Source organism: Mirounga leonina, unplaced genomic scaffold (genome assembly GCF_011800145.1).
Source record: "Mirounga leonina isolate KUSES-001 unplaced genomic scaffold, KU_Mleo_1.0 Mir_104, whole genome shotgun sequence".
Classification (NCBI taxonomy): Eukaryota; Metazoa; Chordata; class Mammalia; order Carnivora; family Phocidae; genus Mirounga; species Mirounga leonina.
This window is the reverse complement of record NW_023270231.1, coordinates 3,243,608-3,315,464: the sequence shown is the minus strand read 5'-3', so window position 1 is coordinate 3,315,464 and position 71,857 is coordinate 3,243,608. Positions and strand designations below refer to the sequence as shown.

The 71,857-nt window shown below is 40.9% G+C and overlaps 3 protein-coding genes across 4 annotated transcripts; all 3 read left to right on the top strand.

Moving 5' to 3' along the window:
- The first annotated feature begins 8,887 nt into the window (after window positions 1–8,887).
- Window positions 8,888–11,481, top strand: FAM71B (family with sequence similarity 71 member B). The gene is made up of 2 exons (XM_035013117.1): window positions 8,888–9,496; window positions 10,309–11,481. The coding sequence occupies exons 1-2, from the start codon at window positions 8,888–8,890 to the stop codon at window positions 11,479–11,481; spliced, it is 1,782 nt and encodes a 593-aa protein (XP_034869008.1).
- An 18,113-nt stretch (window positions 11,482–29,594) lies between these two features.
- On the top strand, window positions 29,595–39,138 carry MED7 (mediator complex subunit 7). Of its 2 annotated transcripts, none has more exons than XM_035013131.1 (2): window positions 29,595–29,662; window positions 37,004–39,138. In XM_035013131.1, the coding sequence occupies exon 2, from the start codon at window positions 37,021–37,023 to the stop codon at window positions 37,720–37,722; it is 702 nt and encodes a 233-aa protein (XP_034869022.1). In that variant the 5' UTR covers window positions 29,595–29,662; window positions 37,004–37,020; the 3' UTR covers window positions 37,723–39,138. The 2 variants fall into 2 exon arrangements, with proteins under 2 accessions (XP_034869022.1, XP_034869031.1); XM_035013140.1 differs by lacking the exon at window positions 29,595–29,662 and adding an exon at window positions 36,295–36,594.
- Window positions 39,139–51,258: 12,120 nt separating this feature from the next.
- HAVCR2 (hepatitis A virus cellular receptor 2) lies at window positions 51,259–65,985 on the top strand. Its single transcript, XM_035012333.1, has 7 exons — window positions 51,259–51,667; window positions 52,898–53,236; window positions 54,342–54,425; window positions 58,450–58,490; window positions 60,209–60,335; window positions 63,623–63,659; window positions 65,484–65,985. Exons 1-7 carry the CDS (start codon window positions 51,613–51,615, stop codon window positions 65,641–65,643), a joined length of 843 nt encoding a protein of 280 aa, XP_034868224.1. The 5' UTR covers window positions 51,259–51,612; the 3' UTR covers window positions 65,644–65,985.
- Window positions 65,986–71,857: the final 5,872 nt, after the last annotated feature.

Sequence of the window (71,857 nt, the reverse complement as noted above, 5' to 3'; positions counted from 1 at the left end):
GGGGAGATGAACCATGAGAGACTATGGACTCTGAGAAACAAACAGAGGGTTCTAGAGGGGAGGGGGTGGGGGGATGGGTTAGCCTTGTGATGGGTATTAAAGAGAGCACGTATTGAATGGAGCACTGGGTGATATACGCAAATAATGCATCATGGAATACTACATCAAAAACTAATGATGTAATGTATGGTGATTAACATAACATAATAAAAAAAATGACATAAGAAAAAAAATAATAAAATGCTCAAGATTAGCTTTGTTCTAACTCAGGGAAGGAGGAGAAATACGTAGGGGAAGAGATAAAAAAAATGTTTGTCCATGAGTTGACAATTACCAAAATGGGTGATGGGTAGGTGGGGGTTCTTTATTCTATTCTCCTTATGTTGCTGTATGTTTGACAATTTCCATCACGAAAAGTTAAAAGAAGGGAAAGCAAAGCCAGTCCAGATCAGCATAATAATCAGAAGTTTGAACTTGTATTTAATTTAATGCTTTTCCTCATCCTAATCATAAGCCTGTTTCCAACTTTGAAGCATGTTGACTTTTCCTCCACGTCTTAACTCCTCCTCTTTCCCCTCGCATTAGCCTGGCTCCTGACCCACCTGTTCAAGCTCAGGCTGGGGGCGAGAAGGGAAAAAGGTACAGCATTCAATGAGGCTACCGTTGTAATCTGGAGTTGATGCCCTCTGCATGTGGATATGCAATTGTTGCTTTTTCTTCCATAGTTAAGTTTTGTCATGTGTTTTGTTGTTGTCACTATTTTCAGAGGGTTCTGACAGCAGTTCTCTTGATGTGGGAGATGCCACTTGGACTGGCCAATGAGCCCAACCCTCAGCTCTTGGACATATGCTGCTGTATCTTCAGTGTGTTTCCTGCTCTTTCCAACTCTGTTGGGATCCCTTTCCCCATCTTGGTTGTCCCCTTGGGTGAATTATCCTTGAAAATGAACTGCATGCCATTTATTCTTTTTATGGCTCTATTGCAAGCCTCAGAGATCCTTGCCCTGCAATTGATGGGCACACCATTTGCCCCAAGCACAGCCCCTTCTCCCTCTTGGCACCAAATAAGCAGCTCTTCCACAAACTTTCACCAGTACATTTCTCCAAGTGGGATTTAGACACCAGTCCTTAAGTCTCCTAAACTCTATGAGCCTTGTGTCAAGTTCACTGAATAGTCCCGTCAAGTCCTTGTCACTTGGCTTCTGATGGATGCAAGCACCCACTCTCCTTCCCTCATGGGGGGCTGTGAGAGGAAATTCATAGTGCACCAAAGTCTCTTTCTCTTGACTTTTCAAGCCCTTGTTTTCTAAGAGCTGGAGGTGGGCAAACGCTATTACTGGCAGAACCTGTTTTGCTTCTTATTGTGTCACAGATGATAAAGTATTCTATTTTAGGATAGGAAGATACTTGTTTCCTTTAATTATAGTATTACAGGTCTTTGCGGCCTCAACTGAAACTGAGTTAGAAAACCTCGTTTAACCCCCTATAACAAAGAAAAAAAACAATTGAGTCTGGCACTGCTGGATCCAGACGTCAGAAATGTTCATTTTCATTTCTTAGTTCTGTGTTGACTTCATGCTGAGGCCCACTCTCCTTCGTGGCAGTGCAATGGATGCCAGGAGTTATAGGGTGACATGTTAACACTGGAATTGGATTCTTTTCCCTAACAGTTCCAGCAAACCCCTCAGAACTGTGGGTCATCTATCTGGCTTGGGTGGCATGATCACATGCCCCTCCAGCATCACAGCCAAGGCAGTAAAATGTTCTGTTGTCTATTTCTAGGTCTGTACTCTCTCCTGGATTTGGGGGTGGGGTATACAGTCCATCCTACCCAACCACATGGACCGAGAGTATGGAGGGGTGGCCCTCCCAAGGAACATCAGAGTGTTGCCACCAGAGAAAGTGGAATGGATGCTGGCTCATCAATAAATAAATGATCTGCCTTTACACAAACCTAAGGTCCATCTTTTTGCTTTATCATTTGAGGTCCCACAATTCTAGTCATCTTCCCTGGTCTAGGGAATAACCGTTCAGATAAGCAAAGATGCTTCTTAGGTAACCCCAGAGCTTTCCTGTGTCCAGGCCAGAGATCCTTTAATGGTCCTCTTAGGATGTGGCTTCAGAGCTCTTTATATTCCTTGTGGTTCTCATCTGAACTTGATCAGGTTTATTTATGTCTGTTTTAATGATACCCAGACTATTTTGGTAATTACATAGCCTCTTCTGAAAAGTGTTTTTAAAACCTCACAAACCTTTATTCCTTCTAGAACTATTAATCCTAAAGGGGAAAAAAAAGCATGAGCACATAGATATATATGCACAAAGTGTTCCCTGCATGTCATTTGTAACAGAAATGGTCTATATGTGCTTCACTGAGAAACTTGTTAAATCATGCATGGTACATCCATTCGAAAGGACACTATAAGATCGTGAAAATGAGTAAAGTTAAAGTATATAATGTATCACTCTAAAAAAGTACAAGATATATTTAAGATAGAAAAGGGGCAGACCAGTACGTATGGCATAATCCTGTTTTTACCTAAAAACCTTTTGTGTTTATATTAATGTGTGTGTGTGTATATATATATATGCATGTATACCCACAGGGCAATGTCAGGGAAATTACATATCAAACATTCCAGCAAATGGAATTAAAAGGGTAGAAAGATGTTTCACTTTTTAACTTATATAATTAAAAAATGACATGGGAGAATTCCTTTTTACTCTCCAATTTAAAATAAGAGAAAACTATGCCCTTTGTCAGAAATCTTTGGTTTAATTAGCAGAAGACAGTGATAATAGGTGGCCAGGAAGCTTAGAGCTAATTTTCTGAAATAGATATGTATTTCTGGTTATAACAGCAAAATACATCCTTGCTGAAATAGGCAAACCAGCAAATAGACAAAATTAATAATTAGTTCTAGTGTCACCCCTCAGAGATAATCAATGTTAACACTGATTGTACATTCCTCCAGTACTTTTCAGAGTTAAGTTTAATATTTAATTGTAATAATCATCTTATCCTAGCTCCTGAATCGGCTACCTCTCTCTATCTGTACACAGTTTCTAATATTCATTTTTATCTTTATTGTTAACTGTTTTAGTATTTGTGTGTATATTTAATGGCAAGCTTCTTTAGTATAACATCAAAGAAATAAATATATAAGCCAAGGTAGGACATTTCCTGGCTTATTAACAGAGCAGAATTGGAAGCTGAGAGGGAAATAGTCTTAAGACAAAACGAGGGCAGAATTTTGACTCAGCGTGGGGCTACATGTGGCTGTGTAGGACAAAAGAAAGAAGGAAGCAAAAAGAAGGTAGAAGGGGAAGAGAGGGTGATGTGAGTTGGATCATAATGTTGAGAAATAAAATTATTTAGATCACCTGTCTGGCTTCTTTTATGCCTACCAGCTCATTTTCTTTTTAAACCCAAGGCAGAAGCAAACTGATTTGCATACTGGCCCTCAGGGGAAGAGTCAAGGTGACTGCAGGCTTTTTCTGACAGCCAGAGGTGAGACAGAAATCAGGTAGGCTTCCTGAAGTCCTGGGTGCCTAAGGCTAACCGCAGCTCATCCCACGCCACCTGCTTAGCAGCATTGACATAAAAGTACTGTGGATTGTATTTTAGGCCAGGGGATTTACCCAGCAGATACACATTGTGTACTGTATGGAAATCTCCCCACCCTCACATCCTGCCCTAGCTCACAATGCCCTCTCGGTTGGCATATTCATTAAAAAGGCTATATATAGCTGTCTGCTTGCCTTGGTTTTCAAAATAATAGACGGGGAACACAAGTTATTGACTTGAAACCTTTTCCCATGATAAATATGTAGATTTCAACCACCTATAATCTTGCATGTCTACATATGCTCAGTATATCATATATAGTGCTTTTACTTTGCACGTCTCTTTAATCTTAGGCCAATTAAAAATATATGGAAAATTATGCTTAGAATTGCGGCTTTGGCTTTTTTTTTTTTTTTAAGATTTTATTTATTCATTTGAGAGAGAGAGAGACAGAGAGAGCACAAGCGGGGCGGGGGGCAGGGGAGGGCAGAGAGGGAGAAGGAGACTCCCCGCTGAGCTGGAAGCCCAACATGGGGCTCGATCCCAGGACCTGGAGACATGATCTGAGTGGAAGGCAGATGCCCAACCTTCCAAGCCATCCAGGGGCCCCAGCAGTTTTTCATACAAAACAATTACTGTTGGTTCTAATATCGGGATGGGTGTTACTAGGTTCACCATTCAACTCATTCACTATTATTACTCTAGCATATATTTAATTGCCCCCTTGTTTTGTTCTCTGTTTCTACTCTGTATTCTCCTCCTGGATTGTGAGCTTTCTGAGATTAAGGTCATGGCATACACATGCTTCACTATCTTCCTTGTTAAGAAAAATTACCCATGGGGCGCCTGGGTGGCTCAGTTGGTTAAGCATCTGCCTTCGGCTTAGGTCATGATCCAGGGGTCCTGGGATGGAGCCCCATGTTGGGCTCCCTGCTCAGTGGGGAGCCTGCTTCTCCCTCTCCCACTCCCCCTGCTTATGCTCTCTCTCCCTCTCTGGCTCATGCTCTCCCCCTCTCAAATAAATAAATAAAATCTTAAAAAAATAAAAAATAAAAAATAAATAAAAATTACCCCAAATTTGTAAATAAAAAAATTGAAAAGCAGGCAACATGTACTTTCAGTGCCATATTAAAGCATTCCTTAACATGCCAGCCCAAAGATTATTAATTGTCTAAGAGAAGGAAGTAAGACAATGGAATTGGATCAGTAAGTTAAGACTGAAGACTGAAGTATTGTTATTTTTTAGCACTTTATTGAGATACATTTCACATATCATAAAATCCATCCATTGAAACTGTACAGTTCAGTGGTTTTTAGTGTATTCAGAGTTTGTAACTATCACAATGTAATTTGAGAACATTTTTGGTTCCTAAGGCGGCTATCGACTATTGATTCAAGTCTGAGAGTCTGTGAAGTTCTGTAATAACGTATAGATTATTGTTTAGAAGAGATGCAAATGATTTCTGCCTTGTAAAAAACGATAACCCCAAAGGTTAAGATTTTATTGCCCTGTAGAAATTTAACCAGTTTAGTAACTGACCTGGCAATGTTCACCTGACATTGTTTTCCCAATGCCAATGCCAATTCCTCTGATACTCCTTGGAACCAGCTTTAACATCCTGCTGGTTTCCTCATTGATGGATTAATTAAATCTTCATATTGTTTTCATTCTACATTTGTATGAAAGTCATGTTTAAAAATTTTTGAGACTTACATTTTGATAACCTGAATTCTCTTAGCACAAAAATGGGCAATGGAATGGCCAATCAGTAAATATATCCTGACTTATTGATCTCCATTTTTTAAAATATTTTATTTATTAATTTGATAGAGAGAAAGAGATAGAGCAGGAACACAAGTCGGGGGAGTGGAAGAGGGAGAAGCAGGCTTCCCGCCAAGCAGGGAGCCCGATGCAGGGCTCGATCCCAGGACCCTGGGATCATGACCCGAGCCAAAGGCGTCTCGCCCAATGACTGAGCCGCCCAGGTGCCACAATCTCCATTTTTATGATAGGGTTTGTGACTTTTAAAGGTTGAGAGGAGAGAATAAATTTTTGAAAGGTCTTAAAGAGAAATCAGAAAATAAATTTTGAATGATATTTTATATTTTGGTTCTCAAATTCTGAAATTTTTGTGCTAGAGAGAGTTACCTTTGAGTGAAGCTATTTACTTACTTCTTTTCTATATCAAGGCCTGAATCAATGAATATTCTAAGAATAGAGCTTTACTGAATAACATTTTTGTAAATCTATAAATCTTAGAATATTATCTATTTTTGTGTAAGTAGTATACGCAACGCAACAAAATCTGAAAGGTATAAAAGAGAATGCCCTGAAGAGCTATGTCTCCATCGCACCATTTCCCTCAGCCAACAAGTTGCCCCAAGTTTGCTCCTGTTATCAGTTTCTTGCACATCTTTGCACACATATGTACACACACTCAAACATGTACACATTTTAAGATTTTTGACTCAAAAATATATGGCATACAATATATGCTGTTTTGCAACTTGTTTTTTTTCACTCACTAACATCTATTGAAAACTGTTCAATCCCAGTATATACAATAGTTGCCTCAATCAAAACATGTCTAACAACTGATCGTTTCTCCCTTCTCTGCTGCTACCACACTCGTCCTAGCCATCATCATCTCTTGCAGGAGCCACCCAGGCTCCTCTTCTCTCCCTCTGCACCTCTACAATCTCTTTTCAACATGGTGGCGAGAATGATCCTCTGTCTACTTCAGTCTGATCATCTCCCCTTTAGAGCAAAGCCAAGGACGTAACAGTTCTACAAGGTCTGTCCCACACCATCCGCTCCCCTACTGTCACCACAGTTGCCTCTTGGCCTCACCTCCAACCACTTTCTATCATTCCACTCTCGTCACCGTCACCGTAGCCCCCGTGGTGTTCCACTAACACAACAAGCAATTCTCCTACCTCAGAATCTTGGCTCTTGCCATTCCCTCTGACTCAGAGAGGCTACACCCCTAGATGTCTGCACAGCTTCCTCCTTCATCTCCTTTAGGTTTTTGCTCAAATATTGTTTCTCACTGAGCTTTTCTTGACCACCACTTCCAACTCCCCCTTTCCTGCACACACTCCCATCCAGTGTGCCTACTTTATCTTTCTCCATAGCACTTATCATCAGTGGGCATACCAAATATTTTACTCATTTATCATCTATGTACAAGCTCTGTGAGAGCTAGGGTATTTGTCTGTTTTGTCCACTGCTGTTCTCTTAGCACCTAGAACAGGGCCTGGCACAAAGTAGGCACTTAATAATATTCATTAAATGGGTGAATGTATGCTGCTCAGTACTCGTATATGTGTGTTCTATTTGTGTGACTCAGTGTGGTGTAGTTTAACCACTGCCACATGTGGGGACTTCCATAAGCTTTTGATCTCTTGTGACTTTGAAGAAGTTGTTTAACTTCTCTTAGCCTTGATTTGCTCCTTTATAAAACACGGACAGTAGTTGTACCTATAATTTAGTAATGTTGTGAGGATTAAATTTTTAAAGGAATGTGAAGTGGTTAGTAACATGCCTGACTTATAAGTTCTTAAAAATATGATCATGTTTTCTCTCATTATTAATCATTCATCAGAAATAAACTTATGGGAATATATGGTTGACTATAATATAGAAAAACCTAACTTCTTATTTTTAAACCTGAGCGTGTTAACTTTTAGTGATTGTCTCCTTATCATAGAATACAAGCCATTTTGTTCTTTTTTTTTTTGGAGAAGTCATTTAACATCTTTAGAAAAAAATGTTTAGCTCTTCAGAGGTAAAGACCTTTATCTTTGCAATTCCATTTTCTAGCTGGTCCCCAAATTAATACTTGCTCAATCAGTTTTGTGGAATAAACAAATAGAAGAATTAATCCCAATGGTCACAAGGAAGTTCATATTTATTGGAAGGATGCAATGTATCAGGTATTGTGGTAGGCACTAGGGATATAAAAAAGAACATTTTGGGGGCACCTGGGTGGCTCAGTTGGTTGGGTGTCCAACTCTTGATCTCAGCTCAGGTCTTAATCTTAGGGTCATTGAGTTCAGGCCCCATACTGGTCTCCACGCTGGGCAAGGAGCCTACTTAAAATAAATAAATAAATAAATAAAGTTTTGAAAAGAACATTTTGGGGTTGAAATTTATTTCAAGACCTCCACATGGTAATTGTTGAGCTGGGGGTGGCACATTTTTATTTTAGAAGTAGTCTTCTAACTGGGGGAGGGGGAATTTGGATTCATCATCTGTGCAAAGTAAAAAAAAAAAAAACCAACAACAAAAAAAACCCTCCAGAAAGATGTCTTTGCCATAATTTCTCTGAAGAGCTTTTCAAAGAAGCAAAACATCAGCGGTTTATCAGGTAGACATCAAGAGTGAAGCAGCAGGCGTGCCAGTGCGGGAAATCCTATGGTGATTCAAGCCCTGTATGAATTCCCATGGTTCCCAGTAAGTCCCCACGCATATTGCTAACAGCAAATGATTCCATATTTGGTGCAGAATGAGAGTCTAATGGTGAGCCATGCACCTTGAGGCAGAGAAGAAGTCCTGACCTGAGTCACAAGACCTGAGATGGAATCCAGCTCTGCCTTCTGACGCTGACCAAGATAATCCTGAGTCTTAGTTCATCACCATAAAATTATGGTTTTAAAATCTCACCTCCTTCCTACATGAAAATGGGTGAGAGAAGCCTCGCTACCCTGGAATCCACTGTACAAATGGAGCTCTGGTTCTAACAGGTAGCAGAAGCCCCTTTGGGCCATTTACCCACAACTCCTTCCGAGTGCCTATCAGCACTGCACTCTACACTGATCCCAAATAGGATCCCTGCCCTTAGCAAGCACACAGTCCACTTCCAGGACTGGATCCCTAAGACATAATTTAGCAGATGCAAAAATACACTTGCAGGAAGATGATCACTATAGGGCTATCTATGACAACAACGCAACTGGAAGCAGCCCAGGTATTTACAAAAGCTGAATGGTTTCATACATTATGCATCCTAACATTTTGATTGAAAGAATATGCAGCCTACCTCCACCTCCACCCTGGCAGGGTCAGTCTGTCCCCTGGGGGAGGTGGCGGTTAGTTTGGGGGGAGACTGGTGACCCTGACCCCAGGGGGTGGCTGCTTGGCGGCTGGGACAAAGGGGTGTGTGATGGGGACAGGTCACAAAGGACTGTGGAGGATAAATGAGGTAGTAAGAGGAGATTTAGGCAGAGCCCTGCAGGGAGATGGGCAGTTGCCTTCACTCCCTCTCTCTCTCAAGGACTCGATTTGTGGCTGGTGGAGCTGTCTCAAATGAAGAGAACCATGAGCAGCGAAAGTTTGTTACCTTATTACACGGCCCACAGCTACCGTTCAATGGGTGTGTTCAACACCTCCATGGGGGAACTGCAACGACAACTGTACAAGGGAGGAGAGTATGACATTTTCAAATATGCACCTATGTTTGAAAGCGACTTTATCCAGATCAGCAAAAAAGGAGAGGTGATCGATGTACACAACCGTGTGCGAATGGTGACCGTGGGCATTGCATCCACCAGCCCCATCCTCCCGCTACCTGATGTCATGCTCCTGGCTCGACCAACAAAAATCTGCGAAGAGCATGCCAGACACGCCCGGACCACCAAGGGGAGAGGTCGCAAGCCCACAAAGACCCTAGAGCTCACCAGGCTGCTTCCCCTCAAGTTTGTCAAGATCTCCATTCACGATCGTGAGAAACAGCAGCTGCGCCTGAAGCTTGCCACTGGCCGCACTTTCTACCTGCAGCTGTGTCCTTCTTCAGATGCACGAGAAGACCTCTTTTGCTACTGGGAAAAACTTGTCTATCTCCTGAGACCACCAGTGGATAGCTGCAGCAGTACCCCGACCCTGCAAACTGGGGACGCAGCCACCTTAGAGGATGACAAGGGCCTAGTGGTAAGCATCAACAGAGTCTCAAGAGAATGGGGCAGGGTGCTTTGGGAGAGCCACTCAAAGTTGGTCCTACAGAAGCTCTGGTACTCTCTGAGGCTCACCTGGGAAATGCATTCCCTTCGAATAGGCTCAGGGCAAAATGAGCCCCCACTGGGGGATTTAGCACCCTGGGGAGGTTCTGAGTGCTTCTCCCAGTTGTTCTATGAAGCTGAGTTTCAGAGAGACCTCACGTATCCACTGTTCTGGTCTCATGCCCAGGGTTGTAACTCCTTCCATCCATCTGGGCATCCTGATGGCCCCAGTCTCTTCTCGAACACTTACCCCCACCCAGTTAGTCTCAGCAGCTGTGGAACATTGGTAGCAGTTAGGACGTCTTTCCTTCATTCTGTATCCCTGTGACTACCCTGTGCTGATTAAAATCAGGACCACCCACGTGTGTCTGCACATGCGCGATTTTCGCAGCCACCAAAATGCAAAATGTGTGGATCCCTTGGCCCAGCAATCCTACTTGTAGGAATCTGTCCTGCAGAGATCTAAACACAGGTGTATAAAAGAAAAGTATATGAGGATGGGGAATTGTATCAGTGCTTTCCCTGGCACTGGGATTGTTAAGTAGAAACCAAGTGACCATTTGACAGGGGTGCTATAGATGGGATCTTGCCTCAAGTGGGAGCGTAGATTTGATCATTTTCAAGGTCCTTCCAATTAGAAGCCCTTGAGTTGCTCAGCTCCAGCTCCACGTTGAGAAAGGAGCAGACGGTTCTAGTCTCACTTTATCATCTCTCTCTTACCCGTTTCTCCTCCCCTTGGCACAGACCACAGAGCTCCACAGAGAAGGGGATCAGGATGAGTTCAGGCTTCACAAGCCTCGTGAGGTGTCTAGAGCCACCTCCTCGGCTTACGCTGGGGGAGAGGGAATCCATCACGCCCACCACAGAATGCCTGGCTCCCCTGCAGTCGCGAGGGCCGCAGGGAGGGCCAAAGGAGCAGCCACCAGGGCAGCCGCAGGCATGGCGGGGGCAGCAACGAGCGCTACCACGGGCTTGGCCATGGCTGGGGCAAGAACAAGCTCTTCAGCAGGTGCGCTGAGCATAGCAGCAACCAAAGCTACGAGTACAGGCCAGGTCAGCACGGCCCTGTCTGGAGCCAGCAGCAGAAGTACAGGAGAAAGCGGATCCAACCAGGCCATCGCAGGTGCTCTCAATATATCCTCAGAGGGTACGAACATGGCGTTGGGAGCTGCAAGCGTGTCCTCGGCCGGTGCTTCCACCCTAACGACGGGGGCTGCTAGCATCTCCCCAGGCAGCAGCATGAGCGTGGTGTTTGCAGGCGCAGTGACAACGGGCACGCCTGCTGCCGAAAAAGCCGCATGCCCAGGGGTAGGACCCCTTGTCTCCACCTTGCAGAGTGAAGGCTACATGAGCGAGCGGGATGGAAGCCAGAAGGTCTCCCAGCCTGGTGCCAAAACCCGGAAGGGAAAAAAAGAAAGAAGAGAAAAGAAGGACAGAACTTCCAGTAGGAAAAGTTCCCGTCACCACAGGACAGGAGGGGACAAGTCGACCCGGAGATCATCCTCCCACCGGTCCTTATCCGGCCATGACAAAAGAGATGACAGAAAGGAAAAAGGGCTGAGCCACGGAAGGAGCAGAGAACACAGCTCTCGTAGGACTGGTAGCCACAGCGCCATGGCAAAGGAGTCACGGACAGCTCACAAGTCGGGGAAGATCAAATCTACGAGCAGTTCGGGTGCTGTAAGTAAGAAATCCAGTAAAATTGGCTCTTTCTTCAGGAACTTGAAGGTTACTCCTGGCTCAAAAACAGTGGTCACATCACGCGATAGAGGTATAGACTTCGTGGCTAAGTCAGTAGAGAAGCGCAACATAGAGGCCAAGGTAGAGAAAGCCCCGGGCAGAAAAGATCTGGAGATCTCTGGTACCATGACATCTGAGACAATGGAGACCATAATCATTGAAGGTAAATCCATTTAAATAGGAGACCGGGCAGGAAGCTGCCATGGAGACCCAGCCTCAGGGAAGTATCCCTAGAGAGTCAATTCTAGCTTTCTCTAATAAAGGAAACCATGCAACTCCAAAAGAAATGCTATCTCGTCTGAATATCTATATCCCCTAGCCTGGTGGTGACCTCACATTGGCTCCTGTGATGTGACCCATGCTGCAGCCTGAGACCCCAGCCTCCAGTCAAACAGAACCTCACCTCCCACCCATGACCAGCTGAGCCAGGATGAGTGCCATGCTTTGCCTCAACCCCTTTCTGCCTTTGTTTTACCCAAGACCATGGCTACAAGTCACAGACTATAGGCTGGAAAGCACCACCAATACCATGTTCCCATGCTCTTCTTTCTCTTCCCCAAAGGTCCCTGAACATGGACTTTCAGTCCAGTCCATACACTAAAGACAGGACTCGTGTCTCCTTGGGATAATCGGGAGGTAAAGGGGGGTGTAGCCGCATTTGTAGATGATCAGAATGAGGAGTTTATCATCTAGGTCAGGAATTGGCCGCCGGAGAGCCAAATCTTGCCAACTGCCTGGTTTTGTAAACAAAGTTTTATTGGAACATAGCCAAAGCCATTCATCTATATATTGTCTATGGCTACTCTCTCATTAAAATGGCAGATCTGAATAGTTACAACAGAGACCTTATGGCCTGCAAAGTCTAAAATATTTACTATCTGGCACTACAGAAAAGGTTTGCCCACTCCGGATCCAATCTTAACAACTCTTCCTCCTAGGTATATACTTTGGAGAAAGTCGCACATATGCTCCCCAGGAGACAGCTGGGAGAATGTTTACAGTAAAACAATTTGTAATAGCAAAAATCTGAAAATAGCGCAAATGTTCATCAATCAGGAGGATCGATAAATTGTGGTATATGACTACAGTGCATATTAAATAGCAGTGAAAATGAATAGCAGCTATTCATGTTAGCATGGATGAATCTCACATAATATTGAATAATAGAAGCAACTGAAAAATACATAGGATATAGTTCCATTTATAGAACCATTCAAAAACAAGATCAAACAACATGTTTGGGGGTACATATTTACTAAAAGTGTAGAGAAAAACAAGAAAACAGTAACAACATTCAGAATAGTGGATATCTATAGTGTGGAAAGCCGAGAGAGATGATCTGGAAGGCACAGAGAACTTCAACAGAGCGGGGATTGTTCTATCAAGCAAAGGACTGTGTCCATGGTAATTTATTATGGAATCTTTTTTTTTTTTATTTTAACATCCCTGAAATCAGGATGGTTTTTTAAATTGTTGTTAGCCAGGTGGCAGTCGCCACCTTAGAAATACCTTAACAAATTTCACTTACATTTTCCTATTAATATATGCAAAGAGAGGTAGATGATAAAAGATCTAAGTCTGAAAGATATCTTCCAGTTGGTATAAAATAAAAATTCTAAGCGATATAAACATTCAGAATTCAGGAACATAGAAAAGGCACAGATATACTGTTAAGAGATAATAGATTATCGAAAGTGCTGTGTACAAATGAACTGTGTAAATTATGTATGCATGTGGAAAATAATTCCAAAAATAAGAAGTCATACTACATTAGGAATGAGATTATAAATTTTAAAAATGCCTATTGTAAAAAAGAAATAACATTGTCTTTTCAATTTAAAAAAAAGTTGTAAGTAAGTTTCACAGGTCTATAAAAATCATTAAACTGTTAACAGATGATAAAAGTTGGTTTTGAGAAAAATGATTCTGAGAACCAGGTGTGTTTGTATAAGCCTGGGGGTCATCCACCCAGCCTTGCAATTCTTTGCTCATTCTCTCTGACAATAGTGTCTACTAGGATGGAAGTTGGGTTTCCAGTAAAACTTGGGGACTTTCTCTGTGGAGCAAATTTGTGTGGCAGAGGTGGAGGAGGTGAGAAATGATGTACTCTCTGGAAGGAGTGGTGGCTTGGGAGTATCAGGGGGAAGTCCTTCTAAGTTGCTCTGGTGGGTGGCTGGAAAATCCCACCTTGTGATTTCTGATATACAAAGACCAGTAGGTGCTGGGGATTAAGGTGTCCTGGGAGTTGAGTCTTGAAGCAGTGGGTACAAGTAAAAGGAGAAAAAGAAGCATGTCCTCAAACACCTGACAGTGGCTTTGGGGAAGGCTCCTGGGAATGTGAGAGGTTATGGGTTATGGGAGAGAGATAAAACAGGGACTTGTTCCAAAGCCTTTGACTCAGAGTCCCAAATTTACGCTATGCCAGAGATTGAAATATTGAAGATACAGATTCCTTAATCACATGATTCTATAGACCATGGCTTTGTCTTTTGTCCTTCTCTTAGTCTTGTTCTACTTCCACACCCCAAAGGGCTTCTTTACTACAAAGCTTGTTTGTCCACCATGCAGGGTGTTAGCTGAGCAGACCTATGATTTTACACAAACGCCACCAAACTAAAATGGAGGTGGGGACTTGCACACTACAATGTGCTCTGCCAGGCACTTTCTCTGCATTTCCTTTTCTATCTTGACAGCTCATCAAGAGACTCATACATAAATACGTATTTCAAAGCAACAGACCTCTTCCTCCTGGAAGATATCAATTGGGGCATCAACTCAATACACTCTATCAGATAAAGTCAATATTTTTGACAGCAATATTCATCACCATGGTAGCAGTTCTGCTGCTGCAAGTGCAATGAAGCAGTGGATGGCTGATTACTAACCAGCGTCCCAAACATAATGTCTGGCACACACACAGAAGACAAGAGAGGGATCTTTGGCCAGCAGCAAAATAAGGTCATTCATGGTGGTGGTGTGATTGAATGGAGTCCCCCAGACACAAAATGTGCTTTGGTGGGAAGAAGCAAGGTGCATCGAAATATTAAAGGCAGTGTCAAGACTGACAGGGTGAAAGTGATGGAAAACAATGCAGCAGGGACAGGCCACACAAGGCTTTGAGGTCCTCTAAAGGATTTTAACTTCTGACCTTAGAGTAATGGGAAGCCACTGAAATGTTTTATCTATTTATTTTTGAAGATTTATTTATTTATTTATTTATTTATTTATTTATTTATTTGAGAGAGAGAGCGTGCACGTGTGCATGAGTGTGCATGTGCGCAGGTGCACTCGTGCAAGTGGGAGGGAAGGACAGAGGGAGAGAATCTTCAAGCTGACTCTGTGCTGAGCATGGAGCCCGATTCAGGGCTGGATCCCACGACCCATGAGATTATGACCTGAGCCAACACCAAGAGTCAGACACTTCACAGACCAAGCCACCTAGGTGCCCCTAAAATGTTTTAAATAAAGGAGGGGCTTGATCAAATTTGCACTTTGTAAAGTGTGCTGTGGTTGCTGTGAAGAGAAATATTTGGTGAAGAGGTTGTTGATATGTGACCTTATGTCATTTCCTGTCTTTTGCCACAGGACCCATAAAATGAAGAGATTGGAGGGGATGTTTTAAAGATACATTTCCATTTGAAATATCCATATGAGGTAGTCGTTCCTTCAATGAAGGACTTGTAGCCGCAGCTGCCGGGAGGCTGCCCTTCAGCTGGCAGTGAGTCTGGAAATTGCCTCGGCTTCAGAGAACTCCCTCACCCAAGGTAACACTTCCCAGAGCACACAATAAGAATGGATTGATATGGAGTATGAAGATCTGGCCATCTTATTCCAACACAGACCAACTCTCAGGGGCTGTTCTAGTTCAAGAGCTCCCCATGGAGCCTGCATCACAGCTTGGCTTTGCCCTGAGTGCACTCCTGCTTGCATCCTTCCCTTACACAGGTGCTGGTCCTAGGGGTGCTCCTTAACATTCTTCTCACAAAACGCCATCTCAAAATCTGCTTCTTGGAGAACACAACCTGTGATGCTGTGTTAGCGTAATGTGCTGTGATCACCTTCCCTGATTCCACCAACCTTGTGAAAATAGTTGGTGATAGCCAATAAGGGTATAATGCACTCTACATGGCTTTGAGTTTAAATCATTTAAAAATGAAATACATTTCCTTATTGAAAAATTCTATCTATTTTAGAAATTTTAGAACATGTAGATATGAAATTGAAGGAAAACACCCCATTGATTGCCTTGATAATTCATTGCTTACCCCAAAATGGACCAGTTAGACTTATGCTTCCAGAAAGATGGAATAGACATATTTTTGTCTATTCCTCTCATTGTTTATATGACTAAAGATCTATTAGAAGACTCTGAAAGGTGGAGAGAAGAAGACAGACCAGCCAGTAATTATAGGATATGAGCAACAACATGGTGATGAGTTCTTTGGGTTTTCTTTTTGCCTTATACATTCCAGACTTGGAGCTGCAGAAGAAGCTGGCAATCCCTGAAAAAAAAAAAAAGTCCCAACAAAAGCTTTATCTCTCTAGCCAAAAGACCAGTAAAGGAGCAGCCAAGAAAGACACAGAGCTTTCAGAAAAGAAGAAGAAGAAGAAAAGAAGAAGAAAGAAGGAGAAGAAGAAGAAAGCTTTTAGAAAAGAACTAGTCCAGTTAAACATCGCAGAAAAAACCATGCTCCCTAACTCCCCACCCATGCAAGCAAGGGTCAAGTTGGGGAGTATAGGCTAATGAGGCATCCCATACTCCCAACTGGGTGTTGTCAGAGAACTGCAAGGAGCAAGGGCTTTTATCCAGCCAGCTGGTCCGAAGCTCCTCCTCATTCATCCCCATGTCATTGGAGACCATGTGGGGAGCTGGAAATCTCACCATGCCAGAAAGTAGGGAGAAGCACCTCCAACCTCAGCTGTATGAACTGAGGCCAAGTGGGATATCTGGACTCTACACTAGTAACAAGATGGTGCCCTTCTCCCACCAGAGAGGGAGAAGGGCAGAGGAAGTTTGTTAAAAGAAGTTTAAATAAGACACGGAGTCTGCTAACATAATACAAAATCATCCAGGCTTCCAGTGATACATCACTTGTCTTACTGAGAAATAGGAGGACCTTACATTGATTTAAAAAAAAAAAACAATCAAGGGTGCCTGGGTGGCTCAGTCAGTTAAGCATCCAAGTCTTGACTTTGGCTCAGTTTGTGGTCTCAGGGTCCTGAGATGGAGCCGCGTTGGGCTCCATGCTCAGTGGGCAGTCTGCTTGGGATTCCCTCCCTCTGCCCCTCCCCCTTCCCTGCACTCTCTCTGTCTCTCTCAAATAAATAAATAAATAATAAATCTTTAAAAAAAAAAAAGAATAGATGGCAACCCTGAGACAGCAGATGTTAGAATTATCTGACAGAGATTTTAAAGCATTCATAAAAAAGCTATTTGGAATAGGCTTGAAACACATAAAAAACATAGAAAGCCTCAGCCAAGAAATAGGAGATGAAAAGAATAACCAAATGGAAATTTTACAACTGAAATACAATAACTGGAAAAAGAAAAGAAAAGAAAACTCAGTGATTGGGCTCAGCAGCAGAATGGAGGAAAAGAGGAAAGAATCTGTGAACCGGAAGAGAGAACAATCAAAACTACCCAATATGAACAACCCAGAGAAAACAGACTGGAAAAAAAAAAATGAACAGCACTTCAGGGACCTGTGGTACTAGAACAAAAGATCCAACATTCATGTCATTGGAGTCCCAAATGGAGAAGAGGAAAGGTGGGGCTGAAGAGATGCTAGAAGAAATAATGGCTGAAAACATCCAAAATTTGGCAAAGGATATAAACCTACAGGTTTAAAAAGCTGAGTGGATCCCAAACCAGAAAAGCCTAGAGTACAAATCACAGTTAAATTCCTGAAAACAAAATATTAACCAGAGGAAAATGATGCCTTACCTATACAGTAAGGCAGTTTGAATGACAGTGCATTTGTCATCAGAAACTAAGGAGGATGGAAGAAAGGAGCACAATGTTTTTCAAGTGCTGAAAGAAAAGAATGGAAAACGCAAAAGCCAATGCCCAGTAAAAATATCCTCCAGGGTATTTATTTTATGAAGCTAGTGTTATTCTGATTACAAAATCAAAGGTAGTATAAAAAGAAGACCATTCTCACTCATGAATAGGGATACAAAAATTTTTAACAAAATATTATCAAATAGAACTCAGCAGTATATAAAAAGAATGGTACACAATGATCAAGTGAAGTCTTCCTAAGATCAGGAACAAGGCAAGGATGTCAATTCTCACCATTTTTACGCAACATAGTGCTTGAGTTTTAGGCAGTGCAATAGGCAGAAAATAAAAGGCATACAGATCAGAAAGGAAAAAAAAAAAACTGCCTTTGTTTGCAGAATACATGACTATGTATGTTGAAAATCCCAAACAATCTACAAAAAAGTTCCAAAAACTAGGTGATAAAAAGGAGATAAAAATAATAATAAAAAATAAAAAATGAGGTCAAGTCTGCAGAATACAAAACCAATCACATTTCTATATATTAATTACCAAAAAACTCATGCAAAATTAAAAATTTTAAAATACAATACCATTTACAAGAGCTAAAAAATACTTATATGTAAATTTAAGAAAACGTATACAGATTTGTATGCTGAAAATGACACAATGCTGAGGAAAGAAATCAAAGATCCAAGTAAGTGGAGAGACATATGTTCATGGATTGGAAGTGTCCACATAGTAAAAATTTCAGTTTTCTTCAAATACTTATATAGGTTTAATATAATTCCTATTAAAATGCCAGAGATATTTTGTAGATACAGATGAGAAAGAACTAGAATAGCAAAAATAATTATGAAAGAGAAGAATAAAGTGGGAGGAATCAGTCTACTTAAGTATAAGACTTGTTACACAGCTACAGCACTCAAGACTGTGACATGGGTGGAGGGATAAGACACAAAGATAAATGGAACAGAATAGAGAACCCAGAAATAGACTATACAAACATTTCCAACAGATTTTTGATAAAGGTGCAAAAGCAATTTAATGGAAGAAAGAGTGCCTTTTCCAAATATGGTGCTGGAGGAATTGGATATCCATAAGCAAATAAAAACAAAAAGAAAAAAAAACCCCTTGACCTAATTTTACACCTTATTAAAAAAAAGAACTCAAGGACACCTGGGTGGCTCAGTTGGTTAAGCAACTGCCTTCGGCTCAGGTCATGATTCTGGAGTCCCGGGATCGAGTATCACATCGGGCTCCCTGCTCAGCGGGAAGTCTGCTTCTCCCTCTGACCCTCCCCCTCTCATGCTCTCTGTCTCCCATTCTCTCTCTCAGATAAGTAAATAAAATCTTTAAAAAAAAAAAAAAGAACTCAAAATATATCACAAACTTAAGTGAAATGTAAAACTATAGAACTCTTAGGGAAAAAAATAGAGATAATCTTTGGGATCTAGGGCTGGGCAGAGTTCTTAGACTTAACACCAAAAGCATAGTCCATAGAAGGAAAAACTGGTAAATTTGACTTCATTAAAAGTAGAACTGTTTGCTCTTTGAATGATCCTGGTAAGACAATGAAAAGACAGGCTACAAACTGGGAGAAAATATTTGCAAAAGACACATCCGATAAAAGACTATTAATCTAAAATATATAGAGAACTCTTAATTAAAATTCAACAATAAGAAAACAAACAACCCAATTAAAAATTGGCCAAAGACCTAAACAGACACCTCACTGAAGAAGATACACACATGGCAAATAAACATACAAAAAAAAAAAAAAGCTCTACATCATATGTCATTAGGGAAGTGCAGAGTAAAACAACGAGATACCACAACACACCTATTGAAATGACCGAAATCCAAAACACTGACAACACCAAGTGCTGGCGAGGATATGAAGAAACAGGAACTTACTCTTTGCTGGTGGGAATGCACAATGGTACAGCCACATTAGAAGACAGTGGTGGTATTTTACAAAACTAAACACACTCTTATCATATGATCCAGCAATTGTGCTCCTTGGTACTTACCCAAAGGTGTTGAAAACTCCACACAAACCTGCACATGGATAGCAGCTTTATTCATAAGTGCCTAAACTTGGAAGCAACCAAGATGTTCTTCAGGAAGTAAGTGGATAAATAAACTGTGGTACATCCAAACAATAGAATATTATTCAGCAAAAGAAGGAAATGAGCTATCAAACTGTGAAAAGACATCAAGGAAACTTAAATACATATTACTAAGTGAAAGAAGCCAATCTAAAAAGGCTACATACTGTATGAGTCCAACTATATTACACCCTAGAAAAGGAAAAACTATGGAGACAGTAAGAAGATTAGTGGTTGCCAGGGTGTAGAGGAAAGGAGGGATAAATAGGTTAAGTCCAGGGAATTTTTAGGGCAGTAAAACTTCTATATGATACTCTAATTGTGAATACATATTATTATATATTTGTCAAGACCCATAGATATTTAGCACCAGAATGAGCCCCAGTGTAAGCTATGGACATTGTGTAACAATGATGTATCAATGTTGGTCCATCAGTTGTAACAGATGTACCAGTCTGGTGGGGAATGTTGATGGTGGGGAAGGCTATGAGTAGTTGGAGGAAGGGGTTATACAGGAACTCTACACTTTACACTCAATTTTGCTATGAGCCTAAAACTCTAAAACTTTGAACCAGAAAGCTCTAAAAAATAGAGTCTATTTAAAAATTGTACTTACAGAGCTTTTCGGCTATGGAATTACGGAGCTTTCTCCTGAACCCTGGGAAGAAAACCTTTTTTTTCCCATTGGATGTGACTCTTCACATGCGCTTTTAAATGTGTGAGATTGCTATCTCTAAGGTGTATATACTAAATGATACATACATAGGGTGATCCCAATAGAACTAATCAATGTCGAATCTTTTAAAAAACTTAGAAACCATGTGATTCAATGATTTCCAAACTTTTGGTACAGTTTGACCTTTAAAAAAATTTTTTATATGAAATCTTAACTGGAATCCAGTAAACAAAGAGATTAAGGTGTAGGTGCTCTGGTTGAAGGTGGGGATAGAGTGATCAGGCTAAAGCCCCACTAGTTAGGCTGCCCTTTGCCTCAGTAGATACCTGGAAAGCATTTCCATGACTTAGAGGCTACTGATTCTGCCTAAGAGTCTCATTTTGCTGAGAAGAGATATTGCTTGCCTAAGGTTATCTACCAGACAGGTTGAACTCTGGTCTTTTGACTCTCAGAGCAGAGCTTTCTCCACTCTGCTCAACTCTGATTAAATTGGAGGGTTCCTCAGCCCAGGTTAACATGTGCTGGAGGACAAATTTGGACTCAGGTGTCAGAGCTGGAGGAAGATGATAAAGGGACAAAGGAAAGTAGATTCAGAAGGAAGATAGCCAAATCCTGCGTAAGTCACAAAGACTGGAGTCTATATACATAGGGTAAAGGAGACTATGGGAGTCTGGTTCATAAAATCTGTCTCCGCCCTTTGGAGGCCCAAGGTTCTAAGAAAAGTTCATTTTGGACCTGAAAAAGGTAGAATCAAGTGGATAAAGACCTTCTCAGATCACTGCAGAGAAACAGCTTTTGGGCTTGCAGTGGATTGGGCCACTGTATCTGCAGCCCCTGGGATAGTAGCTGGCATTCAGTAGATGAGCAATATATACTGGTGAATGAATAAATTTATTAGAACACAAATGCATCATTAAACTCTAGAAATCTGTCTAAGAGGATTTGCCACCCATGCTTTTAGGAAAATAATTCCAATCTTTGAATAGAGTCCCTTGGAAGGACCTCTCCTCTTTAGTAGTACGTGAACTACTGATCCTGTCTTTATTTAAAATTGTAATATTTTCAGGGCGCCTGGGTGGCTCAGTTGTTGGGCGTTTGCCTTCGGCTCGGGTCGTGATCCCGGGGTCCTGGGTTCGAGCCCCGCATCGGGCTCCCTGCTCCACAGGAGGCCTGCTTCTCCATCTCCCACTCCCCTTGCCTGTGTTCCCTTTCTCTCTGTCTCTCTCTCTGTCAAATGAATGGGTAAAGTCTTTAAAAAAATAAAATAAATAATAAAATTGTAATATTTTCTCCATCATGGATGGATTTTTCGCCTTAATTTTTATCTTGAATATTTTCTCCATCATGGATGGATTTTTGCCTTCATATTTATCCTCAAAGTATTGCATTTAAGTAATATTTATCTTGATTACTGAGTTTTGCTCCCCCTCCTTAATTTTGTATCTGAAGCAAGTGCCTCACACCTGACCCTAGTCCCAGTACTGATGTGAAGTGATATCAAAAGCAGGCAGCTCACATTGTACACACTTGCCATTCAGAAGACATGGGGTTTTTCTTCTTTCTTTTACTTTTGTTCAATATCCATTTTTCACCAAAAATATATTTAGCCCTGGCTATGTGGGAGGCAATGCTAGGACTGTCAGAGCTGATGCCAGATAAATCAGGAACTGAGCTCTCACCACATAAATAAAGCAGATGGATAATTACGACTTAAGGAAGATAGGTGCTACAGAATAGAAGCTATAAGAGGGTACAGAGTTCATTTTTATTTGGGTGAACTTGGAGCAACCCCTTGGAGAAGGTCACATTTGAAATGGACCTCAAAGAAGGACCTTTAATGGATGGGATATAGCCCAGATTCTTTGGGGAATGTGTAGGAAATAAATCAAGCAACTAATGAAATGGGTAGATTTTGTGATGACTCAAAAACGGTTACGATAATGGCATGGCTATTTTTTCTTTGGTGAAATTCCACATCATAATGTAAATGTGGACTCTAACCACAGTAACAGCTACAACAAATTATCCAAAAGGGCTTCCCTGCCTTTTTGTAGGATTCTAAATCCTTTTTAAGTTCTTCAGCTTGCAAGAGCTAACTGAAATTGTCCCTCAGTGGGACCTCCTATGTGGGACACAAATCTCGCCGTTGTAAATGAAAGTGTAAACTGGGGATAGTTCCCAAATGCCAGGGTTACTGCTGCCCCCTGCTGTCATGGAAAGGTGTAGCAAGCAAAGCAAACGGCTGGCATCCTCCCCTCCCATTTGCCTCAGGCAGGTCTGGATTGTTGAGATGGTTGTTAGTGATAAGGTCTGCAGTACCGGAGAGACAGTAACACGAAAATGGTGATTACAAATTGAAACTATACAGCAGACTGTGGGGGAACAATGCATTAGCCATGACACTCACCCAAAGTGCACTGTTTAAACAATATATATGAGCTGATAAAAATCGTATGACAGGAAGAAACAGGGACTGGAAAATTTAATTTTCTAGCCTCCATTTTTCGGTCTGGGCTGATTAACAAGGAGAGATACAATGTAATTGACTAATATGAGCTCAGAGATTTTTATTTATGAACTGATCTATCAATGAGAGAAGTAGTAAGACCAACAAAATCAAAATCAGGGTAAATGGTACTGAACAATTGGACTCCCACATGCAAAAGAAAGAAAGAAAAGAAAGAAAGAAAGAAAGGAAGAAAGAAAGAAAGAAGAAAGAAGAAAGAAAGAAAAGGAAAAAAGAAAGAAAGAAAGAAAATTAAAAAAAAAGAAAAAGGAAGAAGAAAAGAAGAAGAAAAAGAAAGAAAGAGGGATGCCTGGGTGGCTCAGTTGGTTCAATGTCTGCCTTTGGCTTGGGTCATGATCCCAGGGTCCTGGGATTGAGTCCCGCATCGGGCTCCCCGCTCAGTGGGGAGACTGAGTCTCCCTCTGCCTGCCACTTTCCCTGCTTATGCTCTTTCTCTCTGACAAATAAATAAATAAAATATTTTTTAAAAAAGAAAGAAAAGAAGGAAGGAAGGAAGGAAGAAAGAAAGAAAGAAAGAAAGAAAGAAAGAAAGAAAGAAAAGAAAGAAAACATGGGAAAAATCTTTGTCACTTTGGGTTAAGCAAAGATTTCTTGGAGAGACTACAAAAGTATAAACCATAAAAAGAAAACAACAGATAAATAGGACTTCATCAAAACTAAAAACTTCTGCTCTTTGAAAGACACTGTTAAGAAAATGAAAGGATTAGCTACAGACTGGGAGGAAATATTTACAAAACCCATATCTGATAAAGGACTTACATCCTGGGTGTGTGTGTGTGCACCTGCGATCTTAAAACAGAATAGTAAGAAAACAGAAAAGCCAATTGAAAAATGGGCAAAAAATTTGAACAGATAGTTTGCCAAAGAAGGTACAAATGGCAAATAAGTACAGAAAAGATATTCAATACTAGGGGAGTGCAAACTAAAGCACTACATAGCTATTAAAGAGTAAAAGGAAAATACCAAATACAGTTGAAAATGCAGAGTAACTGCAAGTCTTCGTTTGCTAGCAGAAATGAAAAATGATACAGCCTCTTGAGAAAACTGCTTGACACTTACATAGCTAAACATATAACTATTCTAAGGCCCAGCAATCCCATTCCTATGTAGTTATTCAAAAGAAATGAAAACTGGGGCGCCTGGGTGGCTCAGTCGTTAAGCGTCTGCCTTCGGCTCAGGTCATGATCCCAGGGTCCTGGGATCGAGCCCCGCATCGGGCTCCCTGCTCAGCGGGAAGCCTGCTTCTCCCTCTTCCACTCCCCCTGCTTGTATTCCCTCTCTCGCTGTGTCTCTCTCTGTCAAATAAATAAATAAAATCTTAAAAAAAAAAAAAAAAAAGAAATGAAAACATATGTGTATATGAATCTTTATAGGAAAATAACCCAAGCGTCCATCAACTGGTGAATGAAGAAATGAATTTTGGTGCATCCACACAATATAATTCTCCTTGTCTGTAAAAAGGAACAAACTGTTGATACATTCAACAACACTGATGAACCTCAAAGGTTTTTATGCTACGTGAAATGTCCACATACTGTATGATTTCATTTATATGACATTCTGGAAAAGGCAAAGCCATATGAACAGAAATCAGATCAGTGGTTACTAGGGGCTGGGGGTGAAGGGAGGGGGTTGAATACAAAGGATGCACAAAAAGAATTGCTTGGGGTGATAGAAGTATTTTATATCTTAATTCTGGTGGTGGTTGTTCTAGGACAGTATGTATTCATCAAAACTCATTGAACTGAAATTAACCTGAAGTTAATTTTATTGTATGTAAACTATTCCTCAATAAACTAATCTTAAAAAAAATCAACAAGGTAGAGAAAATATTTCTGCTGCCATTTCGGCTCAAATGATAAATAATGATGTCTTTTATGATGTGCCAAACTCCTAAAGGTAAGATGCCAGTCACCATGGACCCCTGCCTGTTTCTGCCCCTCATCTACCACTCTTTCTTTGCTCATTAGTTGGAGAGAACGCAGGCCCCCTGTCTCTGTAACTCGGGAAGATCATGGCAGCCTAGGGCTCTTCGTGCCTGCTATCTTCCAGGACTTTGCATGGTTGTCTCCTTGTCATCATTCATGTCCTATCTTCAAAGTCACCTCTGGGAGAGGCTTCCCTGATCATCCTCAATAAAATAGCCGCCCCCCCAAACCACATAATTATCACATTATTTTGCATTATTTTTTTCCTCCATAGCCCTATCACTACCTGGAATTCTTATTTGTTTGCATATTGCTGTCTGTGTCTCTCCATTAGAAGGCAACACTTTGTCTTTTTTACCTTCTAGTAAAGTGCCTGGCACAGTAGACATACAGTAAAGATTTGTCGAATGGACATATTCCTTGTCAAGCTATAGAAGGCATCTTTAAGGAGTAAACTTTCCTTTCAGTTCTGAAAATATAGCCACATAAATAAATATTTCTTACATGCTATATTTTCACTAGCCCCTTTCACAATATGAATTTCATACCATTATTTATTTGTAGTTTATTGTAAAGAACACCAGACTGAGAGTTAAGAGTTCTAGATTCTAGCCTTGATCCTGCTATTACCTGAAAGACACTGCACCTTTGGGTCCAGCAATTCAATTTCCAGGAGTTTATTTCAAGGAAAAAATTGGACAGATGTACAAACAGATATGCACCAGGATGTTCATCCAGTGTATTAATAATAGCAAAAATTAGAGGAAGATAATTTCACACAATGGGGCTTTGGCTAAATAGACTGATTTATCCTTCCATGTCACACTGTGAATTCATTTGAAAATGATGATTGAATTCATTTTGTTACTTATACAATAAATGTCCATTGAGTACTTGCCAATTTCAGCCACCTTTCTAGGTGCTGAGAATGTAGCAGTGAATGAAACAAAGGTCCTAACATTCATGAACCTTGTATTTTGATGGGGAAGAAAGACAATAAAAATAAATAAATATACTTCATAATATGATATCACTTCATAATATGATATCATAATATGATATCACATATAAGTTCTATGAAGAAAGAATAATGCATTGTAAAGGGATTGGGGCATCCCCCAACAGAATGATTAGGGAACCTACTATTTTATATAGTGACCAGGAAAGACCTCTCTGAGAGGATCACATCTGACCAGAGACCTGAATGAAGTGAGAAAGTGAGGCATGTCAATATCTGTGGAAGAGCGTTCCAGGCAAATACAATGCCCCTGAGGCAAGAGTTATGGTGGCAATTTTGAGGGAAAGAAATAAGGCCTGGAGAATAGTGAGCATGGAAAAAAAATGGTAGGAAATAATATTGGGGAAGCAGCCAAGGACTGGGTTTTGTAGGGCCTTATATAGGCCATTGTGAGGACATTAGATTTTTATTGTAAATATGACAGAAAACCTTGGAGAATTCTGAATAAAGATAAGTCTTATATTTTAAGACTGTGATAAGTAGGCTAGGGAAGGACAGAAGTAGGAGCAAGGAAACCATTTAGAAGGCTATTTCCGGTTTCCAGTCCTGTGGCATGGTACCATGGCAGTAGGAATGGTGAAAATTGGTTATATTTGGGACTTTTACTTATTCTAAATAAAAGTAATACAAAAAGGCAGGTATGGTAGTCTCAGAGAAAGAGGAGTAAAATATCTTTAGATTTGAGTCTTTGCAATTGAGTGAAGTGCAATTGAGTAAAGGATGTGTGATAGTGTTGGTTAAGGGGGTCCAGGGATAAAGGAGAGTGTGTTGTCAGGGCGTGGATATCACCTGCATATTATCACCTGGATGAGATCCCACTAAGAAGTGAGAACTGAGTGCTGGGGCAATTCAAAGGATCAAATGTGCCAAATGTTGCTGAGCGTGGAGTAAAATGAGGACTAAGAATAACCATGGGAGGGCCTGGTGTAGGTCACATTGAATAAGGAAAGGGTTAAGGTCCAGGCAGGAAATATAGGAGGCCCTTGACTCTTCTGACTAGGCTCACGAGGGGGCTACGTGACCAGGCTCACAGAAATCCCAGATGTGGAGAAATGCTGAGGCGTACAAAACCAGAGATAAAGGGAACAAATCAGACTGCCTGGCCCTGAATGTTAGGGAGTGTTTCATTTGTTTGTTTGTTTTTTTGCAGCTACATTGTAATCACAGAAACTGACCAGACCTCAAAAGAAGTAAGCCATTAAGGATGTTATCAACCATCCTTGCTCAAACTAAGACAGCACAAGATTTTCAAGGCCACAAACTTCCTGGTCATTTCTCAATAAAAGACTGCCAGTGAAAGCCCACAGTGGCAACCCATTTGGGACCCCTCTCACTCTAGAGAGTTTTTTTCTTTCCTTTCTGTTCTCACCTTCACTTAATAAACTTTCACTTCACTTCACCTTTCATTCTTCCACTCTGTGAGACAAGAATCCTGCAACCCTGTAACAACATTGGTGTTAGTGGGGGAGAAAAGTCTGATTGGGGTATGCTCACAAGTGAATGGATTTTTTCAACAAATACATTGATATGGGGGGAAAATTGAGATGGAGAAGGCTATTAAAAAGAACCACAAAGGGGTGCCTGGGTGGCTCAGTCGGTTAAGTGTCTGACTCTTGGCTTTGGCTCAAGTCATGATCTCAGGGTTGTGGGATGGAGCCCTGTGGGCTCCATGCTGTGCCAGGAGTCTGCTTCTCTCCCTCTCCATCTGCCCCTCTTCCCGCTCACATGAGCGTCATGTGCTCTCTTTCTCTAAAATGAATAGATAAATCTTAAAAAAAAAGAAAAGAAAACCATCCAGGTCCAAGGTGGAGTCACTTGCCCCCAGGATAGCAAACTAAGACTTAATTGCAGTTTCAACCTTTCCAGGAGCGGAATTTTGTTATTATTATTTTTTTAATTGTTAATTTTTTAAAAGATTTTTTTGAGTTTTTGATCTGAATTTTTAAAAAAGATTTTTATTTATTTATTTGAGAGACAGAGCGAGAGAGCACAAGAAGGGGGGAGTGGGAGAGGAGAGGGAGAGTCAGGCTCCCGGCTGAACAGGGAGCCTGATGTTGGGCTCCATCCCAGGACCCTGAGATAATGACCTGAGCCAAAGTCAGATGGTTAACTGACTGAGCCACCCAGGTGCCGCAAGGAGTGGAATTTTATTTATTTATTTATTTATTATTTAATTAACTTATTTATTATGTTCAGTTAGCTAACATATAGTACATCATTAGTTTTTGACGTAGTGTTCAATGATTCATTAGTTGCTTATAACACCCAGTGTTCATCACAACACATGCCCTCCTTAATGCCCATCACCCAGTTACCCAATCCCCCCAAGCTCCTCCCTTCCGTAATCCTCAGTTTGTTTCCCTGAGTCCAGAGTCTCTCCTGGTTTGATTTTAAACCGATCCATCTGGAATTTTCTGGTCAGCACCAAATGAGGTAATCTATGGCATGGGACATTGCCCCTCACTCCCAAAGGAAGAAGAGGTAATCTTCACAATAAGGCCCCTGCTCTTCCCCTTAAGGCAATGTGACCTTGAGTGAAACAAAACTTTCTTTTGCTAATAACTTCTTTGCTGCACCCTCCTTTCTATAAAAACCTTCCATTTTATACAAATCCTTAGAGTTCCCGTTTACTTGCTGGGTGGGAGTCTGCCCAATTCATGAATAGATTAAGATAGCCAATTAGGGGCCCTGGGTGGCTCAGTTGGTTAAGCGACTGCTTTCGGCTCAGGTCATGATCCCGGAGTCCTGGGATCGAGTCCCGCATCGGGCTCCCGGCTCAGCGGGGAGCCTGCTTCTCCCTCTGACCCTATCCCCTCTCATGCTGTTTCTCTCTCTCTCTCAAATAAATAAATAAAATCTTAAAAAAAAAAAAGATAGCCAATTAGATCTTTTAAAATTTACTGGGGTAAATTTTTATTACTTAACAGAACCTTTAGATTAAAAGGTAATTGAAAGACACATCAGCCAGTCACAAAGGCTTATTGGCTCCTGAAACAATTGGTGTCCAAATAATGACTTGATTTTGATGATTTTTTTTTTTCTTAGGGATAGAGAGGTGGGGAGGGAGGGGCAGAGGGAGAGAGACAATTTCAAGCAGACTCCAGGCTGAGCACAGAGCCTGACTCAGAGCTGGATCTCATGACCCTGAGCCAAAATCAAGAGTAAGATGCTTTAACTGACTGAGCCACCCAGGCGCCCCTGATTTTGAGGATTTTAAGTAATTACTAATTTATTTTTAAATGAAGTAATGGTTCTGTGTTTATAGGGGAAAATAAGAGTCCTACTTGAGAGATGCATGTTGAAATAATGTCTGGCTTTAATGGGTAGCTACTCATTGAAGGTGGATGAGTACAATTCTGTCTACTTTTGTATATACTTGAACCCCATAATTTTGTAAAAAATGAAATTCAAATAATCTTATTTTAAAGAGGTAAAGTTGAAAACTTTTTATCAGAATAACCTTATTTTTTATGTCCAATATGCTCTTGTAAGATCCCCACGAATTTATAAATTTGTGACTTATGAAAATTACCTCCGAAAGAAATCTTTGATACATTTTTTAATTTGTTAATCTGTTACCTGGAAATATAATTACACATGCTTCAATTTCTAAATGAGAATAAATATGAACGTATAGTGAAGAAATGGAAACTGAGAATGTTATTGATTCCCAATCATGTTCACAAATATTTCCTGATTAAAAATAAATTTAATGTTACTTTTGACAGTGGGATTAGATATAATTTTAAAAAATTAAAACATCTGCTTATCTGTATTTTCTAACTTCATGTAAGGCATACGGATGCGTTCTTTAAAAAGGAGTGAAGCTACCAGTTGCTACTTTTACTGATAGAAAGTACTAACACATACGCCCCCACCTCCAATCCCGCAGGCGACTAAACCTCCAAAGTGCGGGGAGATATGCGCAGGCGCATTAGCAAGCTATTGGTTGGAGGAGGAACTAGAGCCTCAGCTAAAAGACAGCTCTTTCAGCCAATCAAAGGGTACCGTCAGGGGCTTCTTCCTGTAGGAGGCGGCCGGAAGTCGGATTTCGGTTGCGGAGGCGAAGGCGGCTACGGTGTAAACGCTGAGCTGAGGTAAATGGGCGGCGACGGCGTGGGGCTTCGTTCGGTGTGCATTTCTCCTTCCGGACCTCGCGGCTTCCTCAAGGCGGGCTGGGAATGGGGAAGGCTTGGCGCGGGGTATACTCTCTCACCTTCCTCTCCCGCGTCCGTCGGAGGTTGCCGCCTCTCTGCTGCTCGTGGGGAGCCGGGTGGAAGGTGCCCTCGGTGGGCTTTCTCTGTGTGGGGAGGCCGAGCCGGACCTCAGGTTGGGAGACCTGAGTTCTAGTTCTGCGCGCCGCTGGTTTGCTAATAAGCTGTGTGGACTTGGCGAGTACTTTGGCCTCCGGCTATTGTCAGCTTAGAGTGACCATCCCTGCCCTCCCTCCTCGGGGAGAGATGCTGAAACCGGCTGAGTTAGCCGGGGGGCGGGGAGGGGGCCTGTGTGAAGGAGGCCGGCTGATCCCAAGCCTAATGGCCACATTCATCTGGAGAGTTTTTTAAAAGCTGCTTTCCAGGGGCGCCTGGGTGGCTCAGATGGTTACGCGTCTGCCTTCGGCTCAGGTCATGATCCCAGGGTCCTGGATCGAGTCCCTGCTGGGTGGGGAGCCTGCTTCTCCCTCTGTCTCTGCCTCTCTCTCTCTCTCACTCTCATGAATAAATAAATAAAACATTAAAAAAAAAAAAAAGCTGCTTTCCAGCGGCCCCATTCACCGTAGACGAAAGGAATCACATGTCTGGGGGCGGGACCCTAGAATACCTTCCTTTTTTGGTTAAGCCCCTAGCTTGGAAGGTAACACTATAGAAGGTGAATCTGGAGTCAGGTAACCGACTGTAACGCCTGGCGGTGGTTTTACTGAAGATACTGCCTTTGAAAAGTTCATTCTAGAGAAGTGATAGAGAAATAAACATAACTTCTGTAATATGTCAAGTTCCTTTTATGCAGTTAAGATTCATGGTTTACTGACTCAAGAGAGCTTATACTGTGTAACGAAAAGGACCCAGAACAAGAATTCTTGCTGTGCTTTTTACTAGCCTTTTGACCTGGTGCAAACACTTCTCTGAAATGAAACCTACAGTAGTACTTAAGAATTTGTAGGAAGACGGAGAGGATTTAAACGCACCTGTCCCGGAGTTGGCCTTTGGAAAATGGCAGCTTGAAAAGAGGGATGCACGTGGTGTTGGGAAACACAAAACAGGACGCCCGACTAAAAATGCTTGAGTGAGGTGAAACTTGGGCTGTCTGAAAGTGCTTTTGAAGTACTAGATCAATGCTAATTTTCGGATTTTGGTAGTAGTATGGTTATAAGGAAACATTCTTATTTGGGGGAGAACAGTAAGGCAAGTGAGGGAAAATGTTAACATTTGGAGATTCTGGGTGAAGAATATGGAATGTTCTTTGTACTTTTAATTCAGCTTTCTATAAATCAGAATTTACGTTAAAAAATTGTCACTATTTGCAGCTCTCCTGTGTTGTAAATTAGTGGAACAGGACAGTGGGTATAACCCCCACCCTCACGAAGTTTTACCCCTTTTTCCTTAAGGGCTGCATAATATTATATAGAAATATTTTATCCACTCATATTGATGAAGTCATGTATTATTTCTGACTTTTCGTACTCTTCAAACATTGCTGCATTACACACCCTTAATACACATTTTTATGTACTTGTGATGTGGAACAAGTGATTCTATACCTTGGGGTTGGGAGCAGTAAAGATAAGGGAAGTTCCAAAAGGACTTTCATATGTAAAGACTCGCAGGATCCTGGAGGAGTGTTATAATCTGCCTATCTCAAGTATTTGTCAATGGGCTGCAGTTTTATAAGGAGATTTAATTTTATCTACATTCCTTCTGCCTTTGTTTCCCACCTTTCTTCATTCAGAAGGTCATCCCACTTTTAGAATAAGGCTTATAGCTGTTCTGGCCCTGTAGGGAAACTGGTTGGGGTGGAAAGGACCCACTCACCTCAGTTCTCACAGAAGCCATCATCACAACCACCCCACAACATTCTTGGGTGGTGGGCCAGTACTACCCAAGAGAATATGGGAGAATTCTCACACACAGCTGACAGGAAACAAATATATATGTGGAATTTAATTTGGCAGTATCAAAATCTTAAATGCTGATATTCTTTGAACCAACAATTCTACTTCTAGAATTTTATCTTGTAAAAATATTGGTACAGGCGATGTGGGAAACAAGAATTACTAAATTTCCTTACCACCTACACCCATTGACAAGTCCTTAAAAGAGGCAGAGTGACATTCCTCTAGGGATTCAGCTGCCTTGATGTTAATATTTTGCTAAGGGCAACAGGTAATCTTAGCCCAACCCCCAGGATCCTGTGAGTCTACTTTAATATATAAAAATTCTGTTGGAAACTTCGTCTCTACCCCCAGATACATGTTAGCAATCATCCCTGAAGTATATGACCCACTACTGATAGACATCTGAAGGGTCTCATGACTTAGTTTTTACTAACCAGTAATAAATGACCTTTTCTAACAATAGCTAGCCCCCTCAGGATCCTGGAAACTTTGTTTCCTGGGAGGCTTACACTATCCCTAACTCCCTCCCAACTTTATTTAATGGGCCACTCCTCAGGACCCCAGTGCAGTTCTTTCTGCCCACGGGTCCTGTCCCCGTGCTTTAATAAAACCACCTTTTTGCACCAAAGGCGTCTCAAGAATTCTTTCTTGGCTGTCGGCTCCAGACGCCATCAAACACCAAAAACATTCCAAAAGAACTACATCAAAAGGATAATGTGACCTCTGCTGGAATCCAGCGCCTGTCACATGGAAGGTGTTCTATATTATGTAAATATATAGTATTATATTCCATAGTGATGGAATATTTGAAATCTTGATAGTCTGTTAGATGAAAAGCATCCTTTTTAGAAATTTGCTTTTAGAAATGTATTAGTCTGAATATTTTCCTGCCTTTATTCAGCATATGCTTTTCCTCTTTTGTCTCTTTTTCTAGGTTTTAAAAAATAGAGGTTAAAAAAAAAACCTCATCCTGGGGGCTGTCCTGGGGGCCTTTATTGAGGATCTTCTGGGTGTTGAGATGGTGGAAGTGGAGTTGTGTACAAGATAGGCAGTTCCTGAAGTCCTGGTGCTTTCCTTCTGGTGGGGGTGGAGTCAAAAAATGTTTTTAAAAAGTCAAAGTAAAATTTCTAGTGTTTGCTCTTGGTTAGCTTGCAAGTATTTTTCTTCTAGAAGAATGGGATTGTCTTTTAATTTTGCTTATGATGCATTTTCCTATTTTTAGATTTGTTTTTGGTAGTTAGATCTGTTGGTCTTTTGTAGTAGCCTTAGAACTTCGTAGTTACTTTTTGTCTGTTTTCCTTGATATTTTAAGCAACACTAGGATGGAGTGAGTGTTTTGTTTATCCTTGAAAGATAGTATAGTGTAGTGTTTGAGATCTTAGACTCTGGATCCTTTACTGATGAGGTTTTGGGATACAGGTGAGGTTCAGTGGAGTGGAGTCCAGAGCCGACGACGTTTTATTAAAGCACGGGGACAGGACCCATGGACAGAAAGAGCTGCTCCACCGGGGTTGTGAGGGGTGGCTGATTTTGTACTATGGGGTTGGGGGAGGTAAGGAAAAAGGGAGGTTTCCAAAAGAACTTTCATATGCTAAAGACTCACGGGATACCGGAGGCCTTGCCATTGTCAAGTTAAGGTGTTTACCCCTCTAGGAGGGCATTAACATTAGTTAAGGTAGTTGGAAACTTCCTGGAGGAACATTACGCTGCCCACTTCAAGTATCTGTCAATGGGCTGCAGGTTATAAGGGCATTTAATTGTATCTACATTTCCTTCTGAAAGCTAGGTTATTGATAATAGGAATGCTTTGTTCTTGTAGATTGCTAAGACATTTATAAACTGAGGGAGACACCTGTCTTGTAGGATTGTGATCTAAGTTAACTGTTTTTCCTTTAGGGCAGCCAGGCGTGCCTGAGGAATGTCACATGTATCCTGGGGGGGGGGTTGTGGGGTGTCAGCATCTGCTTTGTCATCAGCTTGCCTTCTGTTCCCTGATCATTTACTACTTAATCTGCGACTTTATGCAAGTGGTTCAACCTTTCTGAGCCACAACTGTCTCATCTCCAAAATGGAAAGAGCACCTTTTCTCACAGCCCTGAGAAAAGTAAACTGTCTGGCACATAGTATGTACTCAGATATTATCTGTTGTCAAAATCATCATCCCTGGATACTCATTGTCCTATATTAGACAAACAATAAAGAATCAAAAGAGTGAATACACTAAGGATGTTTGTACATATTTCCAATTCCATTGATTTGGAGCCCTCTTGAAATGGATGAAGCTGCTCAACAAATATTTATGAAGCTTATGTGTGCGCAAGGTTGTGGGCGTAGAACTATGATAGAGTCCTTCCCGTCATGGAGCCTATAGTCTGGCCAGGGAGAGACATCAGATACTGGTTCAGAGAATAAAAGAGGGAAGGTAGGATCTGGTTTTGATGACTAATCAACTAAGTTATTTCTTTAGAGGTTACATTTTAAGCCACTGCCTGAAGCAGGGAAAAAAGCATATGAAAAGACCCAAAGGCAGAAGAAGTTGGTATAGTTAAAGAATAGTGTAGAAATACTAGATTAAAGACAGTATTGCTAGGATATAATGAAAGAGAAGGAATGTTGGATGAAAACAGTTATGCTGGCTATTATGTGGAAGAACAGTAGTGAAAGCAAAAAAAGAGCCCTGGGGAAACCATTATATTCCTGGCAAGAAGAAATGGTGGCTTGATCAGAACTGATGAACTTGAGATGGTGAAGGTGTGGAATCAACAGGACTTGATAAATTTGTGATGATGGGGGGGGGGTCTGAATATTTTATGAACCACCCAGGAGTTCAGGCAGTCTGGATTGGAGGCAGAAAGTACAGAGTCATAAACACAGAACAGGGTTTTTCCACTTTGGCACAATATTTTTTTGACATTTGGGGCTGGATGATTCTTCGTTGGGGGCTGTCATATGCATTGTGTTTAGCAGCATCGCTAGCCTCTACCCATTAGATGCTGATGAAGTTTTAGAATATAAGTGAGGTTCAGTGGGGTGGAGTCCAGAGCTGACGACTAAGAGAGAATTCTTGAGACGTCTTCGTTGCAAAATGGTGGTTTATTAAAGCACAGGGACAGGACCCGTGGGCAGAAAGAGCTGCTGCCCCGGGGTTGTGAGGGGTGGCTGATTATATACTATGGGGTTGGGGAAGGTAAGGAAAAGGGAGGCTTCAAAAGGATTTTTGTATGTTAAAGAATATTCACAGGATACCGGAGGCCTTGCCATTGTCAAGTTAAGGTTGTTTACCCTTCGAGTAAGGCATTAACATTAAGATAGTTGGGAACTTCCTGGAAGAATGTCACACATGTCTCACCCAGGATTGGGGGTGGGGGTTGGTTGCAGGGTGTTGGGCTTACGCTTTGTCTTCAGCCAGCCTTCTGTTCCCTCATCAATGCCAGTAGCACCCCATCCCCCAGTTGTGACAAGTAAAAATATCTCCAGACCTTGCCATATGTCTCCTGGTGGTCAAAATTGCCATTGGTTGAGAACCACTGGTAGAAATGGTGTTTTATAAAAGCCATGGAATTGACTGATATAACCCAGGGAAAATAAAAAGCAGAGGTCTAAAACTATTGGCCCAGGGGCGCCTGGGTGGCTCAGTTGATTAAGCGACTGCCTTCGGCTCAGGTCATGATCCTGGAGTCCTGGGATCGAGTCCCGCATCGGGCTCCCTGCTCGCAGGGGGTCTGCTTCTCTCTCTGACCCTCCTCTCTCTCATGCTCTCTCTCTGTCTCTCTCAATAAAATTTAAAAAAAAAATAAAAAAATAAAACTATTGGCCCAAAGACGACAAAGATTGTTGTAGACAAGTTCTTTTTGACTCCACAGAATTTGATAATCTCTGGAATTACCAGTATTTACAAATTGAGAGATTTCTGCATAAAATCTGATTTTTGCCCTCTTTTAAGAAATCAAGAAACTGAGGAGCAATGAGTTCTTTCCCACATGAATGCTAACGGCTGGAGGCTTTGAGATTTGGCATTCATATGCTTAATTCATATGAATCCCTGCCCCAGAGTACTTCACTGTTATAAGTTGCTTGCCTATTCCCTTTGGCACTTGAGTTTTTGATTTCTTAATTTAGAGTGAGAAGAGGGCCCCAGAGCAACCCTCTTGAGACAGGTCAACATTAAAATTTGGGTAGAGGAGTGGCGCTAGAGGAGATTGAGAGGGAGTGGCCAGTGAGGTAGGAGGAAAACCTAAATGGAAGCTCACAGAAGCTGAGGGAGAAGGGACGTGTGTTGAAAAAAGAAAATATTGCTGAAAGATTGAGTAAAATCACCTTAGAAGAATATCTATTGGATTTGCTCATGTGGTGGTTGTTGATAACCTTGTTGAGCAGTTTTTGTGGAGTTAAGAGGTTGAGGCCAAATTGGTTAATGACAAAAATGAATATGCAGAAGCAGTGAATTATGAATTGGTAAAATTATAGTAGATCATGATGCCTTTGACCACCGCCTCATTGGTTCTCAGCAGCATCCTGTTCACTGCTGTGGCTTGGTAGTACCTCAGGGCTGCTCCACAGTTGCCCTTAGTACCTCACAAATTCCCAGAGTAAAACTGTCTCCAGTGTATTTGTCATCTTTGCTGTTGGATGGTGGTGGTATACCTTGAAAATCTGATAAGATCAGTGTAAATGAGCAGTCAGGGTCTTCTCGTTTTATCATATACCTAAGCTTAAAATGGAACCTCTATTTAGAGCATATGTATAGAGGATACATTTGGGTTTGGAATTCTGCAGTTGATATAAAAAAGTTAACATGTCTATAAAAAATGTAGTGTACATTGCAGGGAAAAAGGTATGGAATTGCATCATCGTTTCATCAAAGAAGCTCAGGTGATGATACCAGCTGTCTGAAATATGGCAATGTTGATGTTATAAGTAAGTGTGTGCTTTTGGAAATCAACCTATAATATAAAACAAAAGTGATTGTGATATGAGATGGGGAGATAGCATGTGTGATTTGGCTATAGAGGGGGTAGAGAAATGACATAACTGGTGAGGGGTGTGGGATCCAGAATTTATCTGTAGATGAAAATACACTACATACATTTTTTTTGTGCCAATGAAAGTCTTAGGCAGAGAAGGAGAAATAGTTGGATGATTAAAGATATAATGCTAATTAGTAAAGATGGCAGCCTTTCCATGTTGTTTTAGAAACTAAGGAGATCATTTTGTCATGGGCCCCAAACTGCCAAGGAAAAAAAAAAAGGAAAATACTGTCTGTAGTCACCCAGTGTGACAGGTTTGTTTTGTAGCTCTACTCTAAATCTTTGGTTTCTTTCCATAGGTTCTTGATCTTCCGCAATGGGTGAGCCACAACAAGTGAGTGCTCTTCCACCACCTCCAATGCAGTACATCAAGGAATATACAGATGAAAATATTCAGGAAGGCCTAGCTCCCAAGCCTCCACCTCCAATAAAAGACAGTTACATGATGTTTGGTAATCAGTTCCAATGTGATGATCTTATCATCCGCCCTTTAGAAAGTCAGGGCATCGAACGGCTTCATCCTATGCAGTTTGATCACAAGAAGGAACTGAGAAAACTCAATATGTCTATTCTTATTAATTTCTTAGACCTCTTAGATATCTTGATAAGGAGTCCTGGGAGTATAAAACGAGAAGAGAAACTAGAAGATCTTAAGCTGCTTTTTGTACATGTGCATCATCTCATAAATGAATACCGACCCCACCAAGCAAGAGAGACATTGAGAGTCATGATGGAGGTGCAGAAACGTCAACGCCTTGAAACAGCTGAGCGGTTTCAGAAGCATCTGGAACGAGTCATTGAGATGATTCAGAATTGCTTGGCTTCTTTGCCTGATGATTTGCCTCATTCAGAAGCAGGGATGAGAGTAAAAACTGAACCAATGGATGCTGATGATAGCAACAATTGTACTGGACAGAATGAACAACAAAGAGAAAATTCAGGTCACAGGAGAGACCAGATTATAGAGAAAGATGCTGCCTTGTGTGTCCTAATTGATGAAATGAATGAAAGACCATGAAGGATGTTTCTTCTTTTTGCTTTTCTCTTTTCCTTTTCAGTAAATGGTATATACTCATTAATTTGCTCTTGGAGTGTCTTAAAAGAGCTATAACTAGAAGTCATGTGAATGGCTTGACTCCAACTTTATCAATTATGAGATGTCACAGGCATTGTACTGTATGGCAAACATAGGGAAATGAGTATATATGTATACACTAAGAGTAATCACCTTGAAAAGGAAAGTGCTGCGATTGTGTGGAACATTCCTGGATTTGGAGTTTAGCTCATGGTCTCAGGGTCCTGGGATCGAGCCCCGCATCAGGTTCCCTGCTCACTGGGGAGTCTGCTTCTCCCTCTCCCTCTGTTGTTCTCCCTGCTTGTGCTTTCTCACTCCTGTTCTCTCTCTCAAATAAAAAAAAAAAAAAAGAATCACTGATAAAGGTAGTACCTTTTCCAGAGGTCTTCTTTTAATTCTTCCCTCAGTTCTTGGTTCCAAGTATACCACCCTTCAGGGATTTGCTGTATTGAGGTTTATAGTCCTAGAGCTGGTGAAGTCCAGTTTAATGTGGCCAGAGGCCTATTTTGTATATGAAACATTCATGCATCCTTTTCTTGGGAGTGTAGACTGTTGCCAAGTAGATACCTCTCTACTAGACAGGCAGCTAGTTGGGCAATGTTTTTTTCTATATGTGTTTGATAAAGATTTTTGGGCACTGGGAACATAGTCCAGGCTCTCAAGATTAAATTGAAGGGGGGAAAGGAGCACCTCGTCTGTAGGGGAGTAGCTGGATGTTGCATAACACTTGAGCAACTCTTCAAAGAAATCTCTCCTTTGGCCTCAACCATTTTATAACTTAGGATGTTGGGCTAGGAGGTACTAAACCAATTTTTGGCTGCTTCACAATTCTGGACAAATCTAAATGAGTCATGTAAGAGTCACATCATTTGTGTAAGAGTGTGTGTGTGTGTGTGCGTGTGTGTGTATGTATGTATGTAGGTAGGGAGGATTAGGGGTTAAAATTCCATGAGGAATCTAATTTGACTTTGGGAGGATCTGATCTTGGAGGCCTGGGTGGCACCTGACTAAAACTAGAGTGCTAATGTGAACTGCAATTACAATGAGAGTGGGAACACTAGTGGTCTTATAGTTGTTACAAGTTTAAAAGTTACAGTCTTTCAATCTTGTGAGGGTCAGAAAACATCTCTGCCTACCTAGTTATAGTGAATATTCCTGATAGACGGATTCCTCAAAGTGAAATCTCTGGAATAGCCTGGCACCTCTTGAAATTACTGATTCCCAGACTGCAGAGATTCTGATTTCATTGTTCTGGGGTGGGGCTTTGGCACTGGTTTTAAGAAATCTCTAGATGGGGCGCCTGGGTGGCTCAGTTGGTTAAGCGACTGCCTTCGGCTCAGGTCATGATCCTGGAGTCCCAGGATCAAGTCCCGCATCGGGCTCCCTGCTCGGCAGGGAGTCTGCTTCTCCCTGACCCTACCCCTCTCATGCTCTCTCTCTCTCTCTCATTCTCTCTCTCAAATAAATAAAATCTTTAAAAAAAAAAAAAAAAGAAATCTCTAGGTGGCTTGACTGTGCAGTGGGTTAAAGGAATATTGTATTAGTACACTCTGCTCCACCTATTTGAAGCAAAAAGACAAATTTTTGAAAAGATAACTCTGCTGTTGCATGATTGAAGGATAAATTGAACATCCAAACTATGAAGAGGACTAGGAGGATTTCCAGGGCAACTGGGACTCAAACTTCATTCAGATCCTTTCATTGCTTCTCCTGTCTGTTTTCTTTCTGTTAGCTCCATTCTCTTTACAAACCAGCCTTTTTGTGAATGGATGGAAAACACAGCTGCTAGCAGTTCCCAAGTGTTGTCTTCAGGCACCACTGTTAGAAAAAAGGAAGACTAACTAACCAGCCCTGAGGGGGAATTAGGGGTGGTATTTCTGATTCTAGCTGGGCCAGTCAGTTGGGGCCTGAATCCTGTAAGAATTTGGCAGTCCCCAAAATGTCCATGTATGGGAGAAGGTAGTCCACCCACCTCTCAGGAAGTAGGTGCTGAGTTGGTCATATTGTAGATATCCACTATAAATTGAGCACATGTAAATTTTTGATAAAAATAAGCAGGTTGTGCTTATTTATATTCCCAAACTCCCCACCATCACTGTTCATTTATTAATTGTATCCACTTAGTGAAAATTGTGGTCCTCTGCCTGACACCGGTCTAGTTACCAAGGAAATGGAGAATGGGGAGGAAAGTGAAAGAAAGATAAACAAGAACACAAATGAATTAGTTTTTGAAGTTCTAAGTTTGTGTTTTAACTATCCAGCCATTGCAACACTCAGAAGAATCTTGCTTTTAATTTTATTCCTATTGCCTGCTCTAAATTCCTTGTCCACGTTATCTTTTCAAGTTATGTTTACATGTTCACATTTGTTAAGGGCTTTTGAAGGGAGCTTCATCTGTGCCGTGCTGTATTTCAAAGAACAGGCCTGGGTTGGTTCTGAGGTCACTGAAAACAGCAAGTACAAGTGTCTCTTGAAGAAATAAAAAGCATGATTTGGGTGAGAAAGGCTATTAATGGATGTAACGGAGATAAGAGGTTGGAGCTAGAGAAGCAGATGGAGGGCAGAGTACAGGCCTTAGACGGTCAAGGGAGGAAGTCTGCTTTATCCTAAATTAGATGGGAAATCAATGGCAAATATATAGAGAGTTTTGCTAGCGCTGTTACCACTTAACGTACATAAATTCGTTTTATCCTCACAGCATCCTAATGAAATCAGTATGACTTTTTACATCTATATTACAGATGAGGAAGCAGAGGTTCAGAGAGGTTATGTAATTTACCCAAGGTCACCAAGCTAGTGAGAGGCAGAGCCAGGATTGAAATCTAGTTTCAAAGCCTAAGCACTCAACCTCCATGCTTGAGCACCTTTCTACTGCATCATATAATAAGTCATAGTGGAGCCTAGAGTGGAATCCCATATGTTGACCCTAAAGTCCATACTCAAGACACTACACGATACTGGTCTAAGGGAGGAACAGATTTGTAGATGGAAATGATGAGCTTCCTTTGAACATGTTAAGGCGTTTATGTATTAGACTTCTTCAGGTATCTTGAGATACTGTGTTTATAGCGCTAATCTTCCTCAAAAGCCGCTCTTCGTAGGTGTTCTTCCACTTTATGAGACTGAGGATCAGTTTTGTGGCTTGCCCAGGTGGTGTATCCAAATTAGAATCTAGATCAGGAGTTGGCAAACTTTTTCTGTAAAAAGCAGGTTAGTAAATATTTTAGGGATTGAGGACAATAAGGTCTCTGTCTCAACTACTGAACTATACTATGGTAAAAAGCAGCCAAAGACAGTATCTAAGCAAATGAGTGTGGCTATGTTCCAATACAACTTTATAGACACTGAAACTTGATTTTAATTTTCATGTTATGAAATACTCTTGATTTTTCCCAACCACTTAAATAACCCTTAGCTTGTGGACTGTACAAAAACAGGCAGCTGACCATTTGGCCCACAGGCTGTGATCTAGGTGGTTGCATTGAAAACCCTGGAGTGTACTCACAAAACCAGTAATAGCCACAGAAATAAAAATTACAGGATTGTTGTAAGGCCTAAGTGAGATTGTGGCTACAAAGCACTTCGCACAATTTGTGGTATTTAGTAAGCTATCAAAGGTCATAGTATCTTTCCTGGTAAGTCCTTTGTTTTCATTTGGCATTTAGACTCAAGATATTTAAGAACTGTTTTCAAATTGCAATGTGATTAGTCTAACAGTAAGTGGCACTCTTGTCTCAAGTTTAGAAGCTGCCGCCAGGGAGTAGGCTGGAGAAATTCACGTGCTGCTTACGATACTGAGCTTGTTTTCATTCAACCAGTGAGACTTGTTGCCTGTGCCTCTGGCCTACAAAATCTTTTCTCATGCAGAGAGCAGGGTGTGAATTTTTCAAAATACTTAGTATTATGTTGTGAATACAAGTCTTGATCAGAGCCTTTCTCTCCTGGACAAGACCTGGGGAAGGCCTCAGCACTATTGGTTAGTACTGAGTGAATAATGACAGATGCTTCTCCCATTTGCTTAACACACATGACCAAGGTCTATGAAGCTGCTGGTTCCCTGTCCCCCACTCTGATTTGAGTAAGGGATGATATTCAAAGGATGGGAGTCAGATGGGAGGTATGGCTTGGTTGACCAGGAATGCATTGTATCAACTACAAGGAAAGATATCATTTGGGTCTTTACTGATTTTGTCATTCATTCATTCAACAAACATGAAGATCTGCTTCGAATACCAACCGTTAAGAGCCATTTAAAATGAAAACACTGACATGGAAAGATATTCTAGATATGATCAAAGCAAGTTTGTAGTCTGTAGTCTGAGTTCCTATTTGTGTCTATCTATATTCAAATTGGAAAAATAAAAATGATTTTGTGGATGAAGACATTGAGACTCAAGAATGTAACTTGCTATACATCAAGGACACGTCAGCTAGCAAATGGCAGAATTAAAATTCAGGTTTAAAAGAAAAGAGAAGACATGGTAGAATTGGGGCTCCACTATTTATTGGCTGTGTAGCCAATTGAAACTCAATTTCCTTAACTATGGTAATTCTTATACCCATCTCATTGGGTAAGTACTGTTAATGTTAAGAATGAAAGAGAAGACCCATCCTAATTCCTTTTTGAAACTCATTTGTCCCCAAGCAACATACACAGTTAGGTCTCAGGCTTGCTAATCATCTGTGCAGAAGTATCTGATCTGGAAGGGCTAAGGGGTTACCTGGGAGGCTTACGTGGTGCATGAGCCTGGGCTACTTACACGAGAGAGTGATAAAAAAAAAAAGGAAGGCACAAATAATAGCAGAAATGAAAAAGGGACATTCCTATAGATTTTATAGACCGTATGAAATAATATGAAAATATTATGGAAAACTTTATACCAATAAATGTGAAAAATTAGACTAAATGGACAAATTCTTATAAAATTATCAATATTGGTTTAAGAATAGAAACTTGAATAGCTCTCTAATGATTTTTTTTTTTAAAACATACCAGTAGTCAAAATCTTCTCACAAAAAAAACTTCAAGTTCAAATAGCTTTTCTGGCAAGTTCTACCAAACCTTGCCAGAAAAAAGAAAAACAAAACAAAGTTTATTTTATATAGACTCCTTCAGAGAATAGATAAAGAGGGAACATTCTCTTTTTATAAGGCTAGCATAAATAAAATACTAGCACATTCAACGCAGGAATATGTAAAAATAAAAGGTAATGTTTTATGGCCAATCTGTTTATTTTAGGAATGCAGAATAGAAAATTAGTGTAGTCTGTCACAATAGTAGATTAAAAGAGAAAAATCACTTGATCGTCTCAACAGATGCACAAAAGGCATTTATAAAATTTAGTATCCATTCATGAAAAAAAAATCTCTTAGATATTTAGGAACAGAAGAGAACTTTCTTAATGTAATAAACAGTAGCTCCATAAAACCTACAGCATAAGCACAATATATACCCCAGGTGGAAGCTGAAACCTTTTCTGTAAGAGCTGGAATGAAACAGGATGCCTGCTATCAAAACTTCTGTAAAATAGGAACTAGATTTTCTCTCCAGCATGGTAAGGGAAAAAAAAAATGTAGGATTGAAAAGGAAGAAACTAAACTCTCATTACTTGCAGGAAATATGACTCTACATAGAAAACTCAATATAATCTACAGATAATTTATTAATAAGAGAGTTTACTGGTTGGAGGGGAAAAAAATCACCATTCAAAAATAAAGTGCATTTCAGAATACCAAAAACAAATGATATAAAAAGTTAAAAATAAGATACACGTAAAATAGCATCAATAATATGAAGTACCCAGGAAAAAGTCAAGGTATAAGCTGAAGATCTCTATGGGGAAAATCTAAACATTTTATTAAGGGATATTAAAGAAAATCTGGATATAAGAGATTAAAACATGTTTATGGATTGGAACACTCAATATTGTAAAGAGGTCAAATTTACTCCACAAAGTGGGAGAAAAATAGTGTATTTACAGCAGATTAAATCAGCAGAGGACTAGTATCCAAAATATGTAAATTACTCATAATTTATATGAATAATTATCAATTTATGATAAAAAATTGAGAATCCCAACAAAAAAATGGGCAAAATAAGCATTTGTCCCCTTAGCATTCCCCAAATCCAAATGGTTCATAAACAAAAGAAAAAGTGCTTGTTAACCTTGGTAGTAAAGAGGAAAATGCAAATTAAAGACACAGTGAGATGCTATCATATCCTTTACCAGTTTGGGGAAAAAAAAAATCTGGTAATGTTAAGTGTTGATGAGGATGTGGAATAGGAGAAATTCTTATACACTGCTGGTAGATGTCTTGGGAAACAGGCATTATCTCATAAGTTTCAAAATGCATATCCCCTCTGACCCAGTAATTTCACTCTCAGAAGTATACTCCAGAGAAGGTTCTGTATTTGTGCACCAGGATTTGTGTACGGGAATGGTCAGGGTGGCATTGTTCATGATAACTGAAACAGAAGGTGAAGTGTTTATCTAAAATATAATGAACAAATAATTTGAGGCATATCCATTCCTGGAAAAATATTCAGTAATGAAAACGAACAACCTACAGGAATACACAACAGCATGAATGAACCTCACAAACACACTGTCGAGTGAAAGAAACAGAACACAAAAGCTTACAGATGATATGATATTCATATGATGTTCAAAAACAAGAAAGACTACATATAATTTTGGAATGCATACACAGGTGGTAAAACCATAAAAAGGACGAAGGATTATTGCAAAATTTAGAATAGTGATTATCTGTAGGAGAGGAGGAAGGTTTTGTGATCAGGAAGGGACACGTGGGCTTGGAGTGGGTGTCAGCAGAACTTGAAGAGACTGGCAATGTTTTACTTTTTGTTTTGGGTCCTGGTTACCCGGTGGCTTGCTTTATAAATATTCGTACACTATAAATTTATATGTGCAATGTCTTGTACATCTCTTATGTTTCCCACCAGACAAGAGAAGCTATATTGTGGCATCATCATGCACCCATCGTCTTGGAAAAATCCAAAAGTCCGACGGGACTGTAGCTGGCAAAGTCGTGGAGCATCCTAAGTGTTATTATTCTCGTTGGCAGTGAGAATGTCAGGCCGCATAAGTACTTTGGACAACTGCTCAACCACATTCTTGTAAAGTGGATGCCTATGAAAAGAGCAAAATGGGAATGTAGGTCAGGGATGAAGGGGGGGAAATAGTAAAAGCAAAGCAAAGCAGATAGCTCACCGGATTGATGAGGACTATGTGCCTTGAACTGAGGCGTATGATCAGCTTCCCTCTCTGACCCGAGAGTAGGAGACTAATGAGCCAACAAAAGAAAGAAGAGGAGCCCCTTTGGAGAACATGCTCAGGAGGGGGGACCACTCACACAGCTCCCCACGCAGGCGTGGTCTCTGTCGGAAGTGGCGGGCCCTGCAGTTTGAAGATGGAACTGCGGGTAGGAGTTCCCGCAGTGACTCATACAGAGCTCAACAGCGTTTTCTTGACGGTAGACCCCTTTTCGTTTTTCAGTTTCGTCGCTGGGAATCTCGCTGAGTTATTGAGGGTAAATAATTTTACAGCCTTCCCCACTTCCTCTACTCTGAAGAGAACTGGTTATGTGGGCAGGGGCAGCATTAACTTCCTGTAGGAGTTCCTTGCTGGGCAAATACTGCGATTTCTCAGAATGCTGACTTGTCCTTGCCGGGCTACTGTTTTCTACGCTGTGCAAAGAGCACTGGAGAGGGCTCTGACTGGCTCTTGCGCTGGTTTGAGGGTGACCTTAAGCTTAATCTTGCTGGCATTCATCTGTAGTTACTAAAAATAAAAACTGTCGGGGCGCCTGAGTGGCTCAGTCGATTAAGCGTCTGCCTTCGGCTCAGGTCATGGTCCCAGGGTCCTGGGATCGAGCCCTGCATCGGGCTCCCTGCTCCGCGTGAAGCCTGCTTCTCCCTCTCCCACTCCCCCTGCTCCCACTCCCCCTGCTTGTGTTCCCTCTCTCGCTGTGTCTCTCTCTGTCAAATAAATAAATAAAATCTTAAAAAAAAAATAAAAATAAAAATAAATAAAAATAAAAACTGTCTATAAACATGAAAGCTCTTTATCATCTCCCCAGTGTTGTGAAGAGAATGTCCTTGTAAGTTAAAAAGCACTTTACTAATAAAATGCCTTTTTTTTTTTTTGGTAAGAAAAAGAACCATGCGTATTTGGAAGGGCAGGTTTTGTTTCCCCATCTTTCCATCCCATCCCTTTCTGGGAGGGCTTCTGTGGTGGACAATTGCTTCTGCTACCCAGAACCCATTTTTCCTCTTGAAATTTTGAGGGAACCACCTTCTTTCACTTTAGAACACAAGGTTTGGGAGTATGACTCAGGCTCAACCCAATTAGTCCTTTTTGAGCCTGTGGACACACATAGTTTAGGAATGAGTCTGTGACCCAGTGTGGGCTTTTGAGGGAACGTGAATCACTGGACCTGTGTGAGAGCAGCCCAAAGATGTTCTTGGTAGGTGGCTGTGTGCTCTGTGGGGACGGCAGAGGGACACCGTGGAGAATCTGAGGAAGGAGCCCAAACTGGAACCAGCCAGAAACCAGGTCGCCAGTGACCTCATGGGGCCATTGAGTCAAGTCTGCTTTTCAATAATGTCAGTCAATAAATTCACTTTCTAGTTGACGCTAGTTTGAAGTTGGGCTTTCTCTTAACTGCGCCCTAAAGTCTCTGATGAGGCAAAGGTTTATTGGCATAAGAACGACATTAAGACCTAGCTATGAGAGGCGGTCCATAGCAAGGGAGAAATTTAGTTGTCTTGTAAATGTATCATATTCTGAAGACCTTGAAGTCCCCATCAGATATACCCAGGATCTCTGGCCTGAAGTCACCCTCTTGGTGCGGGGCCCGCTGGGGAAGGCAATGCTGAATGCAACCTGATGCAAATGAGCTCACTGAGACCACAAAAATGAACATAAAATAAAAACAACAGGACTTTCATCTGAGGTGGAGTCTTTGAACTGACAGGTGGTTTAATGGGGAGTATATAGATATGTTTTGTACCTTCTCCCAGATCCCCTTGTGTTCATGATGTTCCTAATTGTCCACAGGTGAGACTTTCCGGTGATATACCCACAAGACGTACTGACATGAACCTGTTTGTATATTTAGAGATGAACATGGAAAAATATCTAAAAAGAGATCCATTATGTTGACAGTAGGTATTTTGTGCTACTGAGATTATGGTATTTATTTAATTATATTCCTATTTTTTTTTCAGAATTTTCTACTGTATGTCTTATATAATAAAGAAAAGCTTTCAAGTACTGTACAAACACAAGTTTACAAGCACTTTAATTTATTTTAAAAGTTTTTATTTAAATTTCAGTTCGTTAATATACAGTGTAAAATTAGTTTCAAGTGTACAATATAGTGATTCAGCACCTCCATAAGTCACCCGGGGCTTATGACAAGGACCCTCCTTCATCCCCATCACCTATTTCCCCCATCTCCCTGCCCACCTCCCCTCTGTAACCATGAGTTTGTTTTCTATAGTTAAGAGTCTGTTTCTTGGTTTGCCTCTCTCTCGCTTTTTTCCCCTATGCTCCTTTGTTTTGTTTCTTAACTTCTATGTGAGTGAAATCATATGGTATTTGTCTTTCTCTGACTGACTTATTCCATACAAGCACTTTTAAAGGGAAGTCACGTGGCTAGATGCAATCTGGAAGTCAGAAGATCTAGCTCAAAATTGCTTAGCTTCTTACCCTTAATATCCAAATTTAGTGCCTCCCTTTGCAAAATTTTGGGACTAATACCACATGGAAACTAAAATGTTGTGGTTTAAATAAGAGAGGGCTTTTGACTCAAATCAAGTATACACAGGATTCCTTATGTAGTCATCCCTCTGATACCCATTCTTCAGCAGCTCCTCCATTGTACAAAGTAGATTCTAATCAGACTGAGTTTTTCCAGATAATCCCATCTCTATCACCCATGTTCTCCTGTCTCCTGACCTGGGTTAAATTCTCTAACTTCCATTTTATGAATTTTGTCTAGTGGCCCTTTAGTTATCTATAATTGTGAATTCTAATTACACATAATCCTAATGTTTTCATTTGGTGCTTGGGGGCTATCTTTAAGGAGTCTGAGATTTTTCTGCTGCCGAAGGAGAAGAGCAAAAACACAAACTTAATCTGTATAGTGGTATTGTACGTAGCACCCCTCTACATGATTGTAGCCAACACTCAACAAGCACACCTTACGAGAATTCACAATACAACTTTCCAAACGCAATTTATTTTTTTTATATTTTAAAGATTTTATTTATTTATTTGACAGAGAGAGACACAGCCAGAGAGGGAACACAAGCAGGGGGAGTGGGAGAGGGAGAAGAAGGCTTCCTGCTGGGCAGGGAGCCTGATGTGGGGCTTGATCCCAGGACCCTGGGATCATGACCTGAGCCGAAGGCAGACGCTTAATGACTGAGCCACCCAGGCACCCCATCTAAACGCAATTTAGAAATGAATTAATTCCCATACAAAAGACTTTACCAGAAACACCAAGGGCTCCTTTTAAAAAGCAAACTTCCATTGCACGTAGTTAAAGATTCATGGGCCTCTGTGGATCTTTTAGGATCAACTTGACAAACTGAGACGTGAAGTGTCCATTTCAAGGGCATGATAACATTGTTGCTTTCACGTAATGTTTTCATCCAGTGGCATCCACACAGGGCTGTAATAAAGAATGAGGAAGTTCTATACGAGCTGGAATGGAGAGATCTTTGGAATAGGGAGTTAAGTGTAGAAAGAAAGATGCAAGCTGATCAATGTTAGTCCCCTACACGTAGAGGGAGCAGACAATTGTGGCGGGATCTGAGGCACACAGCACCTGCTGTAACGTACTCTTGCCAAAAAGTCAAACTGAATCTAACCAAACTTCTAGAGCTAAGTTTCGTTTATAGGAAACACACAGAAAAGAGGAATAATTTAAATGACCCCACAAGGAAGCTGGCAAACACAGAATGTGGAACATTCTGCAGAACTTGTTTGTATAACCCGTTAGTGGCGGGGGGGATGGAAGGAAGATTGTCCTAGATGAAGATACTAAAGAGACAGAACAACCGAATGCAATGTAGGGACCTTGTTTGGGTCTGGATATAAACAAACATATGGTAAAAGGGTATTTTTGAGATAATCAGGGAAAATTTGATTATGGACTGAAGAATTAGGTGATAAGACATCATTATTAATTTGGTCATGTGTGATAATGGTATTGTGGTTATGCAGCAGAATGTCCACTTTTTTTTTTTTTAAGATTTTATTTATTTATTTGACAGAGAGAGCAAGAACAAGAGAGCACAAGCAGGGGCAGCGGCAGAAGGAGAGGGAGAAGCAAGCTCCACACGGAGCCTGAAGTTGGGCTTGATCCCAGGACCCTAGGATCACAACCTGAGCTGAAGGCAGACCCTTAATCGATTGAGCCACCCAGGCGCCCCCAGAATGTCCACTTTCAAAAACCAAAATGCACACCGAAGTCTGTAAGGGTGAAATAACATGATCTGGGATTCATTTTAAAATAGAAGTTGATAATTTTGAATCTGTGTTTTGGGAACTCATACTTTTCTCTCTGCTTTTGTGTATGTCAAAGAAGTTTATTTTTTATAAAACAGTAAATAGGAAATGTAAGGTGCAACAGGGATATACAGTTTGTCTAAGAAAGGAGGGAATGAGAATATATATTTTATTTTCTTGTGTTTGCGTTGGGGGTATACACAAGAGACTTAGGAAAACAGAAACCTACAGGGTGGGTGGGGGAAATTGGTAGACTTGGGGCGTGGTGAGAAAAGTCTTGTTCATAAACATTTGATATTGCTTTGAATTTTAACCATTTGGATGAATTATCTAAACAGTTGGGTTTTTTTTTAAAAAACAAAAGTTAAATAAACATGAAAATGCTCCGAAACAGCTCCCTATACAAAGAAAAAAAAAAGAGAAGGGGTTTAGAGTAGATTTCTAGGCTCCTTTTGTCTAGACTTCAATAAATTAATAGTTAATATTTTATAAAGCTGGTTCCAGTAGTAACTCTAGAGATGGACAGAAAACAGAGTAATAACAATAAAAAACAAAACAGAAAAAAATAAAAGAAAAAGAAAAAAACAGAACACAGAATTTGAGGGCTGAAACTTTTAAGAGTGTTGCTTGGGGTCATACAGTAAACATGACCTCTGACCCCATGTTTAATCCATTCTGCCTTCCCCTTGAACATGGACATTTGCTGGTTGTTATTAGTTATGTAGGCAGACGTATTAAGGGCAAATATGAAATTCATAAAACAGTTTATAGTGGAAAAGAATCTGGAGGTTGGGGGACTCAGTTCTCATTTGAAATTACCAATCATATGCCTTTGGGCAGATCAACCTTATCAGGTCTCAGTTTCTCTATCCATAGGATGAAGAAATTGACTGAAATCTCTCGAGTACTGGCTATGTCTCTGATGTTAAGGAAGTACACACATAAGACGAGAGCTGGATATTTACATTGAATGTGTTTAGTGCCATAAAGATGAGCGACAAGGAAGTTCAGCAAGAAAAGATGGAGGAGGGCCACAGGGCTTTCAGAAACTATTTAGTCTCTGAGCTCACTTTTGTAAAGAACCATTGGCTTTTAAGGTTCCCAGACAAATGTCACTCTCCCAGGGCTGAGACTGTCGGGGTCTGAGATGTTACCTCCGTGATGGAGAGTGTGGCTGGAGCTCCACACTTTCTGACAATTCATGCCCGAAGCCCCTGGGGTGGGAGGCAAGGGGACATCTTGGGTACGTGAGATGACATAGAATATTGAGGTCCTCTCAATATCCCCCCACGGTGGGGAAAAGAAACATTGCAGAAAGGAATGTGTCTTTCTTAAGTGGAAGGGTTTGAAAGTTCAGGTCCAGCCAGAATATTCGAGCAGGGAGCTGCACCTACGTTACCGAACACAGTTTCCTCATTTTATACATTTTACAAATGAAGGAACCGAGATCCAGCAAGGTTATATGACACAGCCCAATTTGTGTCAGTACAAGGCAGTTAAACTGACATAAAATGTGAGGACAATGAAGATGCCATTCATCGTGGTATTCTCCAGCTCCCTGTCCAGTTCCTGACGCACAGTAGCTACGAGCCTCATTAACATTGGTCACATGACCAACCAACTGCCTGATCTGACTGAATGAACGCATGGATGCTATGTTCCTACCTTGTGTTCCCTGGTAACCAGCCAGACCCCCACACCACCCATTTCACACAGAGGATTATTTCACTGGAGGTGCTAAGAGGCCTCTCTCTACTTGCTGAGAGTTTTCTTTCTTTCTTTCTTTCTTTTTTTTAAGATTTTATTTATTTATTTGAGAGAGAGTGCACAAAAGGGGGTAGGGTCAGAGGGAGAAGCAGACTCCCCACTGAGCAGGGAGTCCGATGCGGAACTCGATCTCAGGACTCCAGGATCATGACCTGAGCCGAAGGCAGTCACCTAACCAACTGAGCCACCTAGGAGCCTGAGAGTTTTCTTGACTGAGAGACACTTTGCTTCCTCTGAGTGTCATTTCCTTTTCGTTGATACTAAGGGATAGATACCAGAGACTGACAGGATGTCTGTGGTGTAGCATGACAGAGAACTGGGGTTTCCTTTGATGTGACTGTGTACTTGGCTGCGATAACAGAGTGGAGATTGGTAGTCAGATGCCCTGGTGTGCTGTGCCAGCTGTCAGGGACGGTGGCCACAGCTCCTGTGATTGCGGAGGAGATTGGATTGCAAGAGCCACCCGGTTCCACTAGAGAATTAAAACTAAACAGAGCCATTCTTTGACTTGGCCTCTTCAGAATTCATGGTTTCACCTCTTTGCTTTGACTGTGTCCTGGTGTGGCTGCTAGGACTCACAGGTAGGTCTGGGCACGGACTTTTACAATTGGATACTACAGGATAAAGATGCAAGGATGGTCATTGCAATGTTTGCAGTAGCAAGTTTGGAAACAACCTAAATGTCCACTAGTGGGGGGGGAGTAGGTGAGTAAGCTGTGATAGATGCTGCAAACAGGGAGGCCGACTACACGTAGAGATATGGAATGTCTTGGAGTCCGATTGTCAGTTGAGAAAAGAAGGTGCGGAAGGACGCATATATTAGACTTTTATTTGTGTATGTGTATTGCAGGAATGGGAATACATGAGTGCTTCTTACTGTATGGACTCTGGGAAGGGGGACTGGAAAACGGGAAGGAGCAGAGAGAGGGAGGATCCTTCTCATATACCTTTTATGTGGTTTAAAGATTTTACTATATACATATATTTATTAATATGTGTATGTAAAGGCAATTAATTTTAAACCTCAAAATAGCCTGACTGGTTTCAAATACACAAGCTTCTTATTCAGCCACTGGTTTTTTATTCATTATGTGCCAAGGGCTTAAAAAAAAATGAGAGAGGGGCGCCTGGGTGGCTCAGTCGGTTGAGCGTCTGACTTTGGCTCAGGTCACAATCTCAGGGTCCTGGGATCGAGCCCCACATCGGGCTCTCTGCTCAGCGGGGAGTCTGCTTCTCCCTCTCCCTCTGCCTGCCGCTCCCCCTGCTTGTGTTCTCTCTCTGTCAAATAAATAAAATCTTTAAAAAAAATTTAAAAATTAAAAAAGAGAGAGATTTATGTCAGTTTAACTGCCTTTCATCAATGAGCAGCCGACTAGCCCAGACCCGTGAGCTGTTTTACTGGCTGACAATGACTCATTTTCTGATTATCTATTTCCATCGGCCTTGCCCTCCAGTGTTCACAGGGCTGGACCACAATTCTCTCTTAGGGCATTGGTTTTCAAAGTGAGTTTCCAAGACCGGCCATCTCAACAGCTCCTGGGAACTTGCTAGAAATTCAAATTCTTTTACTCCACCCCAGACCTATTGAATCAGGATCTCTAGCAGTTGAGCCCAGCCATCTGTGTTTTAATATGTCTTCCCAGTGATTCTGATGCTCCGCAAGTCTGAGAATCATTGTCATAATGAATCATCTTCCAACAGGATGGCAGCACTGGTTTGCTTTTTATTCTATAAGGCATTACTTACAGTTTTCTTGAAACCAACCAACCTCACTCATTGCCTGATCTTGCTTTCTTTCACTGTCTGTTCAGGGTCTTTGGAAGGGGTATACGTAGCTGAAGTGGGTCAGAATGCTGATCTACCCTGCACCTACTCTCCAACCACTTCTGATGATCTTGTGCCTGTCTGCTGGGGCAGGGGACCCTGTCCTGTGTTTGAATGTCATAGTATGGTGCTCAGCACAGATGGAAGGAACTTGAAATATCAGACATCCAACAGATACCAGCTAAAGAGGAATATCCACAAAGGAGATGTGTCCTTGACTATAGAGAATGTGACTACAACAGACATTGGGACCTATTGCTGCCGGATCCAATTCCCAGGCCCAATGAATGATAAAAAATTAAACCTGGAGTTGGTCATCAAACCAGGTGAGTGGACCTTTGCATGCCCTCTTGAATAAAATCACCTGCAGGTAATAGTAAATATACTGCTTGGTCTCCCTTCTGATCTCCCCAGTTACAGCCCTTGGGGTGGGTCCCTAAGACCTGAAGTTTAACATGTTCCACCAGTGATAGCCAGCCACTTTTAATTCCCTTCATCTATTTTAAAACTCATGGACAGAATCTACAGAATGGGAGGAAAGGTCAAGATTGGTGGTTCAAGAACCTGACTGCTCATTAGAATCACCTGGACAATTTTTTAAACACCTATAACTCCTTGTTCCCTACCCACGAACCAGAGAAATCGGTGTCTCTGGAGGTAGAGCCCCAGCACTAGGATTTTACAAAGTCTACCTTAAATGATTCTCCCCTCTGTGCAGCCAGGACTGAGAACCACCGGACGGAGCACAGGTGGGGTGCATGTGCTCACGTGTTTTAAGATTTATAGAGCATAGGGGTGCCTGGCTGGCTCAGTCGTTGAGCGTCTGTCTTCAGCTCAAGTCGTGATCCCATGGTCTTGGGATGGAGCCCCGCATCAGCTCCTTGCTCAGCAGGAAGCCTGCTTCTCCCTCTCCCATTCCCCCTGCTTGTGTTCCCTCTCTCGCTGTGTCTCTCTCTGTCAAATAAATAAATAAAATCTTAAAAAAAAAAAAAGATTTATAGAGCATATAGTGTGTGGCTGATGGAGCTGAGTTTAAATCCAACTTTGCCTTTTAACTATCTGTGTGATCTTGGGCAAGTTATTCAAACTCCGTGAACTCCTCCTCTATGAAATATGGTAATTCCTACCACGCAGGCCCCTGGAGGGATTTTACGAGTGTTTTATGGAAAGCATTTAGCATGGCCATTTGGGTGGCTGTTAGTTCTATTATTAACAATTAGACTGTGGCAATGATGACTGTAACACACCTCTGCCCAACATTTTAAGAGTGTCATACACTCTCAAGGAAGGTGTCCAGGTAGGTTTGGCAATTGGGCATCTGCTTCTCTTCATTTGTCACGTTTCCTATTTTTTCTGCTGCCCCTTTGATTCCCTGCCACAAGCTCTCTGCTCTCAGAGTAGCCGCATCCTTATGTTGTTTTCTGATATTAGCCAAGGTCACCTCTGCTCGGACTCCATGGAAGGACTTCACTGCAGCCTTTCCACGGATGCTCACCACCAAGGGATGTGGCACAGGTAATTCTATGGGAGGTGTAGCAGGAAGCCCTCAGGTGTTTTCAGAGTTTGGAGGATTCTGAGTATGGGAAAGAGAGGAGAAAAGGGTTTGAGTGGAGGTGTGAACGTCCCTGGGCACCTGAGATGTTGTGCGTGGGGAGGGGAGTGGTGGGGACAAAACTTTGCTGGGAAAAAGGGGTCCTGAGCTAGGATTCAGAATAAGTCACAAGCAGCCCTGTGACCTGACCGAAACCTTTCACTTCCCTGGATCTCTGCTTCTTGTTCTCTCCAAGGAGAGGGTTTAGAGACTTTGGATTTTGTAACCTAGTAAAATTCCCACTCCATCCAAAACCAAAATTCTGGTGATCTACATATTTTGCCAACTAAAAAAAAATTCTACGAATGCCATTATTGCATTAAAAAAGACATGTTTATAAATTAAATAAATTTAATCTAATAAAAAACTCATTACATTGTCATTATTTTCCAATTGACTCCCAAACTGGGATGTTTTGTCATAGATTGGCTCCAGTCCATGTTTGGGGTTGGATTCGGTGATTTCAAGGATCTCTTCTAACTAGAATGAAGCCCACCATCTTCTTTCGATTCCATCCTCAGAAAGAGCAGCTAAATTCTTTGAGTAATTCGGCAAGGAATTTTTCATGCTGCTCTAGTGAGAAGATAGGGTCAAAAGAGCAGACCTCAGGTCACACTGAGCAGGGAGATTAATCTTAAATGTCTCCTGTCAGATTCCTGGTCCTTCTTATACTCTCTGGAGCTCAGTCTTCCATTTAGTAAGATGAGGGTAATAACCGGCGTATCCTGTATCTTAATCTCAAAAATCTCTTAAGTCCCACCTCATGAGATATAAGTAAGAAAGGGTGTCTCAAGTGCTTAGCCCAGTATTTGATCATAGTATGTACTCAGTACATGTTGGTTATTGTCTTTAATGTTACCAGTAAGATCTGGAGGCAGAATGAGATTGTGGTTAAGTACGTCAGTGACAGGGTTCCAATATCAGCTCTTCATACTACCTTTGTGAGCTCAAAGGAAAATTGCTCAAACTCTATGAGGCTCAATTTCCCTACCTCTTCACTGGGGGTAATCCCAGTGTCTATTGCATAAGATTGTTGTAAAAATTTAGTGTGACAATGTATGCAAAGTGCTCAGTGTAGTACCTGGCTCACAGAAAGCACTGGAATATTAGTTATTATTATAAGTATTAACTTCAGCTCTCTACTGGCTTAATCTTTGGTGGTTCTTTAGTGATTGGTAGCCAACATCTTTTATGCAATTAGTGAGAAAACTAAATATGGTGGGACCAGATGACAACCCTCATCCCCAAAGGAATTTAAAGTTTAAAAACCACATTGATGGAACTGCTAAGTAGACATGAATCTTAACCACACGCAAGATTTTCTAATGTAAATCCAGTTTCTGCTTCCCTGTGATTAACCCTAATCAAGTCATACCCCATATTTATTGTGTGCCCATGTTCCCATCCTGGGCTCCAGTGTTCTTTACAACGTCACCACCAAGTGGGCATTCACTGTATGCCTACACACCTTCCTCACGAGGCAGTGCCTTTCCTCAGGGTTGTCGAGATCATAAACAAATCCTTTTCCCTTTTTACTTGTTAGTTCCTTCCCTCTAGGGCAACAAAGATGGGGTCTCCTCTTGCAAGTCAACTTGGTGTAGGTATATATACCTTTTCTTTTAGTGCGGAATGTGGGTACATTGAATATGTTTGCTACTAAGTGGAGTGGAACATTAACAAGTAAAAGTTCCAAGGGTCTTGGAAGCTCCTAAACATACCTTGAACACAAAGCAATGTCCTGTCTCTTCCACCTGAAGGAGGCAGAACCAGGTTATGGTGAGTCCTCAGCTCTGAAGGTAGACTTGGTTTGAATCTCAGGTTTGCCAATTACTGGTTGTGTGATCTTAGGGAAAGTACCTCTTTGAGACTCAGTTTCTTCATCTGAAAAATGGAAAAATAATAGTAGCTATATATTGAGGTGAAGATTAAAAGCTATTATGCAAATAAAGTGCTAAGCACCATGTCTGGCAGGTAATATGTGCTAGATGGCAACTACAGATTTATGTACTTTTAAGAACATCGTATCCCACCCCTACTACCCTCTCCACTCCAGCCGAGTCTTGGGTTCTCTAGGGAAACAAATGCAGATTTTTCTAACTGTCCCAGTCACTTTGGTTGATGGCTATCTATGTGAAATTAAGCTGTGATAATCAATAAATAGAGTGCTGTTGGAGTATTTTCACTGTAAATTGAAAAAAAAAATAGGAGAAGTCAGTCTTACCATTTAGACCAAGAAAAATAATTACAGGGAAGCAGAAACTGGAATTACATTAGAAAATCTGATGTGTGGTTAAGATTCATATTTACTTAGCAGTTCCACCAATGTGGTTTTTACACTTTAAATTCCTTTTGGTAGTAATAAGAGCAAAGGTAAGTGGAAGAGAATTTCTTTTATTTCCTTTTTTAAAAAAATATTTTTAGGCTGAGAATATTAAAATTTTAATATTAAAATCATGGTTTGTTAAACCAAGGGCTCTAAATGAAAGGACTTAGACCTTTAGGCTTCCAGAAAGTGGCCATGACGTTTAAGAAGTTTCAGAGCCTGGGGTGGTGGGGGTGGGAGGGACGGGGCAGCTGGGTGATAGACGTTGGGGAGGGTATGTGCTATGGTGAGTGCTGTGAATTGTGTAGGACTGATGAATCACAGAGCTGTACCTTTGAAACAAATAATACATTATGTGTTAAAAAAAAAAGGTAGGAAGGGAAAAATGAAAGGGGGGAATCGGAGGGGGAGACGAACCATGAGAGACTATGGACTCTGAAAAACAAACTGAGGGTTCTAGAGGGGAGGGGAGTGGGAGGATGGGTTAGCCCAGTGATGGGTATTAAAGAGGGCACGTTCTGCATGGAGCACTGGGTGTTATACACACACAATGAATCATGGAACACTACATCAAAAACTAATGATGTATGGTGATTAACATAACATAATAAAATAAAATTAAAAAAAAAAAAAAGACGTTTCAGAGCCTCTGACTCAGCCAGAGACAGAAGCAGGCATCCTTAATTTTCCCAAGGCTGACAATCTATTGATTTTTAGAAGGCTGTGTCTGTGAGGTCAGGACCTGTGCCCATTGCTGTTGGCCGCTCTGCCCCCTGTGCCTGGCACAGAGTCAGGGTATAGACATGGTCATCAAATAGATAGACGAATAAATAAATGGGTAAAAAGGAAAGAAGGTGAGCTGGCAACTGGGCAATGGGACCACTTGATAGTGACCGTGCCAAGGTGAAGGTTGTTGAAGGTAGCATAGTTAGGAGTATATGTTTGAAGCTGTGCAGACCTGAACCGGAAGGCCATTTCTGTTATTCACTGAGCTGCGTAACCCTGGGTAAGTCCCTTCCCTTCCGAATTCTCAGCTTCTTCATCTGTATAATGGGGCTAATAGTCCCTACTTTAGGATAATTGTTTTGAACGCTAAATGAGATCCTTTGCTCAAAGAATTTAGCACAATGTCTGCTCATGGTAAATTAGAGCCATGGTTATTATTATTTTCCTTTTTAGACAACTAAATACCCTATCTCCCTCTTAATGAGTAAAGGTTAAACTTTTTCAAGAAAATTAACTTTTGTTATCTTTCAAAGTCTAATTACAATATAATGCCTGCTTGAGTGTTATCAATGTTGTTGGAATTCTGCAGCCCTCTTTGGGGCCCTGTGGACACAACAAACCACATACTCAACAGAGGTCTTCCTGGTAGAGGTCTCCTTTTCATGGAACCTAAGTAGTTGGGTTCATTATCTGGTTAAAAAAAATATGGTCATCCTAAAATTGATTTGCAAGTGTTTAGAAAATTTTGGTCTCACAATAAATTATTGTGAAGAGTATAGAGTAGAATTAATTTCAAATAGGATTATAGACATAGGCATCTTTAGGATTTTTTAAAAAGTCAGATGAAAGAAAACATTCTGAGCTGTTCTATTGGCTATTTTTTTTTCTCTTTATGGCAGAGACACAGACACTGGAGGCCCTCCATGATAACCAACAAACTGTAAGTGACTTTGCGTGTGTGTGTGTGTCTATGTGGGTGTGTGTGTCTATGTGGGTGTGTGCACTAACCTCATGCTCAACTCAGAGAAAAGGAAGTTCAGCTTTAGTCTTCCTTCTTTTTTTTTTTTTTTTAAAGATTTTATTTATTTATTTGAGAGAGAGAATGAGACAGCATGAGAGGGGAGGGTCAGAGGGAGAAGCAGACTCCCCGCCGAGCAGGGAGTCCGATGCGGGACTCGATCCAGGGACTTGATCCAGGGACTCCGGGATCATGACCTGACCCGAAGGCAGTCGCTTAACCAACTGAGCCACCCAGGCGCCCTTTAGTCTTCCTTCTTGTTTGCTCTCTGCTTGGGGGAAAAAAAAAATGCCTTAATCTCCCTTAGCCTCAGAGCCCTTGGCTGTCACATGTTGATGATACCAGTTCTAACTGCATAGGCCTATTGTAAGGGTGAAATGAGGGGATGGAGGTAAAGTGCCCACACGTGGTAAGTGCTGGGAAACCAAAACGAAGAAACACTGCGCCCTTGTCCCTTTTCTCCTATTTCACAACTGTATGCCACTGTGGACGGTTCAAGGACCCTCCAGCTCCCTAGAGTATATTTCTTCTCATTTCCATGGCAACCCTAATGAGAAAGATTATTTAAATTTTTTTATATGTGACAAGACACCAGTCAGGAATATTTGAAGCCAAGAATTTCTATATCCAACTATAAATAAATTGATATTTTAATTAACCACAAATTTAGTGTCTCCCACCTTTTCAGAATAAAAGGGAATCCCCTAGATAGCAAGCTTATAGTAGCGACTTAGAGATTCTTTGGGGACATATCCAGGAGTCTGCCTTCATTTGACTAAGTCCCCTAGTTGTGTGTTCACTACTGAGGCTCAGCACTTTGTGTTTGTCCCTCCCCGTCTCTGCGACCAAGGACTGACTCTAAGTACCTCTGGACATCCATAGTGTTTAATGTGTAGTATCTTGCATATTATAGCAGTCCTGCAGTAAATGTTTATTGAATAAATGGAAGATTTAATTCCTTTGACATCTTTGTTTTAAAAATGTTTACTATTACTGTTTTTAAAGGGGAACATGGGCTGAAGTTTTGGAAGCAGAAGAATTTTCTGACTCTCAGTTAAAAAATCCAATTGATTAGAGCAATAGCCATAATAGTTATCACTGCTTAAGCATTTATTGTATACAAGGCCCTGTGCCAAGCATTTTATAAATCTCATTACTTAATTTTCCCAAGAACTCTATACAATGGTGGCAGAGCTGGGGCTTGAACTCAGAACTGTCTGACTGCAAAGGCCCGGCTCTTAAATCACTGTCTTTCTGTGAGTATGGGTGTTTCTCTGCAAGACACCAAGTTTCAACCACTCTGAAACTCCCTGGAATGCCAGGGACCTTGAATGAATGGGGTTCCACTCTAAAGCCCATTTTTATTTGGGGGGAGGGGATTCCATTTACTAAGGGCTCCTTGTGCCCCTAACAGCATAGAAGTGACACATTTTATTCCCTTACTAACTCTGAAGAGTATGCTCATGCCTTTCTTTGGTGGTTTGAGGCCTGTCTGGAAGGAGACACATCACGAGTAGTCTCAAGGTCCCCGCACCGCTGTGGTGCTGTGAAAGGGACCATCTGATGCACAGGTCACGAGACTGGCTGAGCACACAACTGATTTCTGGCCATCTGCTGCAGTCCAGTTTGTGTTTCCCTAGCAAATACCTATATGGGCTAATGAGTTACAAGACGCTGGTATGACCACCAGAATGGCCGTCTACATCGGAGCAGGGATCTCTGCTGGACTGGCTCTCCTTCTCATCATTGGCGCTTTAATTCTCACATGTAAGTTGGTTCATGTTACTTCTCTCTCCTTCTGATGAGGAACTGTTAACAAAGGAACCAACACAAACCTAGATATAAATATAAGCTTATATTTATACCTGAAGGTGATAGCTATTTTTTACTCAACGTTTACCATGTAATACGTAGGCATTGTGCTAAATGTTTTTACCTACATTTTATTGTCACCATCTTATGCAGTAGGTAGTATTTATCACCGTTTTGTAATGTAGGAAGTATAGCTACGAGACAGTAAGCTGCTTTGCCAAGTTTTCAGAATCCCTAAGAGGCAAAGCTGGAATTCAAACCCAGGCAGGCTGATTCTAGCACCTAGTCTCTTACCTTTGGCTAGGAACACAAACCTCTTTAAGCCATGCATTAGGTTTATTAGGAAGCACAACAACAAATGTAATTTCTTTCTGTGCATTTTCCTATCTTATTTGTGCCTTAGGCACAGGTCTTTAGAGAGAGATGACAAGTCCTTTTACCAATGGGTCATTGGCCAGGATTGCAGCGTTTGGGTTTTGCTCCTTTATGGCACTCACGCACACATTGTTTTCTAAGTTACTTTTATTTAAAAAAATCTTAAGGTATGGTTTATATACTCTAACTGCATATTTAAAGTATGTTCAACTTGATGAATTTCATTAGAGAATCACACTTTGGGACCTATCACTACAATCAAGACCCAATATTGCCATCGCCCCAGAAGCCTCACACACTGTTGTAATTGCGATATGTTCTCTTCTCTTCGAGGGCAGAGGCCAAGGCTTTATACCCCAGGGCTTCGTACATTCTAGCAGCCTTTCCTACTAATACTTAAACATGGAGGGCATATCAGGTGACCAACCATCCCAGATTTGCCCAGGTGTGACGGGGTTCCTAGGATGTGGGATTCCAGTGCTAAAACTGGGACAGTGCCGGGAAAACCAGGACCAACTGGTCACCCTACTTGTGTGGCTTAAAGCTGCTGAGTGCTTTATGCGCATTAAATCCTCATAACTACCCTACTGAGAACGATATTAATATTATTCTAATTTGCCAAATGGAGAACTAGCAGCTGTCCAAAGTCATATGGTTAATTGATAGATATGGAATCTGAAGACAAGATTCTCCTGTTCCTCCCCATTATGCTGTTTTGCCATTATTGGTAAATGGATTGTTCAAAGAAAGAAGCTACCCCACCCACACTTACCTGGGTTTACTGAGAGGTAGCAGGGGAGTTTGTGAATTGATCACATGAATGTAATGCCTACAGATGATCAAGAGCAATAATAGCCCTCACTACCTTTCTGAGTTCTGCCATGGTCTGGATATTAGGGGCCATTCTAGTTTGTGTAAAGAGGCTTGAAGTGAGGTTTCTTCTCAATGGGAGAAGTCTGACACTTTGTACCCACATCTGTATTACTCCAAAAACATGGCTACTTAGAAAAACAGATGGGAAAGTCCTGTTTGATTTGTGATCTTTTCCCTAGAAGTTGCTGGAGAAGATCTTAAAACCAAGGTGACGGGTGTTTAAGTCAGGACATCAAAGCCATTAATTGGCAGCAATACAACCAGCAATCCTGTATCTTTCTAGTGCACTCTCTGCAATGAGCATCCACACCTCAGTACTACTCAAACCTCCCTCATTTCTCACTCAACCGATGAAGTATCAAAGACCTCTTCCTTCTCCTTTGCCTTAGCCAAGACTTCATTCCTCCTTTTACCCCTTTCTCTGGAATCATCTACCTCTCCCTTTCTATTTATTCTACTTTCATTAGTATAAAAATACGTTCTAACTCACACATTCCTCCTTAGCTACTCCCATTTCTCCTTTCTCCTTCACAGGCAAATCTCTCAGATGAGTTTTTCCTACTTCTTATCCCCTGAACTCTCCAACCCATCCTTTAGCTTCTACACCTGAAGCACCGAGGAAATAGTTTTAGTCAAGCTCACCGACGACCTCCATTTTCTAAATCCGGTAGACACCTCTGTCTTCATTGTCGTCAATCTTTTAGCAATATTTAACCAAATCGATCCTCACTCATTCTATAAAGTCTTCCTTCTCTGGGCTTCTAGAACACCACTCTCCTACTTCACTGGCCATTTCTTTTCAGTCATTTTTGTTATTTCTTTTTCTGCTTGACCTTTAGATGTTGATATTCCTCAGGACTGGCCCTTTCCCTTTCTTCTACACCCTTTAGGCGATGATCTATATTTCCACAGGCTTACAGGTCATCCTTAATTTCCCTCTCCAACTCAGAGTGTTTGTATTGTTGATACCTCCACTTAGATGTCTCCCACATTTCACATGTCCAAAATGGAGGTCTAGAGTCCATATTTCACCTTCCCAGAACACAACTTCTGCCTCTCTGGTCTTTCCCATTATAGTGTTTCTCTACCATCCATCTGGTTGCTTAAGCTAGAAAGCCAGAGGCCATCCTTGAATCCTCTTTCCTCCTAACACAAAATCCAATTTTAATTCCTGCAGACTTTCTCCAAAATACATGTAAAATCCATTTATTATTCTGCATCTCTCTTGGTCACCACCTTACTCTGATCTGAGGCATCATGATCTCTACTTCTTCATTTTTTTTTATACTTCCTTTTAATCTTTTCCTCACATAGCAGCTAGGGTGTTCTTAAAATCCAATCAGCTCTCATATTTCTGCTCTCCAATTATATCTTAAAGGTCTTGGAGTAAAATCCAAAATCTTGATTATGACTTAAAGGGTCCTTTGGAGCTAGCCCCAGCCTAGCTCTCAGACCTTATCTTGGGCCACTCTCTTATTTCAGTTTCAGGAACCCACCATCATCTTTATTAGGGGTTCCCTCTACCTGAATTCTCCCCCTGGCTCTTCACTTGGCTGACATATTCTCTTTGTTCAGAACTGAGCTTAAAGTTCACCTCTCCTGAGAGTTTTTTCCTGACTGCCTTCTCCATCATCTGTTCCAGTACATTGTTAGTTCCACCATTAGAGATTATTATTTTAAATGCCCCCCTCACTAGAACACAAGTTTTAAGAAGTCAGGGCTCACAATTCACTTTTGCATCCCCAGTGCCTAGCATACCATCAGGCACATAGTAGATGCTCCATATATTTGCTGAATGTAAGAAATGCATCTTTATTACTTACTAGCATAATCTATGTAATAAATCAAGACACACACTAATAGTTTGATTTATTTCAATCCAAGGGGAGACCAGATTTCCCTAAACAATCCTTGCCTCCAGTATGTTCATTTTATTTATCTCATTTGTTTTATGAGAACATTTTTAATTGACTTTTCTTCCACCTTTTACCTAGGGTATTCTTATAGAAACGAGAAGTTACAGAATTCAAGGTAAGAATAATGGGTGGGGTAGGGGAAGGTGGGAATCTTGGAGGCCCCTACTCTAAGATGGCTTTGCTCTTAGAAGTCCTGCCCTAGGATTTAAACTTATACTTTGTTCTTACCTTAGGCATGGATTAATGCAATACCAGTTAAACACACTGCTCTATTTTCCTTTCTGATTTCTCTAGCTTCATTGCCTAAAGTTATAGAATTCATCTCGCTAATGATAGGAAATGCTCTTTTTGTATATTAATGTTTTTTTTTTCAATGAATTGACCCTTCCAGTGATTGAGGTACATTCAGGCTCTGGTGGGGCACTGGGTTACAAAAGTGAGCAAGAAACCCAGAATCTACTCTTAGGGCTTTTATAGTTAAGCCCAGGCATTCTTAACTTACATGTCTATTAGAATCACCTAGGGCACTTGAACATATTGCTGCCAACCCCAGAGCAAATAAATCAGAATCTTTGGGGATGAGACCTAAGCATAGGTGTTTTTCTAAAAGCTTTCCAGGTAATTCTAGTGTGGGAACAGGGTTGAGATCTACGGGTCTATTACACTGCAGTCTTGGTATCCATTTTTGACTATATACACATGTATACGTATATACACATGCACACACACCTCCATTCCAAATACACAAAGCTTAAATAACTTCTAGTAGAATTTAGTGATATTTGGTACATGGGTAGAATGCAGTAAAAAAAAAAAAAAAAAAAAAGACTCTGCCTATTGAATACTATCTAAACCACGAGTAATTATAGACAAAGTATAGATAGTATATTTATGAAGACAAAATACAGTAAAAAAGTCCAACAAGGCCAAATAAAATATTTAGTTATCATTGGCTTTCAATCATCTGTACCAGGATTTGTTTTTAGAGCTGAAACTTGAAACGTGATACTACCCATAGGTAATATTTACATTCATTAATTCTTTATTTGGTTGAAATTATTTGGTGAAATTATTTGGTTAATGTTCATCTCTATCTATATATGTAAGCTCCATAGAAAATTAGGGCATTATTGCCACATTAGTATCTATATCCCTTAATACAGCACATGATGCTTAGTAGGCACTTAAATATCTGATGATTGAGTGAATAAATATTCCTTATGGCAGCCCTGTGAAACAGAATTCTTATTATTCCCATTTTACAGACGAGGACACTGAGACACAAAGTTTACTAGCATGCAGCCTTCATGGGATTTTTGTGTATTGTTCACTGAAGCATTTCTTGCTTCTTAGAACAATATGTAACACATTAAATATTTCTTGATTGAGTGAATGAAAAAAGAAACAACCAACCACCCAATTTACCAAAGGTCATATGACTGGTAAGAGACAGAATTCAAACTCAAGTCTGATTGGGTCCATTACATATTCATATTTTTTTTCTTTCTGAAATTGTTCAAGCCCACAGAAGAACTGAAGTTACCGTACAAGGAACAATAGAACCTTTCAAGGAAACTCGTGATTTAACATTTTGATGTACTTGCTTGGTCTGTTTCTCTGTTTATATACACAGTTTTTTCCTGAACCATTTGTAAGGGCATTTCAGGCATCTTGACACTTCACCTCAACACCTCATTCTGTCCCTCCTTATAATACAATGCCATTTTTGTGCTTAAGAAAATGAAGATGAATTCAAATTTCCTCAATTGTTCCACACATTATTTTATTGATGTTTTATGGCCTTTTCCTCCTAGTTAGGATCTGATCAAGGATCATGTGCTACATTTGGTTGTTGTCTCTTCAGCCAAGCTTGTTGTCTTAACTCTATTCTGTGCTGCCCAGGAGATGCTGAACTCAACTGCAACATTTCTTTCCACAGCCTCGTCACTTTGGCCAACCCCCCTCCCTCGGGGTTAGCAAATACAGGAGCAGAAGGAATGCGCTCGCAGGAAAACATCTATATCATTGAAGAGAACGTATATGAAATGGAAGATCCGTATGAATACTACTGCTATGTCAATGATGGGCAGCAATCCTGACAACTTAGAGGTTTAACCCTTTAAATGCCACCAGATCCCACTACGTCATTTTTGAGTGTGGTTTCATCTTTGGAACCTATGAAATGTGTCAGCTCATTGGTTATAGAGGCTCTGTCCACAGCCACCGAGCAGAGTTTTTACATTTTCTGAAGATAATTAGCTCCCACAGGGAGGGAACTGTGACCTGCACTGCAGTTAGGCACAACATTACCTCTGTGTCTCAGCCACCAGGGCTACCCGACTCAGAGACTGCTAATCAGGGCATTAGAGCTCAAATGGGCTTTTATATAGAGTAGGAATTCTTAATATGTGGTCCCTGAAATGCCAGGAAATTCAGTCACATGATGGATCCACAAAGCTCCTGAAAATATAGGAAAACTTACATGCTGAGATACGTGCATGTCTTTTTGAACAGAAAGTCAAAAGGTGCTGCTGATTTTCAAAGAGATCTGTGACCTATAAAAAGTTAAGCTACTGGAGGAGGAGGAGATGGTCTTGAATGTTCTCTCTGAGTCTCAAGACTTAAGATTCTCTGAATATTGATTCTTTGACAGTAAGTGCCACTGCAGAGCTCTCCTTTGCCAGTTAGGTAGACTGCCCACCAGGTCCTGTGGTGTGGCAGAAGCTCCCAGAGAAAAAGGAAGTGTGCTCTGAGTATGTTGTGCCAAGTTTTGTCTGGGGCACACTCAACAGGAAATATCTCCCAGCAACTTCTCCATTCATGGAGAGAACTGGAACTCTGTTTTTCATAGAAGAAGAAGAAGCAGTGACTGGGACACAAATTCTGTGGAAAGAAGGCAAAGGCCTTCACCCAGCAATCTATATTTATCAGCATCAAGTCCTTTGGCGGAAAGACTGTGGTCCCCAAGCTTCAATTTCAAGGTGGTGGCGACTCTGTTTATCTTGCTTATTTGTTGCCTGCCCAGTGCCTGACACAGCTCTTACACATCATAGAAATTTACTAAATATCTTTGGAGTGAAAAAACATAAGAAATGTAGCCTTCTGCAGTCTTTTCCATTGCAGGGCTTAGATAGAGCTCTTCTCGGAGAACTCACAGCTACTCCTAAGATCCCATATCTGCTCTTACCTAGTTCAAAGTGGTGTTTGTTTCTTAGCATCATCTCTAGCTCAGGAAGTCTATTACTCTCTTGTCTGTGTCCTCCTTTCTCTTCTCTTCTCCTCCCCCCCCCCCCCCCCCCCTCCCCTCTTCTCTTCTCTTCTCTTCTTTTTTCCCTTCCCTTCCCATCCCTTCTCTTCTCCTTCTCCTCCTTCTCCTCCTTCTCCTTCTCCTCCTTCTCCTTCTTCTTCTTCTTTTTTTTCTTCTTCTTCTTCTTTTTTTGGAGAGGGGCAGAGGGAGAGGAAGAGAGAGAATCTTAAGCAGGCTCCATGCCTGGCATGGAGCCCCATGTGGGGCTCAATCTCACAACCCTGAGATCATGACCTGAGCTGAAATCAAGAGTCAGACACGTAACTGACTGAGCCACCCAGGCACCCCAGTGTTCCTCTTTCTGCTGAGCCTCCTTAGCACATAAAGAATCAACAATAAAGATCTGTTGCTGCCTTAAAACTGCCCGTCCCCAGGTAATAACTAAATAGCTACCATGCTCTATGCAGAAAATGTTGGTCACCAAGGATGTAGGGAGTCTGTTTTCTTCTAAGAGTCTTTCTGGCAATCTTGTGTGAGTCATAATGTTCAGGCTGCATTTAGACAGTTTTAGGAAGTACTGGCTTTCTACAGGGAGATATAGAAGGGAGATCATTTTGTAAAATTATAGGCAGTAGCTCTCATACAAGACTAAAAGTTAATCATAAGTATTTTAAAGTTATGAAATTCTAGAGGAAAGGGGCTTCAGAACATATTGAGACCAGCTCAATGGTTTCCCCAGCAGAAAGAGATTCTTACCCAACAAAAATCTTTAAACAAGGGTAATGTATATGGGATGATCATTGCAATGGTGCTTGTAAGAGACTTTTTTCATCAACTGGGGAATAGTCGGTTATTGTGATGTCAGCATGCTGGTGCAGTTAAAGACTTAAGTGGTTTCCTCATTGAGTTGTTTTGCTAATTAAATGAATATTTAAGTGTCTACTGTATGCCAGGTATTCTGTGCTGAGACCCTAGAGAGAGACCAAATAGACAGACATATCCCTGACCCCATAGAACTTGTATTTGATCTGATGTAAGAGGTTTCATTCCATTCATTCAGTCAGTGAGCACTTATTGGCATCTACTTTGTGCCAGACACTGTTCTAGTCCCTAGAAATACAGCCATGAGGGAAATAGACAAAATCCCTACTCTCAGGGTGCTATGTCACTTGTTTGAGGAGAACACTATCTTGCTAACAAAAAAGAATTTTTTAGAACAATGTATGTAGTTGATGCTAATTTTTTCTTTCGCCTTAAAAAAGAAATCTGGAAGAATATACCAAAATTAATATGGCGACCCCATAGGGGCAAATGGCCATGAGACAGACTTTTTCCTTTTATGTGCTTTTATAATTGTTCAAATTATTTTCTTTTGTAATAGAAAATGAGATTTCAGCATTAGAGCAATGTTTTCCTGTCTGCCTTCCTGACCATAGAAAGAAATGAAGACTCAGATAAGTTAGATTCAAGGTCAAGGCTGGCAGTAAGCCAGGACTGGAATCCCGGTTTTCAGAGTAGGAACTACTCTATGTCAATGATGTGGAAAGGGGAAGTTGGCAGAAAGGAGAAAGAACCCCTACAAGACTACTACAAAGAACCCAGGAGAGAAGTGGTCACTTAATTAAAAACAGTTGAATAAGATTGAATGTGTGGCTTGCTCTTAGAAGTATCTTAGGATTTTTCTTCCATAGGAGATCCACAGGATGAGAGGGGGCTCCTGGATCTTTTGAGACTGAGAAACGTGGTGTAACCATGTTTTATCTGCATATCACTTCCTTCTAGATTTGGGATTCCTGAGGCAGAAGTTCCAAGCAGTTCAGTCCCTCCTTAGTTGATTTTTGAGTACCCCCTCATGCCTATACTCATTTAAACTTAATTTTCATTTAAATATAAATTTGAAAAATGAAGCTGAACACACTTTTGGCTCCAGTTTCTATTCAGAAAGTCTGTATCCTTCTGGAGATCAGTATAGATAGATGCCCTAGAGCAGCAATTTTTGAGATTTTTCCACCATCCTTTTCTGGGACCTAGTTGGGAGGAGAGGAAAAGGGAAGGGACAGCTGGATCATTTGGCTGAAAGGTTCTCAAGCTTGAGGAGGGCTCAGATTTTAGTCCATTTTCACTGGAAAATCTGTGCCAAGAAGCAGTATGAATCAGAAATGTTTCAGGCTTGTAGATCCTCTGTGTCATTTCTTCAGTACTGGTGACCACAATTATAGAGATCATTCCAAGTCACTCATTTATTCATAGCAGTGATAATCTTTTGTGAATTCTTGTTCTAATTCCTTCTGCTTATGGTGTGACTCTCCTTTTCCAGAGAAAGCAGTGAGTTTTTTTTTTTTTTAATGATTATTTAAGCTATTCATGTGCGGTGGCAGTGGGACATCTGTTTAAAAGTACACATTATTTTAATGTAATTGTTTTGTGGGTGGGTCACCTTTGGAAAATATTTCATTATAGTTCTATATTCTATACCTGCAACCTGTTTCATGATAAGTTGGTACATTGTCCTTTGTAATTTCTACATTTTGTGTTTGTACTTTTTCATTCATTTTAGACCCAGTTCATGTAAAATAGAAATATTTTATACTCCAATGCAGTGTTTACCTTCTTTTGGTCAGCTCTGAAATATCCATAATCTATACATCTATATCTAATTTGTTTTAAATTTTACTTGCAGTTTCATTTGCTATTACTGATCAACTGCATGCTGAATTTAGTTCTTGTTCAGAAAACACTTCAGTAAAAAGTAGTATAAACGTAGGGGAAGATTCTTTCCCACAGTTTTGTTATATTGTAACAAATAGACTATATACTCTAATATATATAGCTATATTATGATACAGACTTTTTGACTCATTTCTTTATCCCAAAGTTCACCACTATGTCTTAGCAAAAATATCTTGACCTTAGTATTGGTTGAATCTGACAGTTTAAAGTAGGGATCCAAGGGAAAGGAGCTTAAAAGCCTTGGGCTACCTGGGTCTCTGGAAGGTTCTTGGGGGGAGTGGTGCCTTCCATCATTCTCTCCAGCAACTCTCCGACTTCAACAATTCCTATTATGTAAACAGCAGCCAAATAGCTTCTGATCACCGTGGGAGAAAGGAGTTATCCAAACTTATGGAATCTCAGGTAAAAACTAAGAAATATTATGCTATCCTAGCTCCCTTATTTTATTTATTTATTTATTTATTATTATTTTTTAAAATCTTTTTTTTTTTAAAGATTTTATTTATTTATTTGAGAGAGAGAATGAGGGGGGCGGGGAGGGTCAGAGGGAGCAGACTCCCCGCCGAGCAGGGAGCCCGATGCGGGACTCGATCCCGGGACTCCAGGATCATGACCTGAGCTGAAGGCAGTCGCTTAACCAACTGAGCCACCCAGGCGCCCCCTAGCTCCCTTATTTTAAGCAAGTGTGTTTACAAGGGGCAGTCTGGGTGGGACAGCCAATTTGGAGCCTTACAGTATATTGAGACTAAGTAAGAATCTCTATGAAATGGAAGACACACATCTTGTTAGATTGCTTGTTTCCCTTATTATTGTTTTTTAACTTTTTATTTTGAAATACTTTAGGGTTTACAGAAAAGTTGGAATGATAGTACAAAGTTCCTATATTCATTCACCAGTTTCCTCTAATGTTAACAGCTTATGTAACCCTGGTACATTTGCCCAAACTAAGACATTCGCATTGCTATAATACTATTAACTACAGACTTTGGAACTGTTACTGATTTTTAAAATTTTAAATTAAATGTTTTTTGATAAGTATAACAGAGTTTAGGTTAAAGGTCAGTGTCCCTATTACCCATCCTCTTTATTAAAGTTTCTCCCCAGTCCCACTCCCCAGGAATAATCAGTGTTATTGCTTCATTCTTTTCAGCCAGCACCATCTAGTAGAAATACAATGAAAGCCACATAGGTAATTTAAAAAAAATTTCTACTAACCACATTTAAAAAAGTAAGAAGAAACAGGCGAAATTAATTTTTAGTAGATTTTTTAACTCAACCATCTGAAGTATTGTTTTAATGTAGAATAAATATGAACATCCTTAATGAGTTCCTTTTTTCCCCCATTTTATGCCTTAAAATCCAGTGAGTATTTTTTATTTAGAGCACATCTCATTTCTGACTAGGCGCATTTTAAGAGCTCCACAGCCACATGTGGTTAGCGGCTACAGTATTAGTACAGTTCTAGATCGTTCCCTATTCTCTCTCATACACAAAGAAGCACATTGCAACTTCCTTTTTCCACTGTTTGTAGAGGTCCATCAGTCCATGTCCGATTATATGGGATAGAAACATTCATTGAGATAACTGTGTGGTATTAAGTAGAACAAATGTGCATAATCTATTAAGTCATTTCCCCATGCATAGATATTTAGGTTTTTTTTTTCCATTTCAAATAAGGCTGCAAGGAACATCCTTTATACAAAAACCTGTGTGTCCTTGAGTACTTCCAAGGCATAGAGTTCTAGATATGGAACTCAAAAGTTCCGATTGTGTTTCAAGTACTATGACTATAGAACAATGTATGTATATAAGCGTTTGTAGACCGACGGAATGAATCTCTGCCTGCTCTGTTACAAACTCAAGCCATGATACAGGTGCCACGGAAACAAAGATTTGTAAATTTTTCCTTCAAGGAAGTCAGAGTTCATCAGGGCAGCCCCAAAGCCAAACAACTGATTACAACGAAAGACCGTAAGCATATAGCAGACCGGCCTACTAGATTCTGAAAAATACAGAAAAGCATTTTTTGGTGATGTCTTCATTTTTTCCCCTCTTTCCTTCCTATTCTAGTCCTTGTCTTTACCACTTCCTTAATATAACTCTGTAAAATTCCAAGTGACTCTCATAGAATAAAGATGGCCTGGCACACAGCACCTGCTCAATGAATATTAATTGGGTGAATGCATGAAGCAATACAGGTGTCATAGATTCTTTTTTTTTTTTTTTAAGATTTTATTTATTTACTTGACAGAGAGAGAGACAGAAGAGCACAAGCAGAGGGAGAGGGAGAAGCAGGCTCTGCACTGAGCAGGGAGCCCGATGCGGGACTCGATCCC

Excerpts from the sequence above, each read along its gene's own strand:
- MED7 (XM_035013131.1), top strand. The coding sequence starts at position 37,021 with ATGGGTGAGCCACAACAAGTGAGTGCTCTTCCACCACCTCCAATGCAG.
- HAVCR2 (XM_035012333.1), top strand. The coding sequence starts at position 51,613 with ATGGTTTCACCTCTTTGCTTTGACTGTGTCCTGGTGTGGCTGCTAGGA. Across the intron at positions 60,336-63,622 it reads TGGCGCTTTAATTCTCACAT|GGTATTCTTATAGAAACGAG; the intron begins GTAAGTTGGTTC and ends CCTTTTACCTAG. Across the intron at positions 63,660-65,483 it reads GAGAAGTTACAGAATTCAAG|CCTCGTCACTTTGGCCAACC; the intron begins GTAAGAATAATG and ends TTCTTTCCACAG.
- FAM71B (XM_035013117.1), top strand. The coding sequence starts at position 8,888 with ATGAGCAGCGAAAGTTTGTTACCTTATTACACGGCCCACAGCTACCGT. Across the intron at positions 9,497-10,308 it reads AGGATGACAAGGGCCTAGTG|ACCACAGAGCTCCACAGAGA; the intron begins GTAAGCATCAAC and ends CCCTTGGCACAG.